This window comes from Girardinichthys multiradiatus, chromosome 6 (genome assembly GCF_021462225.1).
Source record: "Girardinichthys multiradiatus isolate DD_20200921_A chromosome 6, DD_fGirMul_XY1, whole genome shotgun sequence".
NCBI lineage: Eukaryota > Metazoa > Chordata > Actinopteri > Cyprinodontiformes > Goodeidae > Girardinichthys > Girardinichthys multiradiatus.
This window is the reverse complement of record NC_061799.1, coordinates 44,454,897-44,515,844: the sequence shown is the minus strand read 5'-3', so window position 1 is coordinate 44,515,844 and position 60,948 is coordinate 44,454,897. Positions and strand designations below refer to the sequence as shown.

The following is a 60,948-nucleotide window of genomic DNA, read 5'->3' as shown; positions in this document are numbered from 1 at the left end:
GCAGCGTTGTTTTATGTATGTGCACCACCTGTGTAAAATCTCCCAGTCTATTAAATCGAACGCACCAATGTCCTTAGCAACCGCTCTGTTTTGGAGGTAAGCACGCATGCGCTCTCGTGTAGTGTCAGTGAAATCTCTGAACATAAGCTGTGTTTTCGAGCTGTACTGTGTTGTTGTAATTCAGCAAAATAACATGAAACACAACTAGTTTCTCTCGCTTTGATTTTAACTGGGGTATTTTGAAGCAAGCAGACAGACATTAATGTAGCGGTGCACGTTTCAAAGGCTAGCCTTTCACAAAAGCTTCGAGCTCTGAGGGGAGAGAAGCCAAGCAAGAGCATTGAGGGTCCAACATAGCAGAACAGTTCAGAAACAATTTGGAACAAGGAAAAAAAGCTATATTTATAAACAGAATAAGTTGTGTTTTAGACTGCCTATTGGTAGTGGATCTGATCTTCTTTGTGTGCTTGGGAGTTTCTGTGCTCGTTTTTGCAGCCATAACTGGTTCTGGATGACGGCTTCATAGCAGACAGCCGTTCTACCTTCTTCCCGGTACTGCGTACAGGCGCATAATCATTTAGTGGGACGCAGAACCAACCCTTACCGCCTCTCCTTCACCCGTGGGCCTAAGCAGGCCTAACTTACCTGAGCTCATACAACTCTTTTTAAGGGGAAAACCAATATATAGATATAACTCTACTATAATAAATACTAAGATAAAACATGTTATCCCATTTAGGACAGAATACTTACCTGAAACGTTAGCAGAGTATTAAAACCATTTTTAGTTTTGTGTTAGGTTTACAACCAGTTAAATTTTCTTCTTAAAAGCCAAAGCTAGGGCACAGCTGCTGAATTACGAATTTATCACAGGTAAAGATGTTTTCTTGCAGTCTTGCTGAACTTCTCTTCACAGATTTAGCTTGGGAGCCATCAGCCAGTTTGCCTGTGTTTCCTGGCATGTTTCCTGCATTACTGCACATTGCATACTGCTTATGTCATTATACCATTGGATGGTTTGTCTGGTACAAGCCTCCAAGTGCTCCTAACCTGCAGACCCTTGGTACACTTTGATGTAGAGATATAAAAATTTAAAAGCACCACTTGAAGGATTTTAAACAATCAGCCCCACTCCAGGTTTTTATCACATTTAACTCATTTTTAGCCCATCAGGACATACAAAAAGTAAATCTTGGGCCCCTAGTTTAAACTCTAAAGGTCTGGCTGAACCTTAAAGGTAGCTTTAAGGTTCAGCCAGACGTCTTATCTTCTGCTTCTGAAGGTCAGCGAGATGCTTCGAGCTCTTTCACTGAGAGTCAACGTGTACGTCTCACAGTGTTTTGAGGACGAACAACCTCCGTCTCCTGACTCCCACAACGAGGCCGTCCAGGTGGACCAGGCTCAGTCTCCAGAAATTCCACTGCAGATCCAGCACTTCCTGCACCACTCTTCAGGGCCTTCCCGGTGCTCCCTAAAGCTCTACCGTGGTTCCAAGTCTCCCGAGCTCCATCGTGAATTCAAGTCTCTCGAGCTCTTCAGTGGGTACAAATCTCCCAAGGTCCTCAGTGGGTTCAAGTTTCAACCTCTCAGTCAACCACCTGACAGGGTTCTTCGTGGGTTCTCCTGGTCCTCCACCCTCCATGGCCGACCTCCAAACCAGACTCCCAGAGGGTCCTCTATGATCCTCAGTGTGCCTCCAAGGTTCCTTCTCAGCCGCCGCCGCCAACCTCCAAGGTTCCAACGCCACTCCCACATCTAGTCGCCACCCTGGATTCTCTGTGGGTTTCTCATGCACCACCACCACAGCCAGCCTCCAGATCCTCATCTCTGCCATCACCAGCCCCCTAGATCCCTGCTCCTGCGTTGCCACCCCTTTAGACCCCTGCTTCTTTGTTGCCGGCCTCCTAGGTCCCTGCTCCTATGTTGCCGGCCTTATGGCCATCCACCTAAGCTCTGTGCCTTTTCGGGACGACCTTCCGGCAGTCTTCCTTTTTGGGTTTATGCTTCTTGCTGTCCCTCCGAGGAGTCCTCATTGTGGACAGTGGACTTTTTCTCACTGTCCTGTCCAAAGGTGGAAAATCCTAATTCACCTTTTATCTCCAGTATAAACCCATATCAGTAATTTTAGAACAATTAAAAGCAACTCTAAACAGGTTTTTAACCTTGATTTAAAAAAACTCAGGCATTCAGCATTTCTGCAGTTTTCTGGAAGTTTGTTCCAGATTAATGAGTTTTTCAAGATCCTGCTGGAACATTAATCCTTTAATCCTGGAAATATTCTAAAAATAAATTAATATTGCTGCATTATTATTCTGGCTGAACCAAGTTTCCATTAAAACATGAGATCGAGGTTTAGATTGAGAACAAAATCACTGATTAGAAAGGAGCTTGTAACTAAAACCTGTTAACAGGAAGAGATCTTCAGATTTCACAGTATCTTTATAAAAGCAGGTTTATGTGACACACAACATTTTCAATCAATCAATCAATTAGGATTGATTGTACTGGAATAATACACTTTATACTGATTTACCTTTTACTGCTCTGAATTAATGATTTTCTTTTGATTTTTTAAAATTGTTGTTGCTCAACTGAATCCATTTTTTGGCAGTTCGAAAACAATTTTTTTTATTAAACCAAAAAAGCAAAGGAACCTTTGTAATCTAATATGTGATAGAATTGATTTCAAGGTAAAAAAAAAAAGAGTTAATGACCAGATGTGTGTAAAATAAGGAATATATATATATTTTATTTATTACAATATATTTTCTATCAACACAGTAAATTGCAGTGCAGTTCACATCACGTGTTTTATAAAAGTTATATTTGCTTAAACTTAAAATTTAAAAAATCTTAAAACATAAAACATTAAGAAACCCTAAAGAAAAATGATAAAATAAAACATTAAATTGCCCATATTAACAAAATAAGGCTTTTGGGTTCTCTAAAAAGACACAGATTACCCTAAAATTACTTAAACCGAAACAATAAGCAAAAAAGAAAAGCAGATAAAAACAAAAGGTATCTTTTTCATCCCTTCTTAAATTAAATGTGTTGTCCCACTTTCTTTGCTCTATGCGATTAAACCAAAAATCAAATGAATCCTCTCGGCGGACAGAACGCATGAAGCCACTACAGTTTATGTGACTGACCAATTCATCTTTTGAGACAAAATCATGTTAACGTTTAGGCCAACTGGCTCCAACATTGCATACAGAGGATGTTATAGGTTAGTTATAGACTGTTCAGTCAGAAAATTAGCAGGAATTTGTTTAAAATGCCCTAAGAATAAACTGGTGAATGAGAAGTGAGTCAAGCAAACTGTAACAGCTTTATATATGCTCCAACTTGAAGGTTTTGTTAAACTGGTAGTTTGTCTTTATCACTGTTGGTTTTTCAACAATCTTGTCTGAGCTGGAGTTTAGATTTGTTCTGAAGGCATCAGCAGATCACTGATGAGCCAGGATCTCCTCTCCCTTCTCTATTTTAGCTATGATCTCTGCCTTTTCTTTCATTTTTATCAGAGCCTGAACTCGTTCCTTCCAGCCTGGTTTAGACTCCTGTTGCTCTCCTTTAATGAGCATGTCAATATATTCTGGAGTGGTAAGGGGATTTGGGTTCAGGGCTATTTCCTTCAGTCTGTTCAGACACTTTGCAGCCTCTGCGATCAGTTTCACCACATCATCCTGCATAGATTTATAATCAGACAGCAGGTTTTTAATCAGCTCCTCCAAAGTCACCTTCTGCCCGCAGGCCTTCTCGTATTTTTCTTTCAGCTCCTTCACTGTTCTTTTTTCATGAATTTCTAGATATTCCAATTTGAAGCTCTGGTTAGAATGCACATTCCAAAAACATTTCCCTGGACACACTGTACAGTAACCGTCCTGCCCCATTGCGTCACATCTTCTTTTACCATCATCATTAGGTATACCACAAGGATAGTGACAGGTAACATAACACTGCAGACAGTTGGTGATGTACTGTCCAGTGTGAGAAATATCAACTTGCTCAACTTTTTTCAAAGTGACGTGAAACTCAAAGTCCTCATTTTTCCTGATCTCTGCTTCGTGCTCTTGGAGTTTTTCATTGGTCTCCCTAATATCCTGCAGCTTGGCCAAGCCGAGTTTAACCTGCTTCTGCAGCTCCTCAGCTGTACTTTCCAGATGCTTTCTTTCTTTCAGGACCTCACTGGTCATTGTCAACCTTATGGTTCTGACGTGATTTAGACTAGCAAAGAAACCGGCCATGCTCTTTGTCCCCATGTTCCAAAACTCAAAAGTTTTCTCTTCGTTGAGCCGAATCATGCGTCTTATCACTGAGGATTTGTTGTCAGCAAACAGCACTGAGTTATTAAATCTGAAGTGAACTGGGAGACCATCATTACTTTTAGGACATGGGACACCAGACACTCTGATGGCTTCTAGAACTGGTTGCTGCTGCTCGTCTGCATACGTCACCAGGACCCTGATGTTTTCTGCTACATCTTTGCCAAAGATTGAGAGTGCTGAATCAAACACGTATGTTTGTGTTGATGTCAGTTCAGTTATATTGGCCTGAACTACAAAACACACGGCATCAATTTCACCGACACCTTCCTGATCAGCGAAGAGGCTACGCAGCTGTTCTGTGATGTCCTTGTCTCTGTCTATGCCTCCGGTGTCTCCAAAGCCTGGAGTGTCCACAATAGTCAGTGAGTAATTTACTCTGAAACCCTCCTGGTGGTAGAGTTTGTACACGGTGATTTCTGGTGTCTGATTGTGAACTTGTGATTTTGTTTGACTTTCGTCCACTAACTTAAACCGAAACGAGTCCTCCCATCTAACACCTAGAACGTAATTTATCATCGCATTAATGACAGTGGACTTCCCAGCACCTGTGGCTCCAAGAACCAGGATGTTTCGGTTACAGTTCATGGATTTCTCTCCAAAACTGAAACTTTTGCACCCTTTAATGCTGATTTGTTTTTCTTCCAGTGTAATTTTGTAAAGCGGGAGATGGCCTGTTTGTGATGTAAGCAGAGTGCTTTTTCCTTTAACGACTTCAGCCAGTCGTTTAGCTCCTGGCTTTGAATCAATGCAGGTCTGATTTAGTCCCACAGTGACTGACTGGTAAAAATCTGAAGTTAATATGAATAAATGTTTCAGTGGAAGGATGTTGAACCAATGTAACCAAAGTGTTACAGTAACAATGACCAACAGAGTTGTTGTCAGTGAACTTGACAAAATGAAGAATGCTGTGACAGTCAGTGTTAGCGCTCCTGATATCTTAGGATCATCTAATGCTGGGATGACTACATCTGAAACTCTCTTTCCTGCTGCGAGTAAATCTGTCAGAGTGATAATGTTCTTCCAGTGTAACAAAAGTACAACAACCACAACAAGGAGGAGAGTTGTTATCAGTAACAGGCACATCTTGATTGTCAGAGTTGATTCTTCTTTGGTGTCAGTCTGCCTGTAGTCGAACATAAGAAAACAGTCAAAAAAATGGCAAAACTAAAAAACAGTTTCTTCTTTATTTAATCGATCCTCAGGTGAGTCATACAGGTACAATAAAATAGTTTTTCTTAGACACTGACAAACTAACCATGTGATTATGGTCTTGCCTAATAAACATGTTAAAAGGTTTGAACCTAACTAAACTTTTTTACTGCCGATTGTATAAATTTCCTAATGTGGGCCCCTCCTTCAACCGCCACCTTAACGTGGTGGAGGTGTTTAAGTGCTCAAATGATCCTAGGTCCTATGTTTTTCGGGGTTTAAATGCCCTTGGTAGGGTCTCCCATAGCAAACAGACTCTGAAGAAGGGTCAGACAAAAAGCAGTTCAGAAGCTTTCATGAGGACTAGTACAATGAGACACGTGACTTTGCCCAGTACAGCGGAGCCAGGGCCCAACCCTGGAGCCAGGACTGGGGTCGGGATTTGTCAGCGAGTGCCTAATGGCCGGGTTAGTGATGCTGGGCCATCCCCCAGTGGGCCCACAAACTGCAGGGGGAACCATGAGGGACCGGTGCTAAGAGGACCAGGCAGCGGTCGACGGCGGAGACCTCAACAACCCCATGTCCGATGGTTAACCTGACTCTATGGACGTGGAATGTTACTTCGCTGGGGGGAAAGAGTCTGAGCTTGTGCGGGAGGTCGAGAGATATTGGCTAGATGCCGAGCTCACCTCCACACACAAGCTAGACTCTGGAACTCTTTGAGAGACGTTAGACTATCTTCTACTCTGGAGTGGCCGGTGGGGAGAGGCGGCGGAATTGAGTGGGTTTGTTTGTCGCTCGCCCGGCTTCGCCGCCTCATGTTGGGGTTTGCCTCAGTGGATGAGAGGGTCGCATCCCTGCGCCTTTGGGTCAGGGAGAGGTCTCTAAGTGTTGTTTTGGCCTACAGGCCGACCAGCAGTGCAGAGTACTCTTCTTTCTTACCATCCCTGTCGGAGGTGCTGGACAGTGCCCCTCTCAGGGTCTCTCTCATTCTGCTGGGGGACTTCAGTGTCCACGTGGGAAACAACAGTGACACCTGGAGGGGAGCGATTGGGAGAAATGGCCTCCCCATTCGTAACCCAAGCGGTGTTTAATTTTTTGGACTACTGTGCCACTCATGGATTGTCCATAATGAACATAATGTTCAAACATAAGTGTGTTCATCAGTGCTCGTGGTAGAAGGACACCCTAGGCAGGAGGTCGATGACTGACTTTGTAGTTGTATCTTCGGACCTAGTCAGGGTCTGCTGGGAACGTCTGGCAGAACCCTTGGCCAGGTAGGTATTCAACTCCCACCACCGGAAGAGCTTTGACCAGATTCTGGGGGAGGTTGGAGACATAAGAGTCCAAGTGGACTGTGTTCTCCTCCTCTATTGTCGATGCTGCCGCCCATGGCTGTGGCCGTAAGGTCTGCGGTGCCTGTCGTGCCCACAATCCCCAAATCCGGTGGTGGACACTGCCAGAAAGGGATGCTGTCAAGCTGAAGAAGGAGTCCTATCAGTTGTGGTTGGATTGTAGGACTCCTCAGGCAGTTAAAGGGTCCCTTGAGGCCAAGCATGCTGTGTCCCGGGTGGTGGTAGAGGAAAACACTTGGGAGGAGTTTGTTGAGGCCATGGAGAAAGACTACCAGTCGGCCTCAAAGCGATTCTGGCAATGCGTCCGGTACCTCAGGGGAGGGAAGCAGTGCTTTGCCAACACTGTGTACAGTGGGGGTGAAGAGCTGCTGACCTCTACGGGGGACATTACCAGGCAGTGGGAGTACTTTGAGGATCTCCTTAATCCTGCTGTCATATCTTCCCCTGGTGGAAGACGAGATTGGGGATTCAGAGTTGGACTCGTTCATAACCCAGGATAAAGTCACCAAGGTAGTTAAAAAGCTCATTGGTGGCAAGGCTTTGGTGGGTGGATGAGATCCACCCTCAGTACCTCAAGTCCCAGGATGTTGTGGGGCTGTCGTGGCTGGCACGCCTCTTTAACATTTCGTGGCGGTCAGGGACAGTGCCTCTGGACTGGCAGATTGGGGTGGTGGTCCCCCTTCACAAGAAGGGTGACCGGTGGGTGTGTTCTAACTATAGCGGGTTCACACTCCTCAGCCTCCCTGGGAAATCCTATGCCAGGGTGTTGGAGAGGAGACTCCGGCTGATAGCTTCAAGAGGAGCAGTGTGGTTTTCAGACCGGCTGTGAAACACTGGACCAGCTCTACAACCTCTGCAGTGTGCTCGAGGGTTCATGGGAATTTGCACAACTGGTCCACATGTGTTTTGTGGACCTGGAGTAGGCCTTTGACCGTGTCCCTCATGTGTCCCTGCTGGCACTAAGTCGAACCGAGGGTGGCTTGCCCTCTTCAGGTTGGAGGGAAGCTCCTGCCTCCAGTGGAGGAGTTTAAGTATCCCAGGATTTTGTTCACGAATAAGGGGAGAATAGGGCAGGAGATTGACAGAAGGATCGGTGCAGCTGCTGCAGTAATCAGGATGCTCTGCAATCCGTTAGGGTGAAGAGAGAGCTGAGCCGAAAGGCGAAGCTCTCGATTTACCAGTTAGTCCACGTTCCTACCCTCACTGGTCATGACTGAAAGAATAAGATCTCGGATACAAGAGGATGAAATGAGGTTCCTCCGCAGGGTGGCTGGGCACTCCCTTAGAGACGAGGTGAAGAGCTCGGCCATCCGTGAGGAGCTTGGAGTAGAGCTGCTGCTCCTCCACATTTAGAGAAGTCAGTAAAGATGGCTTGGGCATCTTTTTGGAATGCCTCCAGTACGCCTCCCCCAGGAGGCTTTCCAGGCACGTACCACTGGGAGGAGGCCCAGGGAATGGCCCAGGACACGCTGGAAGGACTCTGTGTCACGTCTGGCCTAGGAACGCCTTGGGCTCCCACCCGAGGAGCTGGAGGAAGTGTCTGGGGAGAGGAAAGAGTGGATGTCTCTGCTCAGTCTGCTGCCCCCGCCATTCGGTCCCGGATAAGCAGAAGACGACGAGTGTGAGTCTTAATGTGGGGTTTTGTTGTCACAGAATAAATGAACTCAGACTAAAGGTTTTATTTGGCTCAATGTGAAATTATGTTACTGTGATAAAAGGTGAATTTCTTTGGAAGCTCTTGTCACGTTAGGGTGCAAATGAAGACAAATTATACATACTCAGTAAATTAGAATATGAGCTGAAATGAGGCTTGTTTGTCACATTAAAAGTACCCTTGAACAGGTATTGAACATACTTTTCATTAAGACCTCATTTCTACATTAAATGATGTTTTATTGGTCTGATGTAATATACTGATCTTTAATGTGTTTTAATTAGCTGTGAGCAAAAATAATTAACAGAAATAAATATTTCAAAACATCAATCAGTGAGTAATTAATCTATATAACGTCTTTCACTCAGTGATGGAGTTACAGGAATAAATGAACTTCAATATTATTCTAATATACTGAATATGACTGTATGTCTAAGCTGACTTTATGACAGCTGATTTTGAAATGTCGAGTTTTGCTCAGTGGAACTAAATAGAAATTAAAGTCCTGTGAGATATATTTTTAGTTTTCAGCAGGTTAATGCCAGTCATGCAGATATTTGGTCTTTACTGCAGCAAGTAACTCACCTGCAGAATAACCAATGCTAATGATTAATTCTTTTTTAAAGTGAGTCTGTTGAGTTAAAGATGAATCAGAACAAACCTTGCTTGGGATTTGGAAACACAACTTGCAGATCCAAATGATCTCAAATTGTTGATTGGACTTCCAGTCAGGGTCTGACTAATTCCTGAGAAACAAGAACAAACACAGAACCAGTTTATGTCTTATTGTTCTGCTGTGAGGGTACATCATGTAAAGATATTTCTAAATGAAATCAGGAAATTGTAAAAATAGAAAATATCAGACACATAAAGTCCAACAGTTAAGGCTTTACTTGCTTTCTATAAGAGGAATGAATGTTAAATTTAGTTTGATCCTTGTGAGCTTCATGTTCAACCACAGCATCACTTTGCCAACAGCTGATTTATGCATTTAAAAAAGAAATTCTTTTATTCAGACACATTTTTTTTTTTTTTACAAAGAAACAAACATACAATATATGTCCTTGTAACAAAATAAAACAAAAAGTCTGAAAAGGGTATATAGGCAGAAGCAAAAAGCTTATAAAGCGAATTGCATAGAAATTGCATAGAATAAAATAAAGTGGTGCAAACCTTTGTTGAGTCTTCTCCACTCCTTGTGGTTCAGGTTCTGCAGGATGCTGAGGTTTGATAAACTGCACATTTCACAAAAACATGGGAAAATTAGTCACAGTGAGGATGAGATTTGTTTAATGAAATAAGATTAGCCAAGCAAACGTAGTGACACCTCCCCTAAATCAGGGGCGTTTAACTCCAGTCCTCAAGAACTGATGTTCTGCTACTTTTAGATGTGTCCCTTGTCCAACACACCTGAAGCAACTGGCTAAATGACCTCCTCAGCATGTAGTCAGGTTCTACAGAGCCCTGCTAATGGCCCAATCAACTGACTAAGCTGTGCCATGTCCTACATCATGTTGAAGAAACCAATTCATCATTGTCACTTACCTCCAACTATTCTTCAGAGAACATGAGGATGAGCTCTACGATCTTTTACAGTTGCTCCTTTTTATATACAAAGACTCGCCAACACACACCTAGTTCTACTCAGAATGAAACAAAAATCATTACACCTTTTCTGGCTCTCATCCAACTTTGTAAAGAAATATGTGAGATCCGTTTTTCCCCAAGCAAGTGAAACCTTCGTATACTTCCTTTAGAGAGAGCATCACAAAGCATCCAGTGTGAATAATTTTTAGTAGAAACCTCCTGAGACTCTGCAGTGTAGGGCTCAGAAGAGTTGGAGGTATTTTTAGTGTTGTCAGTGCAATAAAATATCTTTTAAACAGGGTTAAGAATAAAACTTATGCTGGATTAACTCTAGGAGGCTAAATTGATGGATGTTTTTGTACCTTAAAGTAGTGACTGGCTCCAAAGTTTGGTTGAGGAAACTGGATTAAGGTGTGTAGGTATTTTGGACTTTATGCATATTGTTTGTTTTCATTAATAGTATCACTGTAAACTTTAACAGATATAGTAATGTCCTCTGAAGTCTTTAGTCATTCAGTTGATTCTGGTTCAGGAGAAATTAACAGTTTAATATAAATAAATCCACCAGAACAATCCTGATCTACATTTAAATCTCTGACTTTCTATGAAAACTCTAGTAAGTGGTTCAGCAGCTGTACCAGGAAGAACACATCTTTACATAGCAATACTTTAAATTCTCAACACTGGTCTGTTTGGTACCTCTGATTAACATTTTGAAAATAACTTCCTCAACTTGCTACATTCTCATTCTACTCTCCAATTTTGCATTATTTGCTGTTATTTCAGCTTTTAACTTTATGTTATCTCTTTTATTTTCTTCCTAGAAGCTACACCTGGCCTGACTCTGTGTCTTCCTGTGACACCTCCCTGGAGGAAGGCATCGTCCAAGTTTCTGCTGGCAACAACTTAATGCTCACCTTCTATGATACACTTGGACCTGTCTTCAGTGTTTAAACCTATTCTTCTCCTAGACATGGCTACTGACTGAGCTTTACTGTGACTAACTGTATGTGCTCATTTTCAAACTCTAAACTTGAAAACTGGCTTAGAGTTTATCTGTCTTTCTTACCTAGATGAAGCCACTAAAGGAGCTACATTCTTTAACATTTTACTTTTCCTTCCATAGAAAGTACTCCTGGATCAGTGCTTCTCTGTTCACTTTGTGTCTCTGCTCTGTACGACGTGTGTTGTGAATTGACCCTATATAAATAAAACTGAATTAAATTGAACTTTTTAATGAAAACCAACTTTCATTTTGAGTTAAATAAAAATAATTAAAAGGTTTTATGAGAAATGTTCAACCTGCCATTTGTCCAGTCAGCAGAAAATAAAACTAAATGTAATAATAGTTATGATTGAGTGACCATTAATGTTTAGATCGTTTCAGTTCATTTATAAAGCACCAATTCACAATAAATGTCATCTCAGCGCACTTTAAGGACACACAGATTTAATTTATGTTCAGAAATATGAAGTCAGATCAAACCAGTTATTCTGACATTTTAATCCCAGTCATAACACAAAGCAATCAAATTCAGTTTATTAATCTAATCTGTGAAATGTTTTCTATTGAAGCCCCTCCAGATGCACTCAGTCAATGACTTGGCAGCAATCTCTCTTCCTGAGGAAGTATGTTGCCTATAATTCAATTGTTTTTTAAATTCACTATGATACTTTCACGTTTTTCTTTCTGTGTGAGCTCCAGTGAGTAGGTTTTTTACAATCATTAATGTATTAATACAAAATAACACATGTAATAAATAAATATGTATAACAGGTTGAGCTCTTACGCTTTCTATGCTGATAAACTCAATAACTCCTTTGGGTTCTTTGTTTTCTGCACAGTGTTCTCCACCAGATTCAATACAGAACGTTCTTCCTTCACTGTCAGGCTTGTGCCAAAGAAACACGGTGAACTGCCTTTGTGACCATTTCTCAGTTTCTTTAACCCAGAGCTGACAGTAAACATCTGGATGAGGATAAATTTATTAATTAAAATGATCCCATCGACAATTTCAAATAACTGTGTTGCACCAGGAAATGTCTGTTTACTTAGAAATGAAGAAGAGCTGGTGCCAGAGTTTTCTTTATGGTATGTGACTCAGTGAGATTAGGATTAACAAACATTTGCAGCTCCTGAAATAGTTTCAATTTTGCTGTTCTATGTTTGCGGGATTTATTTTTTCAAAACTTCCTTAACTTATTTTGTATTTGTTTTGTTTCCTCCTGTTGTATTTGTTGCAATCAACACTTATGATGGTACAGGTCACTTGTCTTCAGGAACATTGGTTTTAAATATATATTAACTATTACTACAAATATTACCTTCTAACGTTGGATCTTTTAGTAACCCCATATACCTGAGTACTGGAAAGAATTTAAAACTACTTTTACCACTGCTGCTTAGGCCTACATAATAAACACTTGATCCAAACTTGTGCTGTTCAGAGGAGCTGGGGTTAATAAAAGATCCAATTGATTAATTGTTCATCCTGTCCTAATGCATGCAGCGTTGTTTTATGTATGTGCACCACCTGTGTAAAATCTCCCAGCCTATTAAATCGAACGCACCAATGTCCTTAGCAACCGTTCTGTTTTGGAGGTAAGCACGCATGCGCTCTCGTGTAGTGTCAGTGAAATCTCTGAACATAAGCTGTGTTTTCGAGCTGTACTGTGTTGTAGTAATTCAGCAAAATAACATGAAACACAACTAGTTCAATTCAATTCAATTCAATTCAAAGATACTTTATTGATCCCCGAGGGGATCAATAAAGTTACTCTCCCTTTGATTTTAACTGGGGTATTTTGAAGTGTGGCAACACTAGGATACGAGTCTGATTCTCCGCCCCTCAAAGCAGAGTAACCAGCGGATTCAATTCAATTCAGTTTATTTATATAGCACCAATTCACAACACATGTTGTCTCAAGGCACTTCACAACAGTCAGGTTCATACATTCCAATTAATCCTAACCATTGAACAGTTCAGTCAGATTCAGTTATTTATTCAAATTGGATAAAAAGTGTTTCTGTCTAAGGAAACCCAGCAGATTGCATCCAGTCAGTGACTTGCTGCATTCACTCCTCCTGGATGAGCATGTAGAGACAGTGGACAGTCACTGGCGTTGACTTTGCAGCAATCCCTCATACTGAGCATGCATGTAGTGACAGTGGAGAGGAAAAACTCCCTTTTAACAGGAAGAAACCTCCAGCAGAACCACAACCAGGCTCAGTGTGAGCGGCCATCTGCCACGACCGACTGGGGGTTAGAGAGAACAGAGCAGCGACACAAAAAGAACAAAGAAGCACTGATCCAGGAGTACTTTCTATGGGAAGGAAAAGTAAATGTTAATGCATGTAGCTCCTTTAGTCATTTCATCTAGAAAGAAAGAACAGATAATCTCTGAGCCAGTTTTCAAGGTTAGAGTCTGAAAGAGAGCAAATAGCGTTTGTTACAGTAGAAGCTCAGTCAGTAGCCATGTCTAGGAGAGAGAAAGGGTTAAACACTGAAAGACAGGGCTATGTGGATCATCTGTAGAGGATGAGCATTAAGTTGTTGCCAGCAGAAGCTTGGACGATGCCCCTCTCCAGAAAGATGTCACAAGTAGACACAGAGTCAGGCCAGGTGTAGCTTCTAGGAAGAGAAAAGAGAGAGAACAAAGTTAAAAGCTGAAATAACAGCAAATAATGCAAAATTGGAGAGTAGTGTGAGAATCTAGCGAAGAGAGTGAAAGTGGTCATTATGTCCTCAAGCAGCCTAAGCCTATAGCAGCATAACTACAGAGATAGTTCAGGATAAACTAAGCCACTCTAACTATAAGCTTTATCAAAAAGGAAAGTTTTAAGCCTAGCCTTAAAAGTAGACATGGTGTCTGCCTCACGGACTAAAACTGGGAGCTGGTTCCACAGGAGAGGAGCCTGATAACTAAAGGATCTGCCTCCCATTCTACTTCTAGAGACTCTAGGAACCACCAGTAAACCTGCAGTCTGAGAATGAAGTGCTCTGTTAGGAACATATGGACCAATCAGATCTCTGATGTATGATGGAGCTAGATCATTAAGGGCTTTATATGTGAGGAGGAGAATTTTAAATTCTATTCTGGATTTAACAGGGAGCCAATGAAGGGAAGCTAAAATAGGAGAAATATGATCTCTCTTTTTAATTTTCATCAAAACTCTCGCTGCAGCATTTTGAATCAGCTGAAGGCTTTTAACTGCATTTTGTGGACATCCTGATAGTAAAGAATTACAATAGTCCAGCCTTGAAGTAACAAATGCATGGACTAGTTTTTCAGCGTCACTCCTGGACAGGATATTTCTAATTTTGGCAATGTTCTGGAGATGAAAGAAGGAAATCCTAGAAACCTGTTTAATATGGGATTTAAATGACATGTCCTGGTCAAAGATAACACCAAGGTTTTTTACTTTATTATCAGAGGTCAATTTAATGCCATCCAGGTTAAGTGATTGACTAAGCAGTTTCTTTTTTAAAGACTCCGGTCCAAAGACAACAACTTCTGTCTTGTCTGAATTTAGAAGCAAAACATTTAACGTCATCCAAGTTTTTATATCTTCAAGACATGCTTGTAGTCTATCTAACTGGTTGGGTTCATCAGGATTTATGGATAAGTAAAGCTGAGTATCATCAGCGTAACAGTGAACATTTATCCTATGCTGCCTGATAATTTGACCTATTGGAAGCATATATATAGGAAAGAGAATTGGCCCAAGTACTGAACCCTGTGTTACTCCGCAATTAACCCTGGAGTTTAAAGATGATTTATCATTTACATGAACAAACTGGAATCTGTCAGACAGATAAGATTTAAACCAGCCTAGCGCTGTTCCCCTGATCCCTACAGCATATTCCAGCCTTTCTAAGAGAATATTATGATCGACTGGATCAAATGCAGTACTGAGATCTAACAGAACCAGAACAGACACAAGTCCATTATCTGAGGCCATAAGAATATCATTAGTGACTTTCAGCAGAGCTGTTTCAGTGCTATGATGAGCTCTGAAACCTGACTGAAACTCTTCAAACAGGTCATTGCTGTATAAATGCTCACACATTTGATTAGCAACTATTTTCTCAAGAATTTTAGATACAAACAGAAGATTGGATATAGGTCTGTAATTTTTCAAGTCATCTCGATCAAGCGAAGGTTTCTTAAGTAAAGGTTTAATTACAGCTACCTTAAAAGCCTGTGGTTCTGATCCATTTACTAAAGATAGATTAATCATATCTAAAATGGGGCTGGTAATCAGAGGGAACACTTCCTTAAATAATTTGGTTGGGATTGGGTCTAACATACAAGTTGAAGGTTTAGATGAAGCTAATATTTCTGATAACTCAGGAAGCTCCACTGGATCAGAACAGTCCAAACACAAATCAGGTTCTGCAGTTATTTCCAATGTTGTCTCACTTGCTGAGGATGAAGTAATCATCTTCAGGAGTATGTCAAAGATTTTATTTTTAATAGAATCAATTTTATTTTGGAAGAATCCCATAAAGTCATGACTGCTAAGAGTTAAGGGAATGGATGACTCAACAGAGCTATGACTCTGTGTAAGTTTAGCAACTGTACTAAAGAGAAACCTTGGATTATTCTTGTTCTCTTCTATTAATGATGAGAAATAAGCTGTTCTAGCTTGATGAAGTGTCTTTTTATACAACAGTAGGCTATTTTTCCAGATTAAGCAGGAATCCTCTAGGTGTGTAGAGCGCCATTTTCTCTCCAATTTTCTAACATTGTGCTTTAAAGTACGCAGCTCTGAATTAAACCAAGGAGCTAGCCTCCTATGAATGATTACCTTCTTTTTCAAGGGGCCTGCATTGTCTAATGCATCACACAATGATAAAGAAACACTATGAACAAAAGATTCAATTTGTGATTTAATGAGGAGAAGATGTCTGTGTTTGAAATAAAAATTTATCTTCTATAAATTGCATTCATTTTTCCATCCATGCAACAACACAGAAAAGAGTAAAACAGTTCATATCATGTGTTTTAACATCAGTACCATTTGCATGAATTAGAAGCAGAACAAATATACATTTCCACCCCATGCAGGAAGCTGGTACACAGAATCATTAACGGTCTCCAAGATATATAAAAAAAGAAAAGAAAAAAAAACAACACCAAAATAATATAAAATTATTATTAAAAGCAGAATGAAACAAGTGAAAAATGTAACAATAAAGAGGAACTATTGAAATATTGCAAATATTTAACTGTTGCTGGTTTATCATGTCTGAGTTTAGATTTGTTCTGAAGGCATCAGCAGATCACTGATGAGCCAGAATCTCCTCTCCCTTCTCTACTTTAGCTATGATCTCTGCCTGTTCTTTTATTTTCATCAGAGCCTGAACTCGTTCCTTCCAGCCCAGTTTGGTCTCCTGTTGCTCTCCTTTAATGAGCATGTCGATATATTCTGGAGTGGTAAGGGGATTTGGGTTCAGGATTATCTCTTTCATTCTGTTCAGACACTTTGCAGCCTCTGTGATCAGTTTCATCACATCATCCTGCACAGATTTATAATCAGACAGCAGGTTTTTAATCAGCTCCTCCAAAGTCACCTTCTGCCCGCAGGCCTTCTCGTATTTTTCTTTCAGCTCCTTCACTGTTCTTTTTTCATGAATTTCTAGATATTCCCATTTGAACCTCTGGTTAGAATGCACATTCCAAAAACATTTCCCTGGACACACTCTACAGTAACCGTCCTGCCCCATTGCAGAACATCCTCTTTTACCATCATCATTAGGTATACCACAAGGATAGTGACAGGTAACATAACACTGCAGACAGTTGGTGATGTACTGTCCAGTGTGAGAAATATCAACTTGCTCAACTTTTTTCAAAGTGACGTGAAACTCAAAGTCCCCATTTTTCCTGATCTCTGCTTCGTGCTCTTGGAGTTTTTCATTGGTCTCCCTAATATCCTGCAGCTTGGCCAAGCCGAGTTTAACCTGCTTCTGCAGCTCCTCAGCTGTACTTTCCAGATGCTTTCTTTCTTTCAGGAGCTCATTGGTCATTGTCAACCTTATGGTTCTGACGTGATTTAGACTAGCAAAGAAACCGGCCATGCTCTTTGTCCCCATGTTCCAAAACTCAAAGGTTTTCTCTTCGTTGAGCCGAATCATGCGTCTTATCACTGAGGATTTGTTGTGAGCAAACAGCACTGAGTTATTAAATCTGAAGTGAACTGGGAGACCGTCATTACTTTTAGGACATGGGACACCAGACACTCTGATGGCTTCTAGAACTGGTTGCTGCTGCTCGTCTGCATACGTCACCAGGACCCGGATGTTTTCTGCTACATCTTTGCCAAAGATTGAGAGTGCTGAATCAAACACGTATGTTTGTGTTGATGTCAGTTCAGTTATATTGGCCTGAACTACAAAACACACGGCATCAATTTCACCGACACCTTCCTGATCAGCGAAGAGGCTACGCAGCTGTTCTGTGATGTCCTTGTCTCTGTCTATGCCTCCGGTGTCTCCAAAGCCTGGAGTGTCCACAATAGTCAGTGAGTAATTTACTCTGAAACCCTCCTGGTGGTAGAGTTTGTACACGGTGATTTCTGGTGTCTGACCGTGAACTTGTGATTTTGTTTGACTTTCGTCCACTAACTTAAACCGAAACGAGTCCTCCCATCTAACACCTAGAACGTAATTTATCATCGCATTAATGACAGTGGACTTCCCAGCACCTTTGGCTCCAAGAAGAATGATGTTTCGGTTACAGTTCATGGATTTCTCTCCAAAACTGAAACTTTTGCACCCTTTAATGCTGATTTGTTTTTCTTCCAGTGTAATTTTGTAAAGCGGGAGATGGCCTGTTTGTGATGTAAGCAGAGTGCTTTTTCCTTTAACGACTTCAGCCAGTCGTTTAGCTCCTGGCTTTGAATCAATGCAGGTCTTTGTGTATTTTGATCCAATGGTGAACGACATGAATACGTCTGTCAGTGCGACGATGTTCAGCCAATGGACCCAAAGCATGACATTTACAGCAACTGAGAGAGTTGTTGTCAGTGAGTTCGACAGAGTGAGAAACACTGTGATTGTCACTGCTAATGCTCCTGAAATGTTAGGATTATTTAATCCTGAGGGGATGAATCGTGTCAAAGTAATGATGTCGAACCAGTGCAAACTAAATATGACAGAGACAATAACCAGGAACATTGTTGTCATTGAGTTTGACATGATGAAAAATACTGTATCTGTCAGTGTTAAAGCTCCCGATATCGTCATATCATCTAATGTTGGGATTACCAACTTTAAACTATCCCTCCCTGCTGTGAACACATCTGCCAGCGTGACGATGTTCAGCCAATGGACCCAAAGCATGACATTTACAGCAACTGAGAGAGTTGTTGTCAGTGAGTTCAACAGAGTGAGAAACACTGTGATTGTCACTGCTAATGCTCTTGAAATTTTAGTATTATTTAATCCTGAGGGGATGAATCGTGTCAAAGTAATGATGTCGAACCAGTGCAAACTAAATATGACAGAGACAATAACCAGGAACATTGTTGTCATTGAGTTTGACCTTATGAAAAACACTGTATCTGTCAGTGTTAAAGCTCCTGATATCGTCATATCATCTAATGTTGGGATTACCAACTTTGAAAGGTTCCTCCCGGATGTGAACACATCTGCCAGCGTGACGATGTTCAGCCAGGGTAGCAAAATTATTACAACCACAATGATGAGTAGAGTTATAGTCAGTGTCAGGCACATCTTGATTGTCAGTGTTGACTCTTCCTTGCTGTCAGTCTGCCTGTAGTGAAATAAAAGGAAACACCAATACAAATGATTTAATCCTCTGAAACAGTAAAACATTTTTTTTTATATCGCACTGTCTAATCATGGTCAATCGGGTCATCTATTTAGGTACACTGAAATTATTTTAATACACGATTAGAACCCAAAGCAGAAAATCTAAAATATGCAGCATCTGCAGCATTAATTGGACCCCTGGTAAAAATGTGTAAAATAAACTCAGCTTTTATCGCAACAACATAATCTCACACAGAAAAAATTAATAAATAAAATTCAACCTTTAATTTGTGTAAATCTATTCTATAGAGAAAAAAATTCCAAAATTTTACAAATAATTTTTTCACGAAAATTATTTGAGTCACAGATATTGCGAGTTTTATAAAGTGAACTAAACTAAAGCTTTTTTACTTTATTCTTTACTTTTTTTTTGTCCGGCAGAGTAGCACTCATAATTGTTGTCTGAGAGCCAAGGCAACGCCCAGAAAATTTACTTCCACAAGTAAAGCATTACAGCTTTTGCTGTGATGCTCCGCTTGATATTATTTAAAAAGCTTTATCAGAAATTGCTTTGGCATCATTTCTAATGCAATGGACAGAGATGTAAACGAAAGGGAAAAAAAGAAGCAAGGAAAGGATAGAGATAGGGCAAAAAGGTAACGGGAGAGGAGACAAGAATAGAGGAAAGAAATTAGGATAAAGAGAATACAACACCCTAGAAAAGGCCCAAGAGCACACCCCTCCCAAGAGCACACCCCTCCCAAGCAGAGGCCCAACATGCATGCATGCGGGGGGGGAGTGTCCAAGATCCAATCTGACAGAAAAAGGCACACGCAGTCATAATCACACGTTTCCACCCTCTTACTTACATATACAAACACTCACACGCAAATAGCCAATGTAAAGCCATACAAGAATGGACCCTGTACTCTCATTCACACTCCCCATACACACTCTATACTCCCAGGTCCAGGTTCCGGCAAGCCCCCGGACCCTGGTGGTCCCTTTCATTCTGAACTTGATACAGGCAGACTGTCCAAGCCATCAATCCAGACTAGGGCCGGCGCCACCTTTAACCCACACCCCAGCTCCCATAGAGTGACAAGGCCACAAGAAAAGAAATGATAAAATAAAAAATAGGCGTGGTCCAGAGGACGCTCCTAGGAGTAGCCCTAGGATCAATTGATCTGTCTGTCGGTAGAATCTTTCCCTTTGAATAAATGCACTGCAATTAAAGGGTTATCTTATTCTAATTTTGGAGATTGGAATAAGCTAACCTTATTCTAATCTCTCTAATTTCTCTCCAATTTTCTAACATTGTGCTTTAAAATAAGGTAGCAGTTTTCTTTTTAGAAATGTAAGAAAGTATGACAATGGAGCCTCAGATGTGGGAGAGAGAGTGAGAGAGTAAAATAAAAAATAAAAAAAGTCATTTATATAGATGGGAAAAGAAGCACTTTTATTTGAGCCACCGTAAACATAGTTTCTCTGAGTCTAACAACTTTAGTCGGACGGACAGAGCAGAAAGACTTTTCTAAATATCACTAAACGTGTCATTATCTGCTTCAGCCAAATGTTTTTTTCACCAGTTATAAGAGGTTCAACCTTCACTTAAACTACTAACAGAAAATTAAAACCAAAAGATGAAGTAAAAATCAGCTTTTTATTAATAACTGAACTGATGTGGAACAGAAAAACTGGAAAGTTATGGTAATCACAGTAAAAATATTAGAATGAATTTCTGAAACAGGAACAGAAAATTAGCCTTTTACAAAAGTAAATGATTCAATAAATAAACAACTAGGTAGAGAGCTTAACCCCCCCCCCATGCTAGACCCAAAGTTACGTCCTTGCTGGAGTGAAGATAGATAGAAACAAACCTTTCTTATGTTTGTGTTTTTTCTGCTCTCTGTGGTTCACCTTCTCTTGCTGCTCTTTGGCTAAACTGCATTTATTCACAAACTGTAGAAACAGATTATTGTCAGGATCCAACAAAAATAGCCAAACAGAATTTAGTTTAAAAATGTCAAAGTGAAGACGTTCAGAAACTTACCAACAGTCTGTGTCTCAGAACGGAGGACGAGTTCAGCTTTCCTTTACTGAAGCTCCTTTTATAACCTCATTCTTTGCTTCAGAACAAAACTGAAAGAACTGATGAAACATTCACACTCCCATACTTTCACTCTCAAAAGTAAAAAAAATCAAAGTTCTTTGTCTTTTTGGTGTTACCCAAGTTCATAGTGACATAAATACTACATGTTTGAACGGTTTCCTCTAGACACTCACCCATTTATTGTAAATGTTCCACTTCTGTGAAACAGTGCAGAGCTGAGCAGGTTCTGGGTATTTAACACAGAACCTCTGTTTAAAATCATGTTTATAATCATTTAAAAACAGGACTGAGGTTCATACAGATTCATTTTAGTTCAGGTTAGAATCCATTGTTGATTAACCAATTAACAATAAAACTCTAAAAAGGTTTAATTCACTCATGTTGCTTATTGTGGTTATATACAATTTATTGGCAATTAAAACGAAACAAATAAACGTGTAACTAAGTTAAAACTGTGACTGAAAACCGCAGTCATGGTTTGTTTGCACAGGCCACATCTGTTGGAGCTAATGCACAGTTTGAACAGACACGATCCAGACACAATTCCCAATGTTAGAGAAAGAAAGTCAAAGGTCTTATGATTGTGTTTGGATGAACGTTCACATGGCTTGACCTGTTTGCTCCTATAGAGACACAAAAATAAAGAACATTTTTTTCTGAAAAACTGACTCCAGTCGTCAACACTGTTGCCTTGCAGCATGTAGATCCTGGGTTTGAATCCCAGCCAAGGGTTTGTGTGTGCAGATTGCACGTTCTTCCCATGCAGCTGTGAGTTCTCTCTGGGTACTGGCTCAGGAGTCCAAAAACACACATGCTATTTTGTGCATACATGGTTGTCAGTCCTGTGTATCTCTGTGTTGTAGACTGGAAACCAGTGAACAGCACACCCTGCAGCTGGTGGAGATAAATACCAGTCCCCTGTGACCCCGCAAGGCTTCCGATGATATGCCAAGTGGATGGGTGGATAATTGAGAGAAAACGTCTATTTTAAATAACTCATCATGTTCAACTTTCTCAATATGCTAAATATCCATGATTTGTTTCTTAAAAATAAATAAATACCATTCATTCATCTTCTATACCACTTATCTGGTGCCTATCTCCAGCAGTCTACGGGCGGGAGGCAGGGTGCATCCTGGACAGGTCGCCAATCCAGCGCAGGACAACACAGACACACACAGGACAAACAACCACACACACACTCATTCACACCTAAGGGCAATGTAGAGAGACCAGTTAACTTAACAGTCATGTTTTTGGACTGTGGGAGGAAACTGGAGTCCCTGGAGAGAAACAACGCCTGCACGAGGAGAACATGCAAACCCCATGCAGAAAGACCCCCAGCCGGAAGTCAAACCCAGGACCTTCTTGCTGCAAGGCAACAGTGCTACCAGCTGCGCCACCGTGCAGCACCAGAAAATACGTACTTTTCTAAGTAGTTTTTAGAGCTCCATTTTTTCTTTAAATTGGATGTCATTGTTTGTGTTTTACTTTGGGGTATGCACTATTCCTGAATAAAAATTTGACTTTTAGATTAAATGATGAACTTAATAAATGTTAACAAAAATTTAAATAAGAAAAATAGTAACCGTGTTCAGCCCTTAATGACACCTTTTCCTAACTCTCTGCATTGAAAATAAAAACATGAATAAATACCTAGAAAATAAACAGTCCATAATAAATAGATCCAGGGTTGTTTGTATAAATGACTAAATTACCTTCCTAAACTCAGGGGGCTCAGCCTATTATGGGAAAAACCCCAAAGGACATATGAGACCAACAGCAAAATTTCTCTGTGCAAACATGAATGTGAAAGACAACAAGTTCTTCAGATTCTGTTCAGTTCTGGTTCACATGAGCCCAGAGTCCATGCCAGCAGTCAACAAGTGAAAAGCAGAACCTGAACAGGTTGCCGGGCTGTTCCTCGCCTGGAAGGATGGTGGGTCACAGATATGTATGAACACCTGGAGACCATGCTGCAGGTGGAGAACACGGGTCTCTATGGTAGTTTTCTAGTTAATATAGTTAATTCTTCAAGTTAGTTTAAAAATCAAAATCATCAACATAAAACCCATTAATAATAATCATACAGCTACAATTTTATTTTACTGAAACCTTTTGCAATGATTCTTCTAGCAGATGCTACTTAGATGATGTAAAATAAATATATTCAGAGATGTACGGCTTTGGTGTGGCATGTTCTGAAAATCTTGTGTTGTTTCTGTTATTTCTGTGAAATGAGCTTTCTAAATGTCACTTCTCCTAACATTCAGTAAACAGCATGAAAGATCCAGTAGAGCAGGTGTCTTTTGAATAAATACCAATGCTCTCTTTCTTAATGTTCCCTGTACAGCCTTTACATGGAACATGGTGGTTGAACAGTGGTGGAGCCTCTGAGACCATTGCTCACTGAGGGGTGGCCAAAAACTGATTTTAGGTTTCTTTTTACGGCACTAGTGGCCTTTATTTTAACCGTTTTTTAAAAGTAGGGTAAAGAGAGGGGGAAGAAATGTAGCACAGGTCACCAAGGTAAATTTTTTTAAATTCCCTCATTCTTTTGGCTTTTAGCAACAACAAAAAAAGAGATATTTTGTTGATCCCAACTATCCTAGAAAATAAAATATTTACATCATTTAATGTCAAACAGTGGAGAATAAAAGGTAATGCGTCATTTCTACACTGTTTAATTTAATTTAAAAAAGAATTCTATGTAGAACATGTATAATGCAGTAGTAAAGCCAGTTCAGTCTTGTTAAGCTCTGCAATAAGAACAGATTTACCGGACCTTCATAGCCTAAGGCTGGCGCATAACCTCCGAACCCTAACCCTGGAGAATATGAGACTCTTTGGAAAATTCCACTGTGTAAACCTGAAAGTGAAAGGCAGACTTACTTCTTCATTTTCTGCCCAATTCTGGTTCAGTTGTAGCCTGGAGCCATTCAAACATACCAGTGTGTAAGAGGTGGGTCGAGCCTTGACAAGCTGGCTGGTAGGAGTGTAAATCAGAGACATAAGACTGGTTATGACCTGAATACTAAGCACATGTTGAACCCTCTGCAGATGGGGAACAGAGGGACTAAAGGCATTACATTAACATATTTATATAAAGTTTCTTAAAGAAAACTTCATCATAGCCCCATTAGTCAGCAATGTTTATCTGTATAATTTAGCTTATATGTGCTGCACCAAATGTTCCAACATTCAACAAAGACAAAAATACAACTAATTTGTTTCTACACTGCAATTTCCGACAGACTTGATGTAATAAACTTGTTTCTCGTTGTCTTTCCACCTCGATGTGAATAAAGTTGAAGTTAAAATATCTTCTGTTAGGTTAAAACAAGCAGCTGGCATTCAACTGACATTAAACGTTTAAATGTTGTTGAAATAATGTCAGTTTAAAGAAAAAAATGAATTCAACCACAAAACAATGTTGAACACCAAACAGTTGAATTGGTGTTGTTAACTCACCATGGATTCAGCATTGAAATATCAACAGTTTTTGAGTTGTATGTCTAATCAGCATTACTTTTACAAACATGACTTTTAAAAATGTTGCTGAAATATGTCAGTTGAAAAATAACATTGTTCCAACATCCAGACATGATGTAGAAATGACGTTGCTATTTCAACATTGATTAGATTTGCAAAATCAAATCAAAATTCAACAGTTATCCAACTCAACTACCTGATGTTGATTCAACAGAGACTCAAGGTTAAAATGCCAGCTGGGTTGGGCTCCAATTTTACTGCAGATTTAAAGTGGCTTAGTTTAAGATTCTTTAAAATCATTGGGATATTTTTGGGATTAGGCAAACAGGACAGGCTGGAAAGTACACAGATTATTATCCGGCGAGGAGTGAGAGTAACTCACAGGCTTATCAGTGACTGGGGAGGTGATTAGTGGAACCAGGATCAGGGGAGTCTAATTAACAGAATTAATGACAGTTTTGAGGAAAGAAAGGCAAAGAAGCTCAGGGAACTTGACTAAAGTCACAAAGCTATGAAAACAATGCAAGAACACACAGGGTAATAACTGATATTATACATGAAATAACCAGGGAGGCATTGCAGAAACGAAACTCCTAGGTTTGGTTCCAGAACCGCTGGTATTAGGTTTAGTCAACTCTGAGTACCTGAACCTTGAGTTAAGCATGTAACAAGGGACCTGGAAAGCCATTAATAGGTTTTGAAGTTCTTCTATATTTTAAAGCTTTTAATGAAATTACGATAACATACTCCTTAAAAAGTAAGAAGCAGCAGCAGAAGAGACAGACTGCGGGAAACCAGACAAATGTTAGACTGAACACAGAACTTTGAATGACCTTCAGCAGTAATTTAACATTTCTTGCATTTACAATTATACTAAATAGTCTAGATTAAAGAGTTGTGCACTTTATAATTTATTTAAAATATATATATTGTGTATTTCATTAAACAAACTGCACACTTTGACAAATATAAAAATTCAGAAAGGTGATGATTTATTTCATATTTTAAAGGCTATTGCAGTAAACATTAAGGTTGTAATAATTTAAATTCACAACAGAACACTGTTTTAACTGAACAGTCGTCTCACTTAACATTCTGTGTTTATCCCTTTAAGCCTCTTCATTTCTGGCATACCATATGGAGAAGCTGGTGTCCATGTGCCACAGCAGCTTTCCTCTCTACAAAATGCATATTTCTAGTAACCCTGTTTGTGGGATACTTTATTAAATCAAGACTGCACCTGGTATCAAAGTAGACCGGCCACATTAAAGATAAAGGTACCTGTATTTGTGTGACCTTCATTTGTTTGGAGTATGTATGCGTGGGTGTGTGTTTGTATGTTGCCCATGAGCAACAGAGGGCAAATGGTCTCAGGCACCAATCCAGCCCAGCCAATACCTCAGCAATGTCCCCCACTGCAGGCCTAGAGCATGGGCACCCAAGTGGACCAGCGCCCATACAAGCCACTGGCAGAAAGACTGCAGAGCACTGAGTGGGAAACCCCAGAGCCCCAAACCTGCTGGGCACTCATTAACTGCCCCAGGTGAAACTCAGAAGGACCAAATTAGGAAGTCTCTGTGCAATTCTGCCCAGTGAAATAACCCTAGGAAGGCCTAAAGGAAAGGATGCCCACCAGGGGCCAAGCCCAGTTCCTCGGGCTGGAAGAAATTCTGATGCATCCACTCATTGATATAATGGACACACTTACAATACTTAATTACTGTCAAGAATTTCCGCTCGTGTAAGCAGAGGTTTGCGGTCGTGTGGTGACACAGATAAACAGTTTCATCAGCATGCATATAGTAAGACATGTAGTAATAAATAATCTGAGCTGAAGAAATGGAAGTGGCTACAAAATGGAGCCTTGAGGAACCCCTTAGATGATCCTTATTTGCTCAGATTTATGTGTAGTAAAGGTGTGACACTCGTGATGTTAAAACACCTCGATATTTCTCGCCAGAGGGAAGATGTGACATCATCAGGTAAAGTCAGTGATTACTATGAGTCCTGAACATGATGCAGAGTGATTACTGTATGTTCCGGATTATAAGCCGCTACTTTTTTCACACACTTTGAACACTGCGGCCTATACAACGGTGCGGCTAATGCATGTTTTTCTTTCATGCCGCCAAAAACATTCTGCCTGGTAACAGTAGACCAATCAAATTGATGAGTAGTTCAAAGAAGTCCAATGAACTTGTGCAATAAATCAAGAGCACTTTCACAATTCAATTACCGGTATTGTAAATCAGACATTTCTATTCACCCTCATTGTTAGGTATTATTTGAACAGTCAGACTCAGAGGAACGACACAGAGTCTCTGTTATCTTTCTGCAGTAAGAGGTAGCAACACTCTGCAGTGCAAAACTACACAGAGTGAGGCTCCCAGTCTTTATTTATGGGCTGGTGAGAAAAAGGGGTGCGATTCAGCTTGGCCTTCAGGCTCACATGCTGAGTTCATGTGTGCAGCTCAGTACAGAATGTACAAGTCTTATAAGTGATAAACACAAGATACAAGTTTTCACGCCCAACACTCATCAACGTGGAAAATCACTAACGGGGTTCGAAAGGCTGGACTGCTGCGTGATTAAGAGGACCAGGGGCGCTCAAGTGAGAGCGACAACGAAGAGGCTGAAGTGAGCGACGAGATCCTGAGGCTGTTCAATTCAGACACTGAAAAACAGGACTTTGATGGTTTCAGTTCGCAGGAAGAAGATGAAGAAGGCGATCAATTACCTTTGACCTGGTAGGCTGCAGTGTATATCAGTTAGGAGATATTGGAATGTTGTTCGTGCACAGTTCAGTAAAAAAGCATAAGCAACATAATTTGCGTGTTATTGATAACGTAGGTATATTTAAAAGTAGCCGTGTTAGACACTGTTTGAAAAAAAGCATTTGCAATATACATTTGTTTAAATTACCTTTCGGCTTAAGTTAAAAGTTAAAAATTCCTCACATTTAATATCTTTCTGTAAATAATATTACAACGTGGGACACCCACAGCTTAACATCCGGTGCGGCCTGTACAAGAACAACATTGGTTTTCTTTCTAAAATTAGAGCATGCGTCTTTTAATCAGAGGCGCTCTGTAGTCTGGATTTTACGGTATATCTTTAAACCCTGTTCAATCTCTGTTTTAGCATCACATTTTAAAGCTAGAAGCGTAGTTCCTCCTGCTTTGCTGGCTTGAACTGATGCTAAGATTGACATTTACTTCTAGAGGTGAGAATTAAATAAGCCCTAAAATGAGCAGAGAATGTTTAGCAATCTTACTAGAATTATCGAATGAGGTCAAAATGTTTCCAAATTGTTGTCGGATTTTCACAAAATCCTGTATGAAAGAATCTCTTCTCTGATTGCCATCATATGTAGGATAAAAGGGAAGAAGGAACAATTTGAAGTTCTCTCTTTAACACATTTGTTGTTGTCCAGTTTCAAATCAGCAAAGTAAGATTCCCACCTCATGTTCGTGGAAATGTCAACTCTGGCCTTGGAGATCTAAAGGTTGCAGCGAACTGGGAGAATAACACTCATTTGTTTTATGAAAAGTAACATTGAAGAGAAGAAATATATCTATCTCACCTCAGGCAAGGAGCTGGTAAAAATCATTTCTCTCTGTGTGGTTGAGGGTCTCAGCCATTGTCTCCTGGACCGGCCCAGGGTTGTCTCTGAAGGAGGAGACCAGGCAACAGGTGTCTGTCCAACAGCATGGGATGTTGAGATGAAATGAATGTTTTGGAGCCCAGCCAGGACCCAGTCCCAGAATAAGAGCTGATAAATAAAATGTTATTGACTGGACAGGAGGTGACACAGTCTCTTCAGGAGCTGCACAGAATATTTCTTCTCGGGGAGACTTCTATAAAGTCAGTTTCAGAACGATGCAGATAGGCAAACACAGCTGTGTGATTATAACAAAACATCGACCACAAGCTAAACTTGGAAACAGACAGTCTGAGCTGACGATAGCCTAATGCAACACAAGACTTGTTGGATGAGGAGGGACAGGAGGGGTTTGTCAGCCTGCCCACAATAATCAATAGTGAATTATTAGTGTTTACATTAATATGTCAGAGAAGTAAAACTGACCCACCATTTTTGTCATGACGTCATCAGCTATCCCCCCTCCCTGTTTAATTACAACACAATCTTGTCGCCAGATTCTCTGACTAATGGCCCTTTTCCACTAGTACCTACTCAGCTCTACTCGGTTTTTACGGTTTTCCATTAGTAACAATAAACCTTCTCCTGGACTCTGCTCCAGCCACTCACCCTGGACCTCATTACATTAAAAACTCTGGACCACAGAAACCATCAAGAACCATAAATCCATGTTCAAGTTCTTCCAATTTCCCCTTAACAAGATTCTTAATAAAACTTAAACTCCATCTAAGTTTACTAGTCTAGGTTATATTCCAGGTTCTCTGCCTTCGATTAACTTCATGTTGACTCCTTCCATCCACAGAAGACTTCATGGAGGAAATCATAATATTGTAACTAAAACCATAGACGGGAAGAGAGATGCTTGATGGTGTAAATGTCACAAAAAACCAGGAAAAAAAACCCAGCTGTAAATCATTTCATTATTTTCAAAACAAACAATGTAAATCAATAAAATCATTGGAGGTACTGTATTACGCGCCCCCCATCCAACAAAGCACTTGGGATCATTTATTAAGTGTTTAACATTTTAATAAACAGTTACAGTGGATTTACATATTCAAACGACAGGCATTCAATGTCATGGTTTAGTGTTCAGCTTCAAATTCAATAAATACATTACATTTTCAGTCAATGTGAGGGTAATCAAATGTTTAGTGAAGCCAACAATCTGGGATGTATCAGTGCTTACACAGTTTACGCAAATGGTCCACTTCTTGCTTGTCTTCAAGACGTATATGTAGAGAAATGCACACTATCGCCCCCTGCAGTCACAGATTGTGGTGCATCACAGATTTTCGTGCAGCAGCAGGTATAAACAATGCGAGTGTGGCCGCTCATAGTCACCAAACACAAATGTCGTAAAGAAGAAAACCAAAGTTGTCCACAAAACAGTCAGCGCTAATATGTGTACAGCTAGGTGAAAAAAACAGGAGCACAAACCATTTCAAAAAACTAATTTAACAAAAAAAAGAAAAGAAAGATGGTTGGAGTAATTACGAATGAATTAATTGTCATCCTTATGATCTTTATTGCATTAAAAACTTAAAATTCACTTTAAATTTAGAATCTCGTTCGTTCGTTCGTCGTCTTCCGCTAATCCAGGACCGGGTCGCGGGGGCAGCAGACTCAGCAGAGACACCCAGACGTCCCTCTCTCCAGACACCTCCTCCAGCTCCTCCAGGGGGAGCCCAAGGCGTTCCCAGGCCAGCCGAGAGACATAGTCCCTCCAGCGTGTCCTGGGCCGTCCCCTGGGCCTCCTCCCGGTGGGACGTGCCTGGAACACCTCCCGAGGAAGGCGTCCAGGAGGCATCCGGTATAGATGCCCGAGCCACCTCAACTGGCTCCTCTCAATGTGGAGGAGCAGCGGCTCTACTCCGAGCTCCTCCCGGATGGCCGAGCTCCTCACCCTATCTCTAAGGGAGTGCCCGGCCACCCTACGGAGGAAGCTCATTTCAGCCGCTTGTATCCGTGATCTCGTTCTTTCGGTCATGACCCAAAGTTCATGGCCATAGGTGAGGGTAGGAACGTAGACCGACCAGTAAATTGAGAGCTTTGCTTTTCGGCTCAGCTCTCTCTTCACCACAATGGACCGGCACAGCGCCCCCATCCATTACTGTGGCAGCTGCACCAATCCGTCTGTCGATCTCCCGCTCCATTCTTCCCTCACTCGTGAACAAGACCCCGAGATACTTAAACTCCTCCACTTGAGGCAGGAACTCCCCTCCAACCTGAAGAGGACAAGCCACCCTTTTCCGGTCGAGTACCATGGCCTCGGACTTGGAGGAGCTGATCCTCATCCCAGCCGCTTCACACTCGGCTGCGAACCGCCACAGCGCATGCTGTAGGTCTTGGCTAGAGGGGGCCAGCAGGACCACGTCATCCGCAAAAAGAAGAGACGAAATCCACTGGTCCCCAAACCAGACCCCCTCCGGCCCTTGGCTGCGTCTAGAAATCCTGTCCATAAAAGTTATGAACAGGACCGGCGACAAAGGGCAGCCCTGTCGGAGTCCAACATGCACTGGGAACAGGTCCGACTTAGTGCCGGCAATGCGGACCAAACTCCTGCTCCGCTCGTACAGGGACCGGATGGCCCCTAATAAAGGGCCCCCGATTCCATACTCCTGGAGCACCCCCCACAGGGCATCACGAGGGACACAGTCGAATGCCTTCTCCAGGTCCAAAAAACACATGTGAACCGGTTGGGCAAACTCCCATGAACCCTCGAGCACCCTGTAGAGGGTATAGAGCTGGTCCAGTGTTCCACGGCCGGGACGAAAACCACACTGTTCCTCCTGAAGCCGAGGTTCGACTATCGGTCGGACTCTCCTCTCCAATACCCTGGCGTAGGCCTTACCAGGGAGGCTGAGGAGTGTGATCCCCCTGTAGTTGGAACACACCAGTCTGCCAGTCCAGAGGCACTGTCCCCGACCGCCACGCAATGTTGAAGAGGCGTGTCAACCATGACAGCCCTGCAACATCCAGACACTTGAGGTACTCAGGGCGGATCTCATCCACCCCCGAAGCCTTGCCACTGCGGAGCTTTTTAACCACCTCGGTGACTTCAGCCTGGGTGATGAAAGAATCCAACCCCGAGTCCCCAGCCTCTGTTTCCACCACGGAATGCGTGATGGCAGGATTGAGGAGATCCTCGAAGTACTCCTTCCACCGCCCGATAATGTCCTCAGTCGAGGTCAGCAGTCTCCCGCCCCCACTATAAACAGTGTTGGCAAAGCACTGCTTCCCCCTCCTGAGGCGCCGGACGGTTTGCCAGAATCGCTTCGAGGCCAACCGGTAGTCCTTCTCCATGGCCTCACCAAACTCTTCCCAGGCCCGAGTTTTTGCCTCTGCCACAGCCCGGGCCGCAGCACGCTTGGCCGTACCGGGCGACGTCACGTGCCTCGATATAATTTAGAATCTATTTAGATACAAAACAATTTGTATATAACAAAAGTTCAGTTTGCAGAGATCAATAAAAGTAACTAAGCTTCAACATGCTAGCAGGCCGTCTGTCCAGCTGATGTGAACAGACATTCCAGCCTGAGGCTAGATTTCTGTTTTGACTTTAAAGACAAACTGTATTTAAAGTGTGGTTTTAAACAGATCGGCCAAAGCGCCGTCAACGCTTATGCATTTCAATCCTTTTATTAATGGTATATTGAAGGTACATGTTTGACTTTAAGGAAGCTATAGGTTTTGCATTGTAACGGCTAAAACTATCAAGAAATGTTTAAGTATTTATAATTGCAAATATTTGAGAGTCAAATGACTACTAATCATCTTTGTGTTTTTGTTTCATGTGGATATTCAGTCTGGTAACTTGAACAAAGCTTTTTCCACATATTCCACATGAATAAGGTCTCACCCCCAAGTGGGTTCTCTGGTGTGCATTTAAGTGACAGGGGAAAATAAAAGCTTTCCCACATGTTTGACCAGAAAACGGTCTCTCACCTGTATGAACTTTCTTATGAATTTTTAAATGAACAAACTGAGAGAAACTTCTACCACATATTTCACAAAAAAAAGGTCTCTCACCTGTATGAACTTTCTTATGAATTTTTAAATGAACAAACTGAGAGAACCTTTTTCCACATGTTTGACAAGAAAAAGGTCTCAGAGCAGAAGTCTCAATCAAAGCAATGGACTGGTTCTGGACATGCTGTACTCCCTTTAGTCTGTGGCAGAGGTCTTTCTGGTCCGGTTTAGTTGGTAAATGTTTTGGTACCCACCATTTACGGTTAATCATTAAAGAATCTGGTTCCTCCTCTTCTTTTTTAATCCATGGAGGTCTTGGTTTCCCCCGTTTGGTCAGATGAGGATCTGGTTCCATCTGTGCCTCTTCAGTCCATTCAGGTTCTGTTTCCTCCTGGTCACGACTAGACCTGCTCCCCTGGTTACAGAGCTGTTGGATGGCAGAAGCTTCCTCCTCATTGGACACATGTGGCTTTTGGAGGTCTGCGACAACAGAGGGAGAAAGAAGAGAACATTTCCTTTAAATAAGGCAGGTATGTTGATATTCAAAAATAAGAAAATGGATCCAAGAAAATATCTACTGACATAAACTTGCTCATATCTATAGTCAGACAAATAAGGAAAGAGTTTCCAACAACAATTTTCACAGCTTTGTTTTTCTCATTCAGTTTTCACCAGATCAGCTCACAAGTCTGCTTTTCCTTTTATGACATTTCTGCAATTTGATTACATTTCAGATTTCTGCTTTGTAATAATTTGCATGTTTTAGTAATTTCTGAAACACCTCTTGACTCGACTTTTGAAGATAATAAATTGAGGGTTCATTGCTATAATATATATAGGAGAGATAGTGGTGGAGTTGCTTGTTATATTCAAGATTATATACCAGTTAAAATGAGAAATGATCTAATGATTGAAGACACTGAAATACTTTGGTTGCAAACATATTTTCCACACAATGTTGATTGATTGCCGTTATAGACCACCTGTTGCAAATACTTTGTACCTCCTAACTGTGAAATGTTATACTGCAATAGTACTTTGGGGCTTTGAAACATATTTTAAGAGTGATGTAAATATAGATTGGCTATCACAGAATTGGTCCTTACAAAAGAAGTTGTCAGCTGTCTCTAGGACCTATGGATTTACTCAATTAGTTAAAAAACCTACAAGAACATGCTTAAAAAATGACAAGGGGTCTGAGGATCTCATCTTGGTACCTAATGGCAGTCAGACTACCACTGGTGAGCAGTCAGGCTACGCCCATGCGGCCCTCCAAAGAAATGTCACCCCACACCATTACTGACCCACTACCAAACCGGTCATGCTGAAGGATGTTGCAGGCAGCAGATCTCTCTCCACGGTGTCTCCAGACTCTATCACGTCTGTCACATGTGCTCAGTGTGAACCTGCTTTCATCTGTGAAGACCACAGGGCGCCAGTGGCGAATTTACCAATCCTGTTGTTCTCTGGCAAATACCAAGCGTCCTGCACGGTGTTGGGCTGTGAGCACAACCCCCATTTGTGGACGTCGGGCCCTCATACCATCCTCATAGAGTCGGTTTCTAACCGTTTGTGCAGACACATGCACATTTGTGGCCAGCTGGAGGTCATTTTGCAGGGCTCTGGCAGTGCTCCTCTTGTTCCTCCTTGCACAAAGGTGGAGGTAGCGGTCCTGCTGCTGGGTTGTTGCCCTCCTACGGCCTCCTCCACGTCTCCTGGTGTACTGGCCTGTCTCCTGGTAGCGCCTCCAGGCTCTGGACACTACGCTGACAGACACAGCAAACCTTCTTGCCACAGCTCGCATTGATGTGCCATCCTGGATGAGCAGCACTACCTGAGCCACTTGTGTGGGTTGTAGAGTCCGTCTCATGCTACCATGAGTGTGAAAGCACCACCAACATTCAAAAGTGACCAAAAACATCAGCCAGAAAGCATAGGTACTGAGAAGTGGTCTGTGGTCCCCACCTGCAGAACCACTTCTTTATTGAGTGTGTCTTGCTAATCACCAAAGATTTCCCCCTGTTGTCTTTTCCATTTGTACAACAACATGTGAAATTGATTGTCAATCAGTGTTGCTTCTTAAGTGGACAGTTTGATTTCATAGAAGTTTGATTTACTTGGAGTTATATTGTGTTGTTTAAGTGTTCCCTTTATTTTTTTGAGCAGTGTATGTATATATATATATATACAGGGGTTGGACAATGAAACTGAAACACCTGGTTTTAGACCACAATAATTTATTAGTATGGTGTAGGGCCTCCTTTTGAGGCCAATACAGTGTCAATTCGTCTTGGGAATGACATATACAAGTCCTGCACAGTGGTCAGAGGGATTTTAAGCCATTCTTCTTGCAGGATAGTGGCCAGGTCACTACGTGATACTGGTGGAGGAAAACGTTTCCTGACTCGCTCCTCCAAAACACCCCAAAGTGGCTCAATAATATTTAGATCTGGTGACTGTGCAGGCCATGGGAGATGTTCAACTTCACTTTCATGTTCATCAAACCAATCTTTCACCAGTCTTGCTGTGTGTATTGGTGCATTGTCATCCTGATACCTCACACAGCTCCAGAGACTTAATGAAGATTTCAGTGAAGATGGGTGCCAGTTGGTCGGCGCAGGCTCTCAGGCATGATGAGGAGACATTATCAGGTTTCTAGGATTTCCTTCTTTCACCTCCAGAACATTGCCAAAATTAGAAATATCCTGTCCAGGAGTGACGCTGAAAAACTAGTCCATGCATTTGTTACTTCAAGGCTGGACTATTGTAATTCTTTACTATCAGGATGTCCACAAAATGCATTTAAAAGCCTTCAGCTGATTGAAAATGCTGCAGCAAGAGTTCTGATGAAAATTCAAAAGACATTTCTCCTATTTTAGCTTCCCTTCATTGGCTCCCTGTTAAATCCAGAATAAAATTTTAAATTTTCCTCCTCACATATAAAGCCCTTAATGATCTAGCTCCATCATACATCAGAGATCTGATTGGTCCATATGTTCCTAACAGAGCACTTTGTTCTCAGACTGCAGGTTTACTGGTGGTTCCTAGAGTCTCTAGAAGTAGAATGGGAGGCAGATCCTTTAGTTATCAGGCTCCTCTCCTGTGGAACCAGCTCCCAGTTTTAGTCCGTGAGGCAGACACCCTGTCTACTTTTAAGGCGAGGCTTAAAACTTTCCTTTTTGATAAAGCTTATAGTTAGAGTGGCTTAGTTTATCCTGAGCTATCTCTGTAGTTATGCTGCTATAGGCTTAGGCTGCTGGAGGACATAATGACCACTTTCACTCGCTCTGCTACATTCTCATACTACTCTCCAGTTTTACGTTATTTGCTGTTATTTCAGCTTTTAACTTTATGTTCTCTCTCTTTTCTCTTCCTAGAAGCTACACCTGGCCTGACTCTGTATCTACCTGTGATACCTTCCTGGAGGGGGCATCGTCCAAGCTTCTGCTGCCAACAACTTAATGCTCACCTTCTACCAATTACCTACTTGGCCCTGTCTTTCAGTGTTTAACCCTGTCTCTCCTAGACATGGCTACTGGCTGAGCTTCTACTGTGACTAACTCTATGTTCTCTCTTTCATCCTCTAGACTTGAAAGCTGGCTCAGAGTTTACCTGCTTAGCTGTCTTTCTCTCCTAGATAAAAACCCCTAAAAGACCTACTACCATTAATGTTTCACTTTGCCATTTTCTATAGAAAGTACTGCTGGATCAGTGCTTCTGTGTTCATTTTCTGTTACTGCTCTGTTCTCTTGTCCGAGCTACCACACCCTGTTGGCGGTCAGACGCCTCGGAGCTCCTCCAGTACTTGGTCCCCAGAAGCGATCACACACTCTATCTAAAGACTCTTAAAGGAATGACTCTCAACCAGTTTCTAACTTTTAGCTCCTTTAATCTAAATTAAGGCAGAGGAATGATTACAGAGATCGTCGCCGTCTGTTAGAGGATGACGAAGAGCCTCGATAGAAGGTCACGTGTAGTTTTATATCTGGCACTCCAATGCAATGGATGTGCACTCCCTCAGTGATTATCAGTAGACTATTTGTCACCAGTGTGGTGTCTATCTGTTAGATTTTGTAGTAGCAGGTGTACATCCTTAATCTAAGTGTGCTGTAGGTTTCTAATCAACCCAGTTATACCAGCTGCTCCACTATCAACCGCAGTACCCCAGCTTCAGGTCATTTATGACAATCCTTGGGGCATTTATCCTTGTACTGTGTGTCTATGAGCATTCTTGTCCTATTGTAACAAAAGGGAAACATTAGAAATTATACTTTACTTCACTATAGTATATATGGGAAAAACAGCTATGAGCAAATTAATAAAGGTTATTCCTAACACTCTCAAACCCCCAGTCGGTCGTGGCAGATGGCCGCTCACACGGAGCCTGGTTCTGGTTCTGCTGGAGGTTTCTTCCTGTTAAAAGGGAGTTTTTCCTTTCCACTGTCGCTACATGCATGCTCAGTATGAGGGATTGCTGCAAAGTCAACACCAGTGACTGTCCACTGTCTCTACATGCTCCTCCAGGAGGAGTGAATGCTGCAAGTCACTGACTGGATGCAATCTGCTGGGTTTCCTTAGATAGAAAAACGTTTAACCAATTTGAATAAATAACTGAACCTGACTGTTTGGTAGTTAGGATTAATTGGAATGTATGAACCTGACTTGAAATCTGTATGATTGGATTAAATTGACTTTGTAAAGAGCCTTGAGATGACATGTGTTGCTAACTGGCGCTATATAAATACAACTGAATTAAATTGAATTGAATCCTTAGTGCAGACAGGGGTCTGAAGGTGGGGGGTGGTTGATGTATGGTAAGAATTTGTGTCTGAATGGGATGTGAAGGAGTCGAGCTGAGGTATGAACTGCTGCTTTTCATACCTGCAGTAGAAGCTATTCAACTGATTTGCCAGGAGAGGGTTCTGCTCAGGGTTGGGGGGAAGGTCTCCTGTAGACAGTCAGGTTTTTCAAACCATTCCAAACAGCAGAAGCGTCTCGACGTGAGAAGCTTTTCTTTAGCTTCTTACTGTAGCTTCTCTTCGCTGCTTAGATCTCCTCAGTCAGTTTGTTCCGGACCTGCTTACACAGGGCCCGGTCCCCACTGCTGTGAGCCTCTTCCTTATCTCTGTGCAGCTTCCTCAGATGTGAAGTGAACCAAGGTTTATTGTTATTGTATGTGCAGAAGGTCTTGGTCTGCACACATGTTCTCACAGAAAATAATGTATGATGTCACCACTTCACTAAATTGGTTTAAATCAGTGGCTGAAGTTTCAAAAACAGTCCAGTCAGTCAAAGAGGGCCTGTAACATCTGCTTTGACTCAATAGTCCACTTTTGAACAGTCTGAGCCACAGGTTTGGAAGCTAAAAATTTCTGCCTGTAGGTTGGGATGAGGTGGACCAGAGAGTGGTCAGAAAGTCTTAAAGCAGCCCTGGTGACAGCATGATATACATCCTTTAAAGTTAGTGTAGTTGAGAGAGTACAGAAAGGTCAACATGGATTCATTCTCATCAGAGGAGGATCCCTCATTATCATGGTTCTCCTCAATGTTATCCTCTGTCTCAGAGATGACTCCTCTGTGTCACCTGCATGTTCAAAGAGGTTGTGTTATGATTTGGGGTTGTTTGGTTTTTAGTATCGGGTTTTTTCCTTATGTTTTTCACTGCTCAAGTTTTGAATCATGCTTCTGTTTATTATTTTCCTGTTTATGCTTTTGTTTCATGTTTTTCTAGTTATAGTTCTATTAGTTTGTTTCCTTGGATTTGCGTTCTGTTCAAGCCATGTTTTGCTCCTGTCATGTTGTGTTCTCTGTTAATCAACTTTATTCGGTTCACCTGCACCTAGTTAATCTGTCTTGCTTCACCTGGTTTACACTCCATATATACACACCTGTTCTGTCATTCATTGCGGAAACATTTTTCTCTGATCATGTCTTGTTCTCATATCAAGTCTTGTTTTTTGATCATGCCATGCCTATCTCGCCTGCCTCCTGTTGAGAGTGAGTTTTTTGTCATTAAACCTTTGCACTTACCGTCACGCTGCCTGCTCCTCTGCATTCTGGGGTCCTATATCTCGCAAACCATAACAGGTTGACCACACCTCATTTACAGAAAACCTCTTAGAAGTCATTTTCAGTTGAGAACGGAGCAGAAAGGGAGTGTTATGGATGTATGATTCTGTGGCCTTTCATAATTATCTCTTTGCTGCCCTAATTAAATATCTCTGCCCTTGTTGCTTATCTGCCGCAGCGCTCACTGCTACATCTTACACACCATAACTGTTGATTTCATATAAGATGCAACACATAGTCAAAGATAAACTGATGCAAGAGGATGACCTTTAGGAGGGTTAAGAACAGGCATAGATAAAAGCAGGACTCACGCTCCATTCGTTGCTCCTCTCGGTTCATCCCTAAGATGGGCTGAGGGGGGCCCGGTACCGAAGGTGAATGTTACTGTATCTGTTCAGTTGTATACTCTGTACACTGATCATTTTGGCGTTAAATCTTACTTAACCATTTCTCAAAAGAGATGGTTCAGAAGGTTCCTGTGCAAGTTTTTAAGCTTGTGCCACCCCTAAGTGGTATGAAGTATCAATATCTACACAGGAACGGTATTTTTCCATCCCGATAGCATGAGAAATATAAAACTTCTTGCAGTGTTTCCCGTTCTCCATGTTGAATGAACTGTCAATGGTTCACGCACTGATATAGTTATGGTTATGTAGGATAAGAGCCCTAAAGTTTTTTCAAGATGAGAAAATGTCATGTTATTGTGACCTCAAATTGACCCCAAAGAAAATAGAAGGACATCAAACTTCTCAAAGTTTTAATTCCTGCGTATCACTGCTTCATGCTGTTTAATTTTTGTCTCTGGTCTCCCTGATCTCCTCCAGTTTGGCTAAACCAAGTCGAACCTGAACCTGCAGATTCTCAACAGAAACCTCCAGCAGTTTTCTTTCTCTCAGGGCCTCATTTGCAGCCTGAGCTACAAAACACACAGCATCAATTTCACTGACCTCCTTACTAGAGAAGAGGTTATGGAGCTGCTCTGTGATCTCCCAAAAACCGAGATGGTGCAGTTACAGTTCATAGATTTCTCTCCAAAATGGAAACTTTCAATTCAATTCAGTTTATTTATATAGCGCCAATTCATAACACCTGTCGTCCCAAGAAACTTTACAAAGTCAATTAATCAAATCATACAGATTCCAAGTAAAATACATACATTTCAGATTATACTAGTTATCAAACGATGCCAAAAAATTCAGTAAATTATTCAAGTTGGCAAAAACGTTTTGTGGAAACCCAGCAGATTGCATCATGTCACTGACTTGCAGCATTCACTCCTCCTGGTTGAGCACGGCACCCTTTAATGGTGATTTGTTTTTCTTCTAGTGGAACTTTGTAAGCAGGAAAAGGCCTGTTTGTGATGTAAGCAGAGGGCTTTCTCCTTTAACAACATCAGCCAATCATTTAGCTTCTGGCTTTGAATCAGTGCAGATCTGATTTAGTCCCACTGACTGACTGGTAAAAATCTGAAGCTAATATGAATAAATGTTTCAGTGGGAGGATGTTGAACCAATGTAACCAAAGTGTTACAGTAACAATGACCAACAGAGTTGTTGTCAGTGAACTTGACAAAATGAAAAATGATGTGACAGTCAATGTTGGCGCTCCTGATATCTTAGGATCATCTAATGCTGCCATGACTACATCTGAAACTTTCTTGCTGTGAGTAAATCTGTCAGGGTGATAATGTTCTTCCAGTGTAACAAAAGTAGTAGTGTAAAAACCACAACAGTGATGAGAGTTCTTATCAGTAGCAGACACATCTTGATCGTCGGAGCTGATTCTTCTTTGGTGTCAATCTGCCTGTAGTCAAACATGAGAGGACAGACACAAAAATGATGAAACTGTAAGAAACTGTTGTTTTATTATCTAATCAGTCCTCAGGTCATTCATACAGGTGCATTAAAATAGTTTTCATAGAAACTGAGAAACTAACCATGAACAAATTACACAACATCCTCCATGATGAAGGGCTTGCTGGGTAAACAGGTTTAAAAGGTTTAAAACTAAGTAAACTTTTATTACATGTGTTATATATTTCCTAATGTGGGGTTTTGTTGCCACAGAATAAATGTACTCAGACTAAATCTTATTTGGCTCAATGTAAAATTATACTACTGTGATAAAAGGTGAATTTCTTTGAAAACTGTTTAGATGTTAGGGTGCAAATAAAGACCAATTATACATACTCAGTAAATTAGAATATGAGCTAAAATGAGACTTGTTTGTCAGATTAAAATTAGGTATTAAGCATACTTTTCTTTAAGACCACATTTCTCCATTAAATTACTTTTTTGGTCTGATGTAATTTTCTAATCTTAAATGTTGTGTTTTTATTAGCTGTGAGCAGAAAATCATCATAATTAACAGAAATAAAGATTTGAAATCATCCCTTTGTGTATAATTAATCTATATAATGTGTTTCACTCAGTGGTGGAGTTACTGGAATAAATGAACATTTCAATATTATTCTAATTATTAAGTATGACTTTATGTCTAGGTACTTTACTGACTCTATGACAGCTGACCTTTCTAAGAAATGTCAGGATTTGCTCAGTGAAACCACTTCGAAATTAATGTTTTCTAAGATATATTTTTAGTTTTCAGCAAGTAAATGCCAGTCAGGCAGAGGTTTGGTCTTTGCTGCAGCAGGTAACTCAGCTGCAAAATGACCAATGTTAATGATTTAATATATGTTAGATCTGTTGAGTTAAAGATGAATCGCAACAAACCTCGGTTGGGTGTTGGCAACACAACTTGCAGATCCAAATGATCTTAAAGTGTTGTCTGGATTTCCAGTCAGGGTCTGACTAATTCCTGAAAAACAACAACAAACACACAACCTGTTTATGTCTTCTTGTTCAGCTGTGAGGGTAAATTATATAAAGATATTTTAAAGGAAATCAGGAAAATAGTAAAAATAGAAAATATCAAACACATAAAGTCCAACAGGTAAGGCTGTATTTGCTTTCTATAAGAGGAATGAATGTTAAATGTAGTTTTATTCTTGTGAGCTTCACATTTGAAATCATTAGGAAGGTGGTGTTATCTGAAGCATTATATACTTATAAATACTAGCAGTTGTCACTGCAAATGTCAACTGCATATCTGAAAATAGACCGTAGTTGCTCACTGTTATCACTACAACTTCATATGACTGGAGGTATTTTAGGAAATGTTTGTTCTCAAGACAAATGCAACTGATAAATGGAACACTGATGTAAACAATGGATAGTGAGAAAAACAAAGTATGACACAGAAGTTAGACGTTTGAATACCAAAAGGTTGGATCCAAAGGGAGAGAAAGAAAAAATTAAGAAGAATGAAGAAATTATTTTTCCTGCAAATGGCTCCACCTTAGTAGAAATGCAAAAAAACAAAAAAAAAACAAGTTTGTTTCCAGCACCCAGAGCGGTGACTACCCAAGAAGCAGTTGAGTACATCTTGGACAGCTCAGTCCATCAATGATCTAACACAGAACCACAGGAGACAGACAACCAACCACACAATCCCTCCAAAGACCAATTGAAAGTCCTCAGCTAGCATGAACATTGGATTATGAGAAGAAATCGGAGCACAAAAAGGGTTCAACCACAGCATCACTTTGCCAACAGCTGATTCAGGCATTTAAAAAAGATACTACATTGATTAAAATAAAGTGGTGCAAACCTTTGTTGATCCTTCTCTGCTCTTTGTGGTTCACGTCCTGCAGGGTGGTGAGTTTTGTTACACTGGATTAATTCACAAAAATATGGGAAAATTAGTCATTGTTTGGATGAGATTTGTTTAAAGAAATAAGATTAGCTTAACAAACGTAATGATCCATCTCCTAAATCAGGGGTGTTAAACTCCAGTCTTCAATAACTGAGGTTCTGCTACTTTTAGATGTGTTCCTGATCCAACACACCTGAAACAATTGGCTGAATTAACTACTCATCATGTAGTTGGGTTCTACACGGTCCGACTAATGGCCCAATCTATTGACTAAGCTGTCTTTACATGTGACACGTGTAAAGACGGCCGTGTCCTACATCATGCTGAAGAAACAAATTCATCATTGTTGAAAAACTTACCTCCAAGGATTCTTCAGAGAACATGAGGCTGAGCTCTGTGATCTTTTACAGTTGCTCCTTTTTAAATACAAAGACTTGGAAACACACGCCTACTTCTACTCAGAATGAAACAAAAATCATTACACCGTTTCTGGCTCTCATTCAACTTTGTAAAGAAATATGTGAGACCGGTCTTCCCCCAAGCAAGTGAAACCTTCGTATACTTCCTTTAGAAAGAGCATCACAAAGTGCCCAGTTTGACTTTTATCACAAACTACCTGAGGCTCTGCAGTGTAGGGCTCAGTTTGAGGTATTTTTACTGTCGTTTCAGTGCAAAACAAATCTTGTCAACAAGGATAATGGAGGAGATGTTTTTGCACCGACATCTTAAAGTGGTGATTGGCTTCAAAATTTGGTTGAGAAAACGGGTTTCAGGTGTGGTGGTATGTTGGAGTTTATGCATATTGTTTGTTTTCATGCACAGTATTACTGTAAACTTTAACAGATATAGTAATGTCCTCTGAGGTCTTTAATCATTCAGTTGATTTTGGTTCGGGAGAAATTAACAGTTCAATATAACTAAACGGACCAGAACATTTCTGATATACTTTTAAATCCTCGACTTTTCTATGACATTTTATGTCTTGAAGACATGCTTGTAGTCTATCTAACTGGTTGGGTTAATCAGGATTTATGGATAAGTAAAGCTGAGTGTCATCAGCGTAACAGTGAAAATGTATCTTATGCTGCCTGATAATTTGACCTATTGGAAGCATATATATAGTAAAAAGAATTGGCCCAAGTACTGAACCCTGTGATACTTCAAAATTAACCCTGTAGTTTAAAGATGATTTATCATTTACATGAACAAACTGGAATCTGTCAGACAAACACAGTGCTACTAAGATTCATACACCAGAAGTTAAAACATGTGAGACTGGTCTTCCCCAAGCAAGTGAAACCTTCGTATACTTCCTTTAAGGAGAGCATAACAAAGCGCCCAGTTTGACTGACTTTTATCACAAACCTCCTGTATGCTGGACTTATTGTGTATATGACCACTAGAGCAGGCTAACATTAGGTAGCGTTAGCTTACACGTCCTCTAGCTCGTACCTGTCAACCTGGTACCACTCCATGGCATCCCTCTCTCTCTGGTACTGATCCAGAGTGCTTCGTCTGGCTGCCTGCAGCCTACTCCTGATCGTCCTCCACTGTGATTGCAGCTATAGAGCAGCAGTCAAGGCTGTTGTTGTGTTTGTGTCTCATATCAATTCAATTCAATTCAGTTTTCAATTCAATTCCGTTTATTCATATAGCGCCAATTCACAACACATGTCGTCTCAAGGCACTTCACAACAGTCAGGTTCATACATTCTGATTAATCGTAACCATTGAACAGTTCAGTCAGGTTCAGTTATTTATTCAAATTGGATAAAAAGTTTTTCTGTCTAAGGAAACCCAGCAGATTGCATCCAGTCAGTGACTTGCAGCATTCACTCCTCCTGGATGAGCATGTAGAGACAGTGGACAGTCACTGGCGTTGACTTTGCAGCAATCCCTCATACTGAGCATGCATGTAGTGACAGTGGAGAGGAAAAACTCCCTTTTAACAGGAAGAAACCTCCAGCAGAACCAGAACCAGGTTCAGTGTGAGCGGCCATCTGCCACGACCGACTGGAGGTTTGAGAGAACAGAGCAGAGACACAAACAGAACAAAGAAGCACTGATCCAGGAGTACTTTCTATGGGAAGGAAAAGTAAATGTTAGAGTCTGAAAGAGAGCACATAGAGTTAGTTACAGTAGAAGCTCAGTCAGTAGCCATGTCTAGGAGAGAGAAAGGGTTAAACACTAAAAGACAGGGCTATGTGGATCATCTGTAGAAGGTGAGCATCAAGTTGTTGCCAGCAGAAGCTCGGACGATTCCCCTCTCCAGGAAGGTGTCACAGGTAGACACAGAGCCAGGCCAGGTGTAGCTTCTAGGAAGAGAATAGAGAGAACAAAGTTAAAAGCTGAAATAACAGCAAATAATGCAAAATCGGAGAGTAGTGTGAGAATGTAGCGAAGAGGGTGAAAGTGGTCATTATGTCCTCTAGCAGCCTAAGCCTATAGCAGCATTACTACAGAGATAGCTCAGGATAAACTAAGCCACTCTAACTACAAGCTTTATCAAAAAGGAAAGTTTTAAGCCTAGCCTTAAAAGTAGACAGGGTGTCTGCCTCACGGACTAAAACTGGGAGCTGGTTCCACAGGAGAGGAGCCTGATAACTAAAGGATCTGCCTCCCATTCTACTTCTAGAGACTCTAGGAACCACCAGTAAACCTGCAGTCTGAGAACGTAGTGCTCTGTTAGGAACATATGGACCAATCAGATCTCTGATGTAAGTAAGTAAGTAAGTAAAAGTTTATTTATATAGCAACTTTCACAGACTTTAAAGGTCACAAGGTTCTTTACAGAAGTGCACAATTTGTTACGGCTTGAGCAATGGACGAACCCAGAATGCAGACTAGCAGGCAGCATGATGTTAAATGGAAAAATATTTAATAACAAAAAAACTCACTCACAGGAGGTGACGGCAAAAACCGACATGGGCAGGCTTGGCAAGACAGGCTTCGTGTGAACAGCAGGACATGAGCATGAAAATGAAAAATGTTTCCGGGCCTACTAACTGAACAAGGTGTGTTTAAATGGAGCATGATACAGGTGGAACACAAAACTGATTAACATGGTGCAGGTGAACCGAATAAACTTAATTGACAGAACAAAACGTGACTGGAGCAAAACATGGCTTGAACAGAACGCAAGTCCAAGGAAACAAACTAATAGAAACATAACTAGAAAAACATGAAACGAAAGCATAACCAGATCCAAAAACTTAACTTGACCGCACATGAACTAGAAGACAAAATCTAAAGCATGACTAGGAAAATAATAAACAGAGACACGATTAAAGACTGGAGCAGTGAAAAACATAAGGAAAAAACCAGAAACCAAAAACCAAACAACCCCAAATCATAACACAATTATACATTAAGATAAAACAATAAAAGCACAAAAAATGTAAGAAAAACCATCACTATGATGGTTAAATATAATTGTCACAAGCCTATAGTAGCATAACTACAGTCGATGCACTGGAACTGTTAAAAGATTTGCAAAAGAGATAGGTTTTAAGTTTGCTCTTAAAAACGTCAACAGAATCAAGAGAACGTAATATATGATGGAGCTAGATCATTAACGGCTTTATATGTGAGGAGGAGAATTTTAAATTATATTCTGGATTTAACAAGGAGCCAATGAAGGGAAGCTAAAATAGGAGAAATATGATCTCTCTTTTTAATTTTCATCAGAACTCTTGCTGCAGCATTTTCAATCAGCTGAAGGCTTTTAACTGCATTTTGTGGACATCCTGATAGTAAAGAATTACAATAGTCCAGCCTTGAAGTAACAAATGCATGGACTATTTTTTCAGCGTCACTCCTGGACAGGATATTTCTAATTTTGGCAATGTTCCGGAGATGAAAGAAGGAAATCCTAGAAACCTGTTTAATATGGGATTTAAATGACATGTCCTGGTCAAAAATAACACCAAGGTTTTTTACTTTATTACTGGAGGTCAACTTAATGCCATCCAAGTTAAGTGATTGACTAAGCAGTTTCTTTTTTAAAGACTCCGAAGATGACAACTTCTGTCTTGTCTGAATTTAGAAGCAAAAAATTTAAAGTCATCCAAGTTTTTATGTCTTGAAGACATGCTTGTAGTCCATCTAACTGGATGGGCTCATCAGGATTTATGGATAAGTAAAGCTGAGTATTATCAGCATAACAGTGAAAATTTATCCTATGCTGCCTGATAATTTGACCTATTGGAAGCATATATATAGTAAAGAGAATTGGCCCAAGTACTGAACCCTGTGGTACTCCGCAATTAACCCTGGAGTTTAAAGATGATTTATCATTTACATGAACAAACTGGAATCTGTCAGACAAACACAGTGCTGCTAAGATTCATACACCAGAAGTTAAAACATGTGAGACTGGTCTTCCCCCAAGCAAGTGAAACCGTTGTATACTTCCTTTAAGGAGAGCATAACAAAGCGCCCAGTTTGACTGACTTTTATCACAAACCTCCTGAGGCTCTGCAGTGTAGGGCTCAGTTTGAGGTATTTTTACTGTCGTTTCAGTGCAAAACAAATCTTGTCAACAAGGATAATGTTTAATGATAAAACCCATGGTGGATTACCTCTAGGAGGCTATATTGTGAGGAGATGTTTGTGCACCAACATCTTAAAGTGGTGATTGGCTTCAAAGTTTGGTTGAGAAAACGGGTTTCAGGTGTGGTGGTATGTTGGAGTTTATGCATATTGTTTGTTTTCATGCACAGTATTACTGTAAACTTTAACAGATATAGTAATGTCCTCTGAGGTCTTTAATCATTCAGTTGATTTTGGTTCGGGAGAAATTAACAATTCAATATAACTAAACGGACCAGAACATTTCTGATATACTTTTAAATCTCTGACTTTTCTATGAAATATCTGGTATGTGGTTCAGCAACTTTACCAGGAAGAACACATATTTGCTTAGCTATACTTTAAATTCTCAACACTGGTCTGTTTTTTACCTCTGGTTAACATTTTGAAAAAAACTTCCTCTACTTGTTTGCACTATTTAATGAAAGCAAACTTTCAGTTTAAGTTAAATAAAATAATTAAAAGGTATTACAAGAAATATTAAACCTGCCATTTATCCAGTCAGCAGAAGATAAAACTAAATGTAATGATAGTTGTGATTGAGTGACCATCAGTGTTTAGATAAGTTTATTTATAAAGCACCGATTCACAATAAAAGTCATCTCAGCGCACTTTAAAGACACACAGATCTAATTTATGTTCAGAAATATGAAGTCAAAACAAACCAGTTATACTGACATTTGAGTTATAATACAAAGCAATCAAATTGAGTTTATTAGTCTAACTGGTCAAATGTTTTCTATTGGAACCCCTCCAGTTACACAGAGTTAGCATGTGGCTTTAATTGCACAGTGAGTTTAACAAAATAAACAGACATTTACAGCTCCTGGAATAGTTTCACTTTTAATATTCTATGGTGCAGGATTTATTTTTTCAAAACTTCCTTAACTGTATTTTCTGTTTCCTCCTGTTGTATTTGTTGCAGTCAACACTCATGATGGTACAGATCACTTGTCTTCAGGAATATTGGTTTTAAATATCAGTCAACTATAATTACAACTATTACCACCTAACGTTGGATCTTTTATTAACTCCAGCTCTTCTGAACATGCATTTATTATGTTGGCCTAAGCAGGCCTAACTTACCTGAGGGAAAACCAACATGTCGATATTATTTGCCTTCCTCCCTCCCTGTTGGATGGAGTAAGGGGGAGTCAGGTTTAGCATAAACCAGCTCAGTTATGATTGAAGTGCAAACACACCCTCCATTACAATAACAATTAAAAACATCGCCTGAAGGATGTTAAAAAAATAAAATAAAATCAGCCCCACTCCATGCTTTTCAATAGTTTATGGAGCTGGAAGCTGTTTGTGTGGAGCTTTCCTGATGGGCCGAACGAAAAGTTTCTCTGGCACTGACAAAAATAAACCAAATCACTTCAATTCAGTTTATTCATATGATGCCAATTCACAGCAAATAACACATTTCTCAGTTATATATTTTAACAGATATTTTTATTTGACTGCTAGAGTTAATTAATGAAACAAACACAGGGCTGCTAAGATTATTGAACCAGAAGTTAAAACAATGCATTATATAACATTTAAACAAGTTACAACAAGATGCACAAGGAAGGAATAACTCTCCTCTTCATAAATGAATAGAAAAATAAACTTCCACCTTAACACCAAGGAAGGAAGACGTGTTTAAAACAACAAACAGCAGGGGGCGGTAAAGATACACAAAATGATTCCTCAACCAACGTTTACATTAATAAACTGCTACAACTTCAGGCTGAAATTCAAGAAACCTTTTATCAGCTGGTTCCAAATATTGTTGATCTAAATGTCACATTTAGATCCTGTGCTAGAGGAAAGCAGATAACCAAGCCCAAAAAGCATTTCACTGTACAGAACCTTCACAGAACACCTGAACAGAGCAGATGAAGCAGGAAGGAGGCTAAGCAGAGTTAAATGTGGATGATTTGTGTAAATGATCAGATTATAGTGCAGCAGGCATATCTAAGAGTTCGAGATTTCAAAAAGTCTTCATTGAAGGATCCTAGTTGTCATTAAATTTGTGAGTTTCATGTTGAGCAGAGAAACCGAGACATGACAGGATGTCTGAAACAATGACGATGAGTGGATGAAGCAACAGTCTATTAATAATATGGTACCAGGAGCATTTAAAAAATGAATTATTTAGTTTCTTATTCCTGGTCCAGAAGTGTTTCCCTTGGACTTCCAGTAGAACACCTACAGTTAAACCCAATCTTGTTAACGTTAATTAGCTAAATATGAGTTTAACGTAAAAATAAGAACTGAGCATTCAGCCACAGACACTTTGCACAATGTTGTTCAGGAAGACTGGAGGTAAAAGTTCATTAGTTCATCTTGATTCTCACTGTGGGTCTGCTTAAAATGTGGTTTTACAGCATCTATAATTATAATATTTTCTGTTTCTGGCTGAAATAATAGTTTTAAACCAAAGCAGACCGAGTAAGAAATGTACCACAGGATTAAAATCTAAGTAACCCCGAGGAGACCTGTTGACTTAAAACTTCACATCAAGCGACTCTTGACGGCTCAGAGGTTTTTCTCCTTTCTCCACCTTAGCCATGAACTCTGCTTTTTCTTTCATCTTCATCAGTGACTCAACCCGTTTTTTCCAGCCTGGTTTGGCTTCCTGTTTCTCTCCTTCAATGAGCATCTCAATGTACTCAGGAGTGGACAGAGGATTGGGCTTCAGTGCTATCTCTTTCAGTCTGTTCAGACACTTTGTCGACTTCTCCATCAGTTTCTTCACCTCATTCTGCATTATGTCATATTCACCCTTCAGTTGCCTCATCAGTCCCTCAACAGTCATCTTCTGCCCTGTGGCTTTTTCATAGTTTTCTTTCAGCTCTTTCACTGTCCGTTTCTCTGTAACATCTTTATAGTCCCACCTGTACCTTTGATTGAAATGTACGTTCCAGTTACATTTTCCTTTACACTCACGGCAGCGTCCAGTATTTTGGTCAATCGCCCAACATCCTCTTTTATTAGCATCATTTGGTATACCACAAGGAAAGTGACAGGTGACCTGACACTGCTGACAGTTGGTGATGTAGTCCCCAGAACCAGAGATATCAACTTGTACAGGTTTTTTGAGAGAGACATCAAACTCAAAGTTCTCATTTGTCTTAATCGCTGCTTCATGCTCTTTAATTTTTTCTCTGGTCTCCCTGATCTCCTCCAGTTTGGCTAAACCAAGTCTAACCTGAACCTGCAGATTCTCAACTGAAACCTCCAGCTGTTTTCTTTCTCTCAGGACCTCATTTGTCAGTGTCAAACTTTTGGTTTCTATCTGATTTAGAGCAGTAAAAAATCTTTTCATGCTTTTCGTTCCCATGTTCCAAAACATCTGATCAAAGTTTTCTTCGTCATCGTCCCCACTCTGGGTGTCTGCCGATTTATTGTCAGCAAACAGAGCAGAGTTGTTGAATTTGAAGTGAACTGGAATACCGTCTTTACTTTTAGGACATGGGACGCCTGACTCTATGATCCCTTCTAGAACTGGTGGCTTCTGACCATCTGCAAACGTCACCAGAATCCTGATGTTTTCTGCTATATCTTTGCCAAAGATTGAGAGAATGGAATCAAAGACGTATCTTTGTGTTGACGTGAGACGGGCTAAAGCAGCCTGAGCTACAAAACACACAGCATCGATTTCACTGACCCCGTCCTTACTGGCGAAGAGGTTCTGGAGCTGCACTGTGATCTCCCTGTCCCTCTCTATGCCTCTGGTGTCCCCAAAGCCTGGTGTGTCTATAATGGTCAGAGAGAAGGGAACCTCAAATCCGTCCCTGTAGAAGAGTTTGTACACAGTGACCTCGGAGGTCTGACTGTGAGCTTGGCATTTAGTTTGACCTTCGTCCACCAACTTGAACCGATATGTGTCTCCCCATTTAACACCTAGAATGTAATTTATCATCCCATTGATGAGAGTTGACTTCCCAGCACCAGTGGCTCCAAGAACCATGATGGTGCGGCTTTGTTGTTTGGAACCAAATTTGCTGGGTTCCCCAAAACTGAAGAACCTGCACCCATTTATTTTGATTTTCTCCTCTTTTAGAGGAATTCTATAAACAGGCAGCGGTCCTAGCTGTGGTTCCAGCAACGTGCTCTTAGCTTTAACAGCATCAGAAAACCTTTTTGAGCTCTCTGACTTGAAGATGTTCATGGCTGGTTGCAGATTATCTTTTGAGAATAAATTTTTTAGCCAGATGACACAAAAATAGGCTTCACAGTGTGGACCTTGAGATTCTTTTCTCAGCCAAATCTGCAGGAAGAAACCAGAAATATACATTTAAAATTCTTACCAAGCAGCATGTTTGATATCAGTTCAGTTGTAAGACACGTTCCAGATGAAGACAGTTTATTATAATAATGCAAACGTCCATTTGTCTCTTTTTTTTCTAACAAGACCTGATCACGTTTAAATGAAATGTTCTGATCCTTCCAGTTTTCATATAGCTCACACACAGTAAAACACAAGTAGAGGCATAAGAGTTTTATACTGTCATTGACATCTTTCTGAAAAAATGATAGTTTACTGTATCATACTGACTTATTATTCAGTTAATGATATTTAGCATCTTCTATGTTATATTTTCACTCATATAAATATTTAGTATCTAAAGGCCTTTCTATGAAGACTATAGTTCCTTACCTGCCAAGAAAAAGAGGACGGATTCTGTCAAATGTTTTAACCCAAACCAGCAGCTGGGACGGTCTGCAGATAAAGGAGGACTGATTTTAGGATAACTTGTAGTACCATGTTCTAAATGAAACCATGAGTACAGATTGCATTTCATACCCGAATATTTGTATTCAGTACTACTCCTGCAGCTTAATTAGTTTGATTAAAATAACCATGTTGGGGTCATCCGTTTTGGTCGGATAGACCGACTGGGCCGCGCAGTTCAACAAACGTCGCAGCTCTGATGTCACCCGGAATTATAAAACCCGTGGAAACCTCACGGGACGACGCAACAAAGACGCAAATCTGGAGCGACAGAAACTCGCAGGCGAGTTAGTTTTCTCCACGCAGTCATTCCCGGAAGAGCTTGAAAACTGGACTTCTGATAGAAGGTCAGAAGATTTAATTACCGATCAAAGACCACACCGGTGCAGGTGAAAAACCCACAAAGGTTTGTTGCCAAGGAGATGAGTTTTCCTCCTTGCTGATTCAGTCGACTGCAACGGTTCCTCATATGTTCCCCGTTTTGGACGGATGAGAACTTTACCGTTTTTGAGTTGATCACGGAAGCGTGTCACTCTGGTCCCCCACATCGATTTTCTTTAGACCTGACACATCCTCAAACCGGTGGAGAGAAGAAATCAACGTCAAAGTAGTTTTATTCTTTTTTTTATATTAAATTGGATAGGTGAATTTAGAAGTCTGGGCAGGATGAGGCATAGTTAAGGTGATTTAGAATCACCATTAGTTAATCCAGGGTATCAACTTGTTGCACGCAATACTGATTAAAGTGTTTTACGCTGAGCTGTTTTGATTTGCTGTGCAGCTGAATCGCGGAGCGCGGATGGGATCAGCAAGGTGCCTGTTTTTGTCCGGCTGATCTCAAATCAGCCAGGAGTTAGTAGTTTTTCCATTCAAAGCAGCTGTGGTCCTGGCCTCGTGGCCCGACCACTCCTTTGTCCCAGTTTTAATACTGGAGTTTTTCCACTGAGTTCCCGCCGCAGTTTTATGACCCATTGTTCGAGATTTGGGGCATTCAGCTGCTAATGGCTAAGGCTGCAGCCCACAGTCTACCAGCTGATAGCCGAAATCGAGACGCATCAGCACACCAGGAGAGCTTCTCTGTCCAAGTTAACCCAAATTGCACATTTTGTCCATAAAACTGATGGTTTAATCTTCATAGACACTCAATGCGTATATTATTTTTCTTTTATTATTATTGTTGTTGGGTATTCATTTTTAGGTGAAGGTTTTTGGACCAGACTAGTTATTATATCAGGGCTATATTGGTGAAGCGGCTGATTAAACAGTGATGTTTAACGTGGTTTGATTGATAATTATCAATTATGAATGATAATTAACTATCTGTAATTATTAAGTGCTCTGAGCCCATAATCTCAACACCAGAGGACATCTCTGATTTCTATTCATAAGCAAGGACTTTTGGTTAAGAAAATTATTTTTTCTTAGTTATGATTTTTAATTATAATTTTTGCTAAATATTCATCAGTTAATAATCATAATCCTTACAACCAACTGTCATGGTTTTAAAAGATTTATTTTGGTGGGCAAACCAACCACCCCTAAAAAAAGCCATGAACCCTAGAGTTATAAAAAAAATTTAAAATCTAATAAAACAAAATTATTTAGGATGAAGATGAAAAGGTTGTATTGAAATGAGGGAGTCCCAGAGGAAACTCAGCTGACTGTTCCTGCTGTAGGTCTACTGCCTGTGGTTATGTCAGCCATTTCCCCATTGAGACAAAGCCATGTTTCATTTATAATTTAACTATGAATTTATATTTTTAATTTGATTATTTTGTTGATCAAATCTGACAATGTTTTGTTGTGCAACCTCTGTCTGCACACACAGCTCTGGTTGTAGGAGAGATATGCACAGAGATCAATGTTTCACTATGCATAACGTTTAACAGCTTTTAAAACAAAGCAAAAAGTATCTGAAACAAGAAAGTAGGTTTTTACTGAACAAAAGCAACTGTACTGAAATATGTCACAAGCTGAATTAGTTGTGTAATATTAAGGCGTGAGACACATCTGTATGGTTTGAGTGAGGATGGTTAGGCTATGCAAGTTTCAGGTGTTGTCGGATCATTTTCAATCATTTTTCTAGCAGAGTGAAACCAAGATGGAGACTTCAGCAACATGAACGTCAGACCTGGAAGGGCATTAATCCTGTTTTAATCCTCATAAGGTGTTTTATTTTACCACCCTGTAAAGTTAACACATTTCCAAGCATAGAAATGGCCATTTTATCACTAATCAGCTTTATTCATAGCTGAGATTATATCACAGAAAACATCCCAGTACTGCTACAATTTTAAGATATTTTTTATATTTTACTGCAGGTACAACCATAAACAGAAACAATATAATAACCATCTATGCGTTCTTCCATAGGAAAATATACAGTTACATAACTAAACATTTTAACTATACTGTTATGGGATTGTTCAGTTATCAGAAATACAATATGAAATAAGCATGATTTAAAACCTCTTTAAAATGCTCAGTGGACAGAACAGGAACATGGCTGATAAAGGGAAATATGGGACAAAGAGCTATGCACCTGTTTTCACACCTTTGCTTATAATTTACTAATGCATTTTTTTTAAAATGAGATAAAGTGGAACAAACCTTTGTTGACTTTTTTCTGCTCAGGTTCTGTAGTTTTTCTGCTCTGGATTCATCCACTAAAAATATCAATAGAGACAGGATTGGACCACAAAAAAACAACAACTTCAAAACCATGTTCAACACAGTGAGGATACCTACCAATCAGACTGCTGTGCATCAGAAAGTGAGGATGAATTCTGTTAGAATCTGCTGAACTTCCTTTTATACACATACTTGGACCCACCCATCGTCTCAAAACAAAACTGAAACAATGAAAGTCCTCCCAAAACGGACACCCACACCGTTATACATCTATATCATCAGTCTGACTTCAGAATAAGAAGTTAAACATTCAATGAATCAGTCATCCAGTGCAGTGTTGGCTTCTCTTTTGTATTTTAGATTTGAAATTATAGCTAAATTAAGGCCAGATAAAAAAAAAAATCATATTTTTGTTTACCTCATGATTTTATTTGACATTGAGCCATTTTATGTTAATATTGGTACCTGCATAACTGTGCAGGCTTTAAAAGGTGCAGTAAAATCTGGTAGCAGTCCTGAGAACTAATTATGCTCCACAGAAAGCAGAGTTGGATGAAGACCTTCTATAAAATGAGTAACCAGGAAGAATATTGATAAATTGGTCAACTACCAAAGTCAGCAACAGTTGCTACTCTTATACAAAGACATTCAGCTACATTTTATGTTGGGGGAAAAAATGCTCTGCTTTAACTTTACTTCATGCATCCTGGACAGGGAGAGGTTCATTTGCACCCTGCGAACAGACAACATTGAGCTGCACTATCTCTATAATCTGTGCTGTTATACATCTGGATTAACAGAACGTTCTGGACTGAAATGTTTGTGTAGTCATCTAATATTATATTGATCCTGTGAAGCTTCCTGAGTTATCAGAAATATTAGCTTCATCTAAACCTTCAACTTGTATGTTAGACCCAATCCCAACCAAATTATTTAAGGAAGTGTTCCCTCTGATTACCAGCCCCATTTTAGATATGATTAATCAATCTTTAGTAAATGGATCAGAACCACAGGCTTTTAAGTTGGCTGTAATTAAACCTTTACTTAAGAAACCTTCTCTTGATTGAGATGATTTAATAAATTACAGACCTATATCCAATCTTCCATTCTTATCTAAAATTCTTGAGAAAATAGTTGCTAATCAAATGTGTGAACATTTATACAGCAATGACCTGTTTGAAGAGTTTCAGTCAGGTTTCAGAGCTCATCATAGCACTGAATCAGCTTTGCTGAAAGTCACTAATGATATTCTTATGGCCTCAGATAATGGACTTGTGTCTGTTCTGGTTCTGTTAGATCTCAGTGCTGCATTTGATCCAGTTGATCATAATATTCTCTTAGAAAGGCTGGAATATGCTGTAGGGATCAGGGGAACAGCGCTAGGCTGGTTTAAATCTTATCTGTCTGACAGATTCCAGTTTGTTCATGTAAGTGACAAATCATCTTTAAACTCCAGGGTTAATTGTGGAGTACCACAGGGTTCAGTACTTGGGCCAATTCTCTTTACTATATATATGCTTCCAATAGGTCAAATTATCAGGCAGCATGGGATAAATTTTCACTGTTACGCTGATGATACTCAGCTTTACTTATCCATAAATCCTGATGAACCCAACCAGTTAGATAGACTACAAGCATGACTTGAAGACATAAAAACTTGGACGTTAAATTTTTTGCTTCTAAATTCAGACAAGACAGAATTTGTCGTCTTTGGACCGGAGTCTTTAAAAAAGAAACTTAATCAATCAGTTAATGTGGATGGCATTAAATTGAACTCTTGTAATAAATTAAAGTACCTCGTGTTATTTTTGACAAGGACAGGTCATTCGCATTTTAAACAAGTTTTCTAGTATTTCCTTCTTTCACCTCCGGAACATTGCCAAAATTAAAAATATCCTGTCCAGGATTGACGCTGAAAAACTAGTCCATGCATTTGTTACTTCAAGGCTGGACTATTGTAATTCTTTACTATCAGGATGTCCACAAAATGCAGTTAAAAGCCTTCAGCTGATTCAAAATGCTGCAGCAAGAGTTTTGATGAAAATTAAAAAGAGAGATCATATTTCTCCTATTTTAGCTTCTCTTCATTGGCTCCCTGTTAAATCCAGAATAGAATTTAAAATTCTCCTCCTCACATATAAAGCCCTTAATGATCTAGCTCCATCATACATCAGAGATCTGATTGGTCCATATGTTCCTAACAGAGCACTTTGTTCTCAGACTGCAGGTTTACTGGTGGTTCCTAGAGTCTCTAGAAGTAGAATGGGAGGTAGATCCTTTAGTTATCAGGCTCCTCTCCTGTGGAACCAGCTCCCAGTTTTAGTCCGTGAGGCAGACACCCTGTCTACTTTTAAGGCTTAAAACTTTCCTTTTTGATAAAGCTTATAGTTAGAGTGGCTTAGGTTATCCTGAGCTTTCTCTGTAGTTATGCTGCTATAGGCTTAGGCTGCTGGAGGACATAATGACCACTTTCACCCTCTTCACTACATTCTCATACTACTCTCCAATTTTGTATTATTTGCTATTATTTGAGCTATACATTTTCTCTATTTTCTCTCTTCATAGAAGCGACATCTGGCCTGGCGTTCTGTTTAGCTTCCTGGAGGGGGGGCATCGGCTGAGCTCCTGCTGCCAACAACTTCATATTCTCCTTCTCCTTCATATTGGAATAAGCATACTTGATGTGGAATCTGTCTGTATGACTGAACTAAATGGATTTTTTGGTAAAGTGGCTTGAATCAGAATCAGAATCAGAATCAGAAAAGCTTTATTGCCAAGTACGTTTTTGGACATACAAGGAATTTGTTTTGGCGTAGTCGGTGCAATACAATACAAATTAAACAGTATAAACATATCTACAATATAATATAAATATATGTGCACAAACAACATTGGTTGTAAGTTGGCTCTATATCTATGAACAGAATTGAATTAAACCCATTAAAGGAACAACTCCCACCATTTTCAGTCTATTAAAGGATAAATTAACAGTGCCTACTTTGATTCAATTTTTGAGTCCAGGTAATGGTTAAGGACATATTTGTGGATGTATAAGCTACTACCTCCATTAAAGAGCCTTCTGCCCATTTTTGTTATCTGTTTCAGTCCGTTGAAAACAGAACCATAATTGGTCCAAACCACAATCACCAGGTCAGATCTTAAAGAAAACCAGACATCATTATGGGCAAAGTGATGGTAATAATTTTAATAGAATAAGAACTGGTGTAATTTGTGCTTTTTTACATAATAATATTCACATGTATTTTTCATTGCAACTGTACATTTCAACACCCTTTTTCCCCTGTGTTTAACCCATAACCTACAATCCAGTAGGCTGCCACTGTGCAGGGGCCAGGGAGCACAGAGTGGATGGCTGTGTTTCAAACCGGGAAACTTGCAGCCTCTACAAGGAGCAAACATCCTTCTCTCTTAACACAAGGTCACCACTTCCCCAGACAGTTCTTGATCCAAGGGTGGGGGAGGGTGATACGATTTGCTCTTTAGCAGTTTGTTCAAAGTTTATGGGCCTACTTCTACTCAAACTGAAACTGAGGGAATAATGCAACAGTTGATATTCAGGATGTGGTTACTAGAGGGTGTGCAATCTGTTATCAGCAGGGACCGTAAACCCCCGATGAGAGTAATCCTGAGACAGGCATAGCCGGGGGGGGGATGGTTCAATGGTTCAAACCATTTCTAGGAAATGAACCTATTTCTCCTTCAGCTTTGCCTCCATGTCCTGAATAAACATTAAGAGGAGTGTCTCCCTCGCTGAGGATAAAAGCTTGAAGATCATACCTCTGTGTTAAAGCTCAGACACATTTCTGCAGTAAGTATCCTTTTTCTTTTTGGTCTTTGCTTTTCTTTTTACATTTGGTTAAATCAAATTTACTCCAGCTTTGAAGGTATTTTAAATGATTTCTGATCTGCTTCTTGTGTAGTCAGTCCTTTATTTGGACAGTTTTTTTAATGTTATAGGACCTCCACATTAACTTACACTAACAGTTCATACTTTATAATTGCTTCTCAGTGTTTAGGGTAATGCTGAATTCATGTCAGCCTTGCTATGAAAGTATTTTCCTATCTTATAAGTTGTATACAATCACAACCTCTTTTTACAGAACAGTTTCTGCCCCCACCCCATCCACCCACCCCACCCATTCTCTTTTTCTCTTCATTAATGTTGTAATTATTATTATTACTATAGATTTTAGAGTACTATTTGAGAGTACTTTTCTGAACCTTTTATGCTCTAGAAAACAAGATGGACTCTGAAAGAATGATAGAGGTGGCCACTCTTGGCAGACCATTCAGCCTTGGGATGCTGTACGACTGCCGCCAGGACACAGTCATTCCTGGTAAGGATTTACATTTTTTTTATTTTCAAATACAGTATATAGTTAAAGAACGATGAAATGCTGCATCTAGAACTCTCACAGGATTTTGTCATTGCACACATACCTCGGGATTGTCTCTAGCTTTGATTGTGGGACTTCCCTCCTGCAGATATTCTGTCAATTCTTTCCAGTCATTTAGTTATATTGTTCTATCAATCATTTGCTGGACTGCCTTATAGGCACCTTTTCACAGCCACCATCTTTGTTCTTGTCTGAGTATGGTGGACATTCGTCTCTATTGCTGTAAAATAATTAATAGCACCTCGCTTCTGTCAAAAGTTAAATGACAGGTTGATGGATTAAAATCTCGATCAAAATAAATAATCAATGATTTATCACCCGTATCTTTCTTCTCTCCCTGCCCAAACCAAACCCCACCCTAACTGTCACCTTATCTCCCCACCCACCAACACCTGGACCCATCTTAGTGTCACTTAATCCCAGCCAAGGCTCAGGGGTTAATGAAGGTCACGGAAAACTGGGTAATTAATAGTCACTAAACTATAAAACCTTAAAAATAACTAAAGCAAGTGAATGAATGAATAAATAAATAAAGAATAGTTTAATTCATTTGACTATATTCATATACAGACAGTGGAAAGGTTTTGGGCAGGTGTGAAAAATGCTTATCTATAAATCCCTTAGAGATAGGGTGAGGAACTCGGCCATCCGGGAGGGGCTCGGAGTAGAGCCGCTGCTCCTCCACATCGAGAGGAGCCAGTTGAGGTGGCTCGGGCATCTATATCGGATGCCTCCTGGACGCCTCCCTCGCGGAACCAAGATGCACCGGCAACAGATCCGACTAAGTGCGGGGAATTCTTACCAAACTCCTGCTCCGCTTGTACAGAGACCGGATGGCCCCTAATAAAGGGCCCATGACTCCGTACTCCTGGAGCACCCCCCATAGGGCAACATGAGGGACACAGTCGGATGCCTTCTCCAGGTCCACAAAACACATGTGGACCGGTTGGGAAAACTCCCATGAACCCTTGAGTACCCTGCAGAGGGTGTAGAGCTGGTCCGGTGTTCCACAGCTGGGACAAAAACCACACTGCTCCTACTGAAGCCGAGGTCGACTATCGGCGGACTCCCCTCTCCAATACCCTGGCATAGGCCTTCTCAGGGAGGCTGAGGAGTGTTATCCCCCTATAGTTGGAACACACCTCCGGTCACCCTTCTTATGAAGGGGGACCACCACCCCTGTCTGCCAGTCCAGGGGCACTGTCCCCGACCGCCACACAATGTTGACGAGGCGTGTCAACCATGACAGCCCCACAACATCGAGAGACTTCAGGTACTTGGGGTGGATCTCATCCACCCCTGAAGCCCTTCACCCATAGAGCTTTTTAACCACCTTCCTGACTTCAGCCTGTTTGATGAAGGAGTCCAACCCCAAGTCCCCAGCCTCTGCCGAACTCATCTCAGGCCAGAGTTTTGCCTCTGCCAGAGCCGAGGCTGCAGCACGCTTGGCCTCATGGTACCCGTCAGCCGCCTGAGGAGTCCCAAAAGCCAACTGTCAGGTTTAACCAACCTAACAATACTTATAACAACACAAAAAGAAAAGAGAGACAAAGTATTAGGTATTTTACTCGCTTTGCGAGGAGAAACGGTCAAGATATACCCAGTTACAGATCTCGCACCGCTCTGAAGCCTATCCGACCGCCTCCTCTTTTTATTGTCTTTCGGGGGTCCCTAGTTTACAAAAACATTGTTCTCTAAAGGATGGGGGAAAACAACAACTGCATCGCAAACAGGTCATAAACAGCTTTATCTTTTAACAACACATTTCCCACAGTCTCCTCCAACTTGTAGGGTCAGTTGTGCCTTTTGTTGAGTGTAATCAGCCTTCATCTTTATGACCTCCTCAACTGGACTGCTTCCTTCTCTGCTAGCTCAGCACCATTTATGACCTTTGCCTGCAGACAAACTCACACATCCTTTACTCACACAAACATCATGAAAGGTTATGAGATCAAATAGTCAAGTTAAAGAATAGCAGAAAATATAAGATAAATCTATATTTAATTATTCCAACACCAACCACAGCCAGTAGGACTCCTTCTTCAGCTTGACAGCATCCCTTAATGCCAGTGTCCACCACCGAGTTCTGGGATTGCCCACATTCCAGAACGACAGTCAGAGACCTGTCCACAACCCGAAGGCACAGGGATGCGACCCTCTCATCCACTGGGGTAAACCCCATCACGAGACGGCTGAGCTGGGGGGCAACAAGCAAACCCACCCCAGCTTGCCGTCTCTCCCCACGGGCCACTCCAGAGTAGAAGAGAGTCCACCTCTCTCGAAGAGATGGGAGGTGGAGGTGAGCCCAATTATTTCTAGTTGATATCTGTCGACCTCCTGCACAAGCTCAGGCTCCTTCCCCCCAAGTGGGGTTACATTCCACGTCCCTAAAACCAGCGCAAGCATCCAGAGATCAGGCCACCGAGATCTCCACCTTCATCCGCTGCTCAATCCTCTTTGCACTGGTCTTTCATGGTTCCCCCTGCAGGTGGTGGGCCCACTAGGGGATGGGCTCGCGTCTCTATTTTGGGCTCTGCCCGGCCGGGTCCCGCGATGAGCAAACCGGCCACCAGGTGTTCTCCGACGAGTCCCGTCCCCAGGCCTGGCTCCGGGGCGGGACAATGGCTCCACCGTACCAGGCGACGTCACATGCCTCGATTGTGTGGTCCTCATGAAGGTGTCTTGAACCGCTCTTTGTCTGACCTGTCA

At 40.7% G+C, this 60,948-nt stretch overlaps 4 protein-coding genes and 2 long non-coding RNA genes across 7 annotated transcripts in view; 1 reads left to right on the top strand and 5 right to left on the bottom strand.

Annotated features, from left to right (window-relative positions):
- Positions 1-3,449: 3,449 nt before the first annotated feature.
- Positions 3,450-5,079, bottom strand: LOC124870143. Its single transcript, XM_047368668.1, has one exon. It carries the CDS (start codon positions 4,911-4,913, stop codon positions 3,450-3,452), a length of 1,464 nt encoding a protein of 487 aa, XP_047224624.1. The 5' UTR covers positions 4,914-5,079.
- A 6-nt stretch (positions 5,080-5,085) lies between these two features.
- On the bottom strand, positions 5,086-11,246 carry LOC124869745. The gene is made up of 4 exons (XR_007038654.1): positions 10,032-11,246; positions 9,660-9,721; positions 9,148-9,232; positions 5,086-5,451 (listed from the first exon to the last, which is right to left on the bottom strand). It is a non-coding gene; the product is annotated as an uncharacterized LOC124869745 (long non-coding RNA).
- Positions 11,247-16,092: 4,846 nt separating this feature from the next.
- Positions 16,093-20,979, bottom strand: LOC124869712. 2 transcript variants are annotated; one of them, XM_047367776.1, is made up of 3 exons: positions 20,907-20,979; positions 20,734-20,815; positions 16,093-18,854 (listed from the first exon to the last, which is right to left on the bottom strand). In XM_047367776.1, exon 3 carries the CDS (start codon positions 18,812-18,814, stop codon positions 16,361-16,363), a length of 2,454 nt encoding a protein of 817 aa, XP_047223732.1. In that variant the 5' UTR covers positions 18,815-18,854; positions 20,734-20,815; positions 20,907-20,979; the 3' UTR covers positions 16,093-16,360. The 2 variants fall into 2 exon arrangements, with proteins under 2 accessions (XP_047223732.1, XP_047223733.1); XM_047367777.1 differs by lacking the exon at positions 20,907-20,979 and having other exon boundaries at positions 16,093-18,853; positions 20,733-20,782.
- An 18,225-nt stretch (positions 20,980-39,204) lies between these two features.
- On the bottom strand, positions 39,205-42,969 carry LOC124869743. The gene is made up of 4 exons (XR_007038651.1): positions 42,234-42,969; positions 41,830-41,891; positions 40,893-40,977; positions 39,205-39,963 (listed from the first exon to the last, which is right to left on the bottom strand). It is a non-coding gene; the product is annotated as an uncharacterized LOC124869743 (long non-coding RNA).
- Positions 42,970-47,838: 4,869 nt separating this feature from the next.
- On the bottom strand, positions 47,839-53,974 carry LOC124869715. The gene is made up of 4 exons (XM_047367780.1): positions 53,939-53,974; positions 53,801-53,856; positions 51,116-51,178; positions 47,839-50,725 (listed from the first exon to the last, which is right to left on the bottom strand). The coding sequence occupies exon 4, from the start codon at positions 50,624-50,626 to the stop codon at positions 48,959-48,961; it is 1,668 nt and encodes a 555-aa protein (XP_047223736.1). The 5' UTR covers positions 50,627-50,725; positions 51,116-51,178; positions 53,801-53,856; positions 53,939-53,974; the 3' UTR covers positions 47,839-48,958.
- Positions 53,975-57,545: 3,571 nt separating this feature from the next.
- LOC124869709 overlaps positions 57,546-60,948 on the top strand; it is a 10,999-nt gene continuing 7,596 nt past the window's right edge. The window contains exons 1-2 of the mRNA XM_047367771.1: positions 57,546-57,650; positions 58,078-58,179. Coding sequence (XP_047223727.1) covers positions 58,086-58,179 — 94 coding nt within the window. The 5' untranslated portion in view covers positions 57,546-57,650; positions 58,078-58,085. The remainder of the gene's footprint in view (positions 57,651-58,077; positions 58,180-60,948) is intronic.

Excerpts from the sequence above, each read along its gene's own strand:
- LOC124869712 (XM_047367776.1), bottom strand. The coding sequence starts at position 18,814 with ATGTGCCTGACACTGACTATAACTCTACTCATCATTGTGGTTGTAATA.
- LOC124870143 (XM_047368668.1), bottom strand. The coding sequence starts at position 4,913 with ATGAACTGTAACCGAAACATCCTGGTTCTTGGAGCCACAGGTGCTGGG.
- LOC124869715 (XM_047367780.1), bottom strand. The coding sequence starts at position 50,626 with ATGAACATCTTCAAGTCAGAGAGCTCAAAAAGGTTTTCTGATGCTGTT.